Raw genomic sequence first — 64,054 nt, 5'->3', positions numbered from 1 at the left:
CCCACCCGATCCAGCAGATGACGAAACGACGTCGTTTAAGGCGTGGTTAATCCCGGCCGTCTAGGTTGTTTGATCTGACGGTCAGGGATTGATAGATGTTAATATAATAGTGTCCAAACGCGTAACCCCCCCCCCCCTCCTTTCCGTCTCTGATTACCCTAATACACAAACCCTAGCCGCCCTTGATTCCCCACCGGTTCCGCCGTAAGCCGCCGGCCGGAAATCGCCTCCGCCGGCGGCGAAGCTCCAACAACCTCCAAATTTACACCCTGTATTCCTCCCCTCCTCCCCTCTCCATATCTACCTTCAATTTCTTTCGAATATCACCCAAACGTCTCAAATCTTCAAAAACCTAAACGCCGACCTCCGCCGCACACGCAGCGCCGCCACCCAAACCCCACTAAATACACACTCCACAACCGTCTCACCCTCCTCTACCTAAACCCCAAACTAATTTTCCCCAAATCCAACCGTAACTCCTCGGATTTTAGATCTAGGGTTCCGTTCAAGACTGTTCGAGTTCCCAGTGTTAGCCAAGGTTCGAATGGGTTCCAAAGTAATGCTATATGTTTGTTCTTAGCAAGAACAAACACATAACATTATTTGGGGACCAAATTCGAGGTCAGTCCAAGCTAGGTTTAAATCAGTAAGTGTCCCTTCTTAGTTGATTATTTCTTTTTATTTTTCGTTTGATCCTGTTTTGTTTCCTTTTTGATTTTTGGTTTAATTTCTGATCCTGTTGATTCCGTTCTGATTTTGTTGTTGATTTGATTCAGTGTTTATGTTCCATTAGTATAGGCTTTAATTTTTACTTTTATTGATTAGTTAGTTAGATTTGATTTTTCTGTTTATTTTTTAGTTGTTCTTAGAATTAATTTTGACTCAATTTGATTCATGTTATGTGTCTGATTCGATTGTTAATCCATGATTGTTGCTGTGTTAGTTTAGTTTCGATTTTTTTTAGTCGTCGCCTTAGGACATTAGTGTTAATTAGAATTATTTTCCAGTCTTGACTGATTAGTTTGATTGTTAGGATTTCTATTAGTTTTAGTTGTTTGGATGTAGCTGAATTAGAATTGTTTGGTTTAACTATAGTCAATTTTTAACAAGTTAACAGGGCTGGGGTGGGTTAGTAACTTCAGACTTAGTTCAAGGGTAATTGGGGTAATTCAAAATAGGGAATCATGCAAATAACTGAATTGAAAGCCCCTAGAATATTCTAGATGGGGTTCCAATTAGAATTTCAGGAACTTAATAGTCTAACTTGGGCAACAAGCTAATAAATAAGGGACTAAACAGTTAAAATTTTGAAAATAAAAGAGGAACTTAGGTGTAAATAGAAATCTGAAGGCAGCCCTAGGCTTTGCCTATAAAAAGGCATGCCCATTGCCTTGTTAAACAAGTTTAGAGATCTAAAAAATACACACAAGTTTTGAAATCTGAAATTTTGAAATTCAAATGCAAAAAAACAAAGAGTTTAAAATCTGAAAGTGATTTCCTTCTAGATAAAAAAAAATCTTTTAAAAAAATAAAATAACACAAAAACTCCAAAAATACTATTCCGTTGAAGTTTTCCTTAGATTAATTTCGAGTTTCAGCTGTTAGTTCAAATTTCTAGCTTAGATAAGGATGTGTTTCTGGCTGCTGAAGTTTCAGAAGTTTTCCTGGGTTTAATTTCGAGTCAGTTTGGGTTCAATCAAGTCTGTTTTGGTTATTTTCCTCTGTCATTCCTTCCTGGGCTGTTGTGATGCTGTTTTGAATCCAAAATCGATCCTGTGCTGTCGGTTTCAACTGCTGATTATTTGCTTCCCACTACTGACTCCTTCTTCCTTTTACTTTGCTTCATTTCCAGGTACTTGCTTAATCTCCAATGGCCAAAAGCTAAGGAAACTTGTAATTGAAGTTTTGATTTGAAATGAAAGGCTGATCTAAGTGCTAGCATTGTTTAAATTCCTATATATTCATATGTATTGTAATAAATAGAGTAGTCTTTATGTTTCCATGTTTACATATGTTTGCTTTAGACTAAGCTCCTTCCTTAGATTAATTCTGCTTAAGTTTCGGTCAGGCGTGGTTATGTCATATGTAATTAAATTGGGACTGCTTTGCCATGAATTGATTATTTGCTCGTTAGGTTTGCGTTCATAGCTGGATTCATGAATTGTGGTTGAAGAGTTACTTTGTTAACTGTTTCTACTTATGTGAATTTTGATTCCATGTCCAATTGTGAATTTAATAAAAATGCATTTCGTATTTGAATTGAAGGACGTTTGGTCTCATTTAGTCATATTCTGTCAGCATCATTTGTTTAGTTGAGTATGAATAGTCTGTTTGTTGAGTGAGATAACGTTTAGCTATTGTAGGTCGTTCCAGTCATTTTTAGTTACTTAGTTGTTGTAATTCTTTTGAATCTTTTAGCTATTGGAATAACTGTGTATTGTAATAATTTTGAATTTGAAAGAAGCTACCAAAACTGCAAAAAGGGCGGGTGGTTATATTTGTGCTGATAATGAACGGTCCAATTAATTAAACCAGGCTTGTTAAGAGGCCCAAACATAATAGTCGGCCTTATAGCTGAAACTTGGCATACAAAATCAACTTCATATACAATTATAGTATTAGGCCCAGTTGTATTATTGATGGGCTAGTTATACGGCCACTCATGAGACCATGGGATCTCAATTCAGGGGGTTTAACTCTAATACACCTTATATTTGGGTCATTGCAAAGGCCCACAATTGAGCAGCTCTTCATAGAGCATGACTGAAAATTCCTCACATCAGGGCCAGCTCTTTAGGCCCAATATGCTAAATAAATTGAAATCTCTTTATTGGTTAAATTTTATAGTGCAATTTTGGGCCTTCCAAGTTAAGTAGCACATTTGAATTAGGAGGCTTTCCTCTTGTTCAAGGGTGGACTTGAACTTGAAGCCCAAATTCCTTGATTACTTTTAATAATAGTAATTAATAATGCTAATTAATTGAGGCCCTTTTAGAGACAATACTTAATAGAAAATCGTAGTTCTTTTAGGATAGCCTTTAAAAATAGATGAGGTGCGCCGCGCCAAATGAAATCACAAACTGCGTGGCCGTCTTTAATACTCATAAAAAATTTTAGAACTCGGGACGTGCCATTTAGCGAATTTTCATGACATCCCGCAAAGTTAATGACACGTTAATCACTTTAGGCGCGTTCTTTAATAATTTTACCTTCCTAAATTCGGGTGTGCATTTCATGCGACCCAAATCCAAATCCCAAAACGTTGAATAAAATATGTCGAGGATCCGGGTGCATTTCATGTCACGTGATCCAAAAACATGTTTTAACCGACGTTCAATTTCCTAAAAATTAATTAAAAGCGGTAAGTAAATTTAAAATTGCACTATAGGATGACATGTACAAAATCAGATTTTTAGCCAATTATAATAGTTTAAGCGACCGTGCTAGAACCACGGGATCCGGGGGTGCCTAACACCTTCCCTCGGGTCAACAGAATTCCTTATTTAGAATTTCTGGTTCGCAGACTTCACTTGGAAAGTCGAAAAATTTCCTCGATTTGGGATTCAAGATAAATCGGTGGCTTGGGACACCAAAAGCCAAACCTATCCCAAGTGGCGAATCTAGAATTGAATAAATAATCCTATTTCGAATAATGTCACTTTAAATGGAAAAACTCCCTTATACACTATTCTTCGGGGTGGTGTGTGTAAAAAGGAGGTGTGACAAGGTCCATTAGGGCCATTGCAGAGCTCACTCCGCAATCGGGCTCTGGTCAGATGCCTTATACGGGCTGGATACTACTAGCCCACCATGAAAAAAGAGGCCACAGACTTCGTGAAAAGATGCGAGCAATGCCAAAATTACGCTCTAATTTCATCAAGCAAGCGAACACCTCCACTCAGTCACCTCACCTTGATCGTTCATCAAATGGGGAATGGACATCGTGGCCCCCCTCCCGGCTGGGCGAGGTAACGTACGATTCCTTTTGGTTTTAACTAACTATTTTTCTAAATGGGTGGAAGCAGGAGCTTTCACCCAAATACATGAACAGGAAGTGATCACCTTTATATGGAGGAACATCATATGCCGGTTCGGTCTTCCCAAAGAGGTCAGCTGCAACAAGGACCCAGTTCACGGGGAAGAAAACCACTGAGTTCTTTGAGAAATGGCATATCAAAAGAATACTCTCGATGCCATATCACCCCGCAGGTAACGGGAAAGCAGAATCCTCCAACAAGTCGATATTGAACATCATGAAAAAAAATCTTGAAGATGCCAAAAGACTATGGCCAGAAATATTATGGGCCTATCGAACAACGCCAAAGACGAGCACATGAGAGACGCCCTACTCTTTGATCTATGAGACCAATGCAGTAATACAAGTCGAGGTCGGAGATCCCAGCCTAAGGTACTCCCATGAGAGAGTACCAAAGAACAATGAAAGCAGAAGGCAGGAGCTCGACGAACTTTAAGAATGAAGAGACATGGCCTACATAAGGATAATCGCCCAAAAACAACAAGCAGAATGCTATTATAACAAGAAGGCAAAGGTCAGGCCGCTCAAAGTCGGGGACTACGTGCTTAAATCTAAAACTCAAGCGAGCAAAGACCCACGGGAAGGAAAACTAGGAATAAATTGGGACGGCCCATACAAAATCAGGGCAAAAATGAACAAAGGGTCATTCCAATTGGAAACAACGGAAGGAAAGCTGCTACCAAACAACTGGAATATTACCCACCTCAAGTACTTTAACTTTTAAGAGACACCTCAAGTACTTCAACTTTTAAGAGATAAAGCGTCCCCCAAGTCGTACTCTTTTTTCCCTCACTTGAGGTTTTTCCCAATTCAGTTTTCTCAAGGAGGTTTTTAACGAGGCGACGAAGGAAACACTTCAAGTCGAAGCACGCAAAAACGGAGGCACGAGACGGCTAATTCATTGCTCGACCTCTCAAGCACTCTCCAGGTCGACCAATGAAGGGACTAGGTAGACTGGGGCTGGGACTGGAACGCCAGCCAACACCCGAAAATTTGTAAATTTTTCCAAGTGTATGACCAAAGCAGCAATGCGCGAAGTTTACTTCTATTTGTCCAAGTGTACAACCAAGGAACGGTGTCGACAAACTTCACACCTATCGGCATATATAATTAAACGTAGGTCACATTCGACCTTGTTCGAACTAACACCTACCGACCCTTGGCCATAATTAAACGTAGGTTATGTTTGACCTTGTTTGAATTAACACCTACCAGCCCTCGGCCATAATTAAACATAGGTCACGTTCGAACTTGTTCGAGCTAACACCTACCGGCCCTCGTCCATAATTAAACGTAGGTTATGTTCGACCTTGTTCGAACTAACACCTACCTGCCCTCGGCCATAGTTAAATTTAGGTTATGTCCGACCTTGTTCGAACTAACACCGACCGGCCTCGGCTGTAATTAAACGTAGGTTATGTTCGACCTTATTCGAATTAACACCTACCGCCCCTCGACCATAGTTAAACGTAGGTTAAGTCCGACCTTCTTCTAACTAACACCTACTGGCCCTCGGCCATAATTAAACTTATGATATGTTTGACTTTAATTGAACTAACACCCACCGACCCTCGGTCATAATTAAACATAGGTTATGTTCGACCTTGTTCGAACCAACAATTATCGGCCCACCAACCTCTGGTCGCCATTCGCCATTAAGTGATCCGGCTAGAAAATCAAGGCAAATAAACGGCAGAGTTAAAAAACATACAAAAACGAACCACAGGAAGAGAATCTGAGGCAAATAACAAAGTTGGCATTTCATACTTAGAATATTTTTGTACAAAGGCTCATGAAGACGCCACCAACTACACACAAAAATATACAAAAAGACAAAAAAAATGTTGGCCACCACCTTCACGGCCTGCAAAATCCTCGCCGACTTGGCCCTCGACAGCATCGCCCCCTCGATCTTCAACACCTTCGCGCTGCCTTCACCCTCAGGATATGCACCTTCATACCAATCATTCTACTCGAGCCGGTCTACACATTCGTCCCATTCGTCATCGCCGACCTCCGGTGTAACGGGGTTGTACCCGCAAGCGACTCAAGCTTCGCGAGCCTTAACACGAGCATCTTCGAAGACGGCCTCTAAAACGGTTCCGTCCCTCTTCAAATATCTAAACACATCCAACTGGGCCTCGACATGAATCCACTCCTCGTACAACTCTCGAGGAACATTAGGAAAATCTGAAGTATGGGAAGAGGACGGTTGATCCAGCAATCGGGACTTCTCGACCTCAAGAGCGGTAACTCGGTCGTAGAGGCCAGAAGCTTCTTTCTCCAGCTCTCCAATCCTCTCATCAAGCCACTCTTTTTTAAGCCTGGCCATCTCCAAGTCATTTTCTCGCTCAGAACGAAGAATACAGATCACTACCTTCAAAGATTGCGCCTTCCTCAGAGCCCCCGATTGAGAAAACTCGGCCTTCTCAAGATCCGCTGCCTCTCGGCGACCTTTCCACTTAGAGAATCTGCTCTAAATTGACACTCCTCAAGATGGGCGTTCAACGAAACCACCTGGGCTTGGAGATCGCTGCACTGGGGTTGGACCCCCTTGCTGACTTCGAGATCTTCTTCCTTACCTCTCAACATCCCTTTAAGGACGTTGCATTTCTCAATGACCCTCATCATCTCATCATCCTTCTCCTTCAATTCATCGCGAAAGGCTTGCAAGTTGCCACCCTCGCCAAAATGCCTGCGAATCTCCCAGTACTTACCACGGTACTCAAGATACTTGCGCTCCAACTTCTCAAAAATTTGCTTACGCCTCTCCTCCCTTTGAGAGCTTTCTATCTCCAAAATCATGGTCTGCAATCATAAGAAAAAGAAGCAAATAATGAGGACGCCCACCAACAAAGACAAAACACAACAAAAATGCTAGTCGGAAAAATGAAGCCCTAAAATACTCACCCTGAGGGCAAGGCCATCTATGCTCCTCGATAGAGTGACGTCGTCCAGCTCTCTGAGGGTTTTGCCTTCCACGTCACAGCAAAGAGGGTCGAGGAAAGGGACTACGTTCTCCATATTCTTCAACAGATCATGATCCATGTGGATCGCAATAGTCCTCGTAGACCCCTCCAACCTCATCTCAAGTTGGGTAAACCCCTCCTTCAACTTCCTCCATTTTGCGGTGTCGACGTCTGAACCCATCTCATAACCATCTTCGGCAACACCTTTATTTGTCCCATCAGATGGCAAAGAAATATCGTCGGCTGGTTGTGAAGTCGATGGCCCTTCTTGCCTTGAAGTATCAGAAACCCTAGTAGTCGGACCTTCGACTTCCATCGTCGTAGAAGGAAGAGATACACCCTCAACGGCTTCCACCGATCTCGGAACCTCAGACACCTCAAGAACTATGGTCACTGTTTCATGGAGGGTGAAATCACCCATCACAGAATCTGCGACCCGAACAACCTCATCGCCAACGTCCACTGACCTCCTCTTACGGGGCACCAAATCCCCGTCATTTGGCAATGATTCCTCCTCCTCATCCACAAGATGGTACAAGGGGGAAGTCGAAGGCTCTGCTAACAGAATATCTGTAGATGGAGAAGTATTTTAAGACTGAAGCAGCAGTAGGTGGGACCGAAGAGCGAGCAGACCTAGTCGCAGTCGTAGAGGGGGCAGAAGTCAAAGAGGAAGCAGCTTTCCTCTACGGAATGCAGGTGGGGGAGCTATCGGCCTCCTCGAAGTCCCTCGGTCTGGAAATGAAAGAAGCGCAAATGAAAAGAAGAACAACCATAGCAAACTATAAGAGGTAAGCGACTAAGAGGCCAAAATGAAGAAACTCATCGGTTAAGAAGGGAGCAGGCCCGAACTTCTTAAAAAAGCACGGCCACTCACGAATTCCCGTGATGTGAGGGAGGAGCCAGTCGACCCGATCAAAAATGTCCCAGACCAAAGGAGGGGGCGTAGTCTTGGCTGCATAAGAGAGGAGCAAGAGATCAGAACCCACGACTAAGCAAGTAAATCAAATACCTCAACGAAGAGAAGTTAGACACTTACGAGTATAATTCCAAGTTTCGGGAAAACCGTCGGTTGGCCACCGCGTCTTCAGTTCTAAAGAAAAATAAATTATGCTAGAATTGACGGTTTGCCTTGTCGTCTATCTTCACCACCAAGCACTTGCCCCCTCGATGGCGAACGTTTAACATTGTCACCCTATAGAAACTAGGGGCGAAGAGATGCATCAAATGCCGAAGTGTGATCTCGACCCTAGCCAATTCCGCAAACTTAGTAAGCATCCTAATGAGCTTGTAGATATACGGTGCGAGCTGAGCCGGGAAAACGCCATAGAAATGGTAAAGCTCCTCCACCAATGGGAGAAGGGGAAGAGTGTAGCTGACATGGAAGGGGTAGGCGTAGAACGCACAATACCCGGGTCGGTGGACTTGTACCATATCCCGCTCTGCAAGGACCAACTCGATGCGAGCGGGAATGTCGAATTTGGCACTAAGCTCTAATTAATCGGCCTATTTCACCGTCGACTCGGAGATCTCGGGCTCAGCCTCAGGCGTCTTTGTAAAATCAGACCTAACTTTTCCACTACGAGGAACTATCTCCTCCACCGGAGGGAAGTCCTCATCCTCAATGGCAATAGAGATGCCCTCCGCGTGAGAAGGCAAAACCATCGCCAAGGGGACCAGGTTGTTTTCCTTGATGCGACCAGAAGATACTTTAACCATAGTTCTAAAGAAAGAACGGGTATTCAAGTAACGAAAAGTTAAGAGCAATGGGGAACGCTAGAGCAGGAAAGGAAGATACACAATAATGGAACAAGAAGAAGAAGGCACAAGGTTTCGATATGGGGATCTTACTGAATGTGTTGTTGTTGTTGTACTATTGTGACTTTGTTTTCCTTGAGTCGAGGGTCTATCGAAAATATTCTTTCTACCTGCACAAGGTAAGAATAAGGACTGCGTATACACTATTGTTCTCAGACCTCACTTATTAAATTTTACTGTTGTTGTACAGTTTAAGTCTACTATTTTTGATTCTCATAGGATTTATTATTGACGAGATAAAGTGGTTCATTTATGGCCAGACACGCAGAGGGCTAGGCTCTTTCTCGTTCGAAGTCTTGGCCCTTAGCTTGTAGGCAGCAACGAGAAAGGCATAGAAATGGCGTGAGATTGCCACTTTTTAACATGGTATTTAGTTTTTATTCAGTATTTTTAATGCTGGGCAAAAATAGCCACTACTCTATTAAAATTAATACGAAAAGACATTTTTAGCCTTTCTTCATGAGTGCTGTGTAAATATTAAGGACATGGTGTGCTTAACATTTACACTGCACATATGAAGTTAAGGACATGATGTCCTAAAGTTTAAAAACGGAAGGTGCAAATACAGGACACTTTGTCTATAATATTTACACAGCATTCATGAAGTTAAGGACATCATGTCCTTAATATTTACACAACACTTATAAAGTTAAGGACATTATGTCCTTAACATTTACACTGCACACATGAAGTTAAGGATGACATGTCCTCAACATTTACACTGCACATATGAAGTTAAGAGCATGATGCCCTAAAGTTTAACAACTGAAGGTGCAAATACATGACACTTTGTCCTTAATCTTTACACAACATTCATGAAGTTAAGGACACCGTGTCCTTAATATTTACATAGCACAGGGGTATTTTCGTCCGGGTGAGTAAAAATTTATTAAGCTGGCTAAAGAGTAAATACATTTTAAACAGTGGCTAAAAAGTAAAGACAACTCTAATTAGTGGCTAACTGGGCACTTCCCCGAAAAAGGCCTGATGGAAGCCTTAGTGGAGCTGGGCTAGGAGAACTTTTAGACGGGCTGGGCTTTCAACATGAATAAATCAGATATTGTGACTGTGTAAAAGGGAAGCTTTAAAATATTTTTAACTGAAAAGAGGATTTATAATCTATGAAGAGTATCAAGCTTCTTATTTGTATAAGAGTATTAACAAAAAACATTTGGCCATATAGTAAGCTTTCTAAAAAGCTTTTCATTGTCTCAGAACTCGTAAGACCATCAATATCACAAAGAAATTGGAACATATATTACATGAGGAAGAAATCCTCCCTAGGTAGTGTGTTTCTTCATCTTACACCTACAGATTAGGATATTTTCAAGTTAGTTGGATTTTTGGTGTCTTTTATTTGAGATCAGTTGATTGCGTTTGAGTCAGAGTGGGTTTTTATTTCTCACTTGGTAATTATTAAATGTTGACTAGTTACCAAAAGGAAAATAAGGATATATTTCACTGATGCATAGACGAGAAGTAGTAAGCTTGTTTTATCCAACAACAATAGCGTTTGTAGTCCAACGGTTAGGATAATTGCCTTCCAAGCAATAGACCCGGGTTCGACTCCCGGCAGACGCAGATTTTGGTATTTTCAGGGTAAAAATATTTTTATTTCTGAAATGGTGATGTGTTGCAGTTAAATGTGTTGAAGGTAAATGGGATTTAGGCCTCATTTGTTTGCACTTAATGGAAGTCTGAATCTTAATCATTCAGATCTCAGATATTAAGTGCGTTTGTTTTTAAAGCCTGAATCTTAATTATTCAAATCTTTTCAGGGTAAAAATATTTTTATTTCTGAAATGGTGATGTGTTGCAGTTAAATGTGTTGAAGGTAAATGGGATTTAGCTAAAGGGAATAGAAACTTAGAACAATCAAAGAATAGAAAATCAAAAATAAGAATTAGAGTTTTGAGCAAAAGGTGAAAAATTAGGGAAGGTTTTTGTATCCATTTTTTTTTAAAGGGAGAAGTGACAAGAAAACATAGTACAACAACAATAGCCCAGTGTAATCCCACAAGTGAGGTCTAAGGAGGGTAGGATGTATGCAGTCTTACCCCTACTTTGGAAGGGCAGAGAGACTATTTCCGATAGACCTCGCTAAAGAAGATTGAAGAAGTGTTGATAGCAAGTCATAGCAAGACAATATGTTTAGAAAATTAAATCGAAGATGGCAATAAAGAATATAAAAGAAATAACGATAACAAGTAATAGCAAGACAACATATTTAGAGAACTAAATCCGAGGGTCTGATAGCAATAGAGAATATGAATGGAATATTGATAAGCAAACTAAGGAAGCACTGATGTCAAGTAATAACAAGACAAGATATGCGATAATAGCAAACTCAAGATAATAGAAACCATGTGAATAAGGAAAATGATTCCTACTGTCATTCTTTCCTTTTTCACCTTACCTAGTATCCTAGTGTAATAAGAAAAAAAAATTAAAGATGGAAAAACATTTTTATATACTAGAATTGGGCATTAATTCAAAAACTTGAAACAAAAATAGAAAAGAAAATGATTAAGTTGGAAGTTGTGATAAAGCTTTATCCTAACATTATAATTTTCAACATCCATTGGAATCCCCTCTTAACCTAAAGTCTTTTAAACATATGAAAAATAGATAAAATTAGAAAGTAGGAAATATTTAAAAACCCAAAGAATGAAAAGAAAAAAGAAAACAGGAATATTACAAAAAACTGTAAAATAGATTGGTGGCTGTGGGTTCGAACCCACGCGCACTTATGTGCAGAAGATCTTAAGTCTTCCCCCTTAACCACTCGGGCAAATCACCGCGCTATGCTCCAAAAACATAGTAAATAAATATAACTAAAAATAATCTTATATTAGAACATCTACAAGCCTCTTAAGTCTTCCAGATAATTCCTCCTAATTTCTTCTACTCTTATCTTTTCCTCTACAATTCCAGAAAGAGATTTCCGTTAATCTCAAATCGCAATGGCAGAGCACTTGGCTTCGATTTTCGGCACGGAAAAAGACAGAGTGAATTGCCCTTTCTACTTCAAAATCGGAGCTTGTAGGCATGGCGATCGCTGTTCGAGGCTTCACACTAAGCCCAGTATTAGCCCTACCATTCTCCTCTCCAACATGTACCAAAGACCTGACAGTATTACCCCTGGCGTCGATCCTCAAGGCCATCCCATTGATCCTCATAAAATCCAGCAACACTTTGAGGTATACATCAAATAATCGTGATTCTACACGTGTTATGATATGATTGCTTCTTTTGAGTTGCCTTTTAGTGGTTCCTGAGTTTAAGTTTTAATGTACTGAGACGGTGTAAAAATTATTTAACCTATTAGGTGATTACAGGTGAATCTCTTCATAAGGTAATCAGGTAAAATAGTGGAGTAACTAATTTGCTATCACAGCAGGTAAAAGAATTTTTATACTGTTAGTAACTTGGTATATACTCCCTCTGTTTCAATTTATATGAACCTATTTGATTGGGTACGGAATTTAAGGAAAGAGAGGAGACTTTTGAACTTGTGGTGTAAAATCTTGCATAAAAGTAAATTCTTTCCAAATATGGAAAGAGGTTATTCTTTTGGCACGGATTAAAAATGAAACAGGTTCACATAAATTGAAACGGAGGGAGTATAACTTTAATCCATGTTATGTTTTTGGAGAATACTTCATGGAGAGGTGACTAATCTAATTTATTAGATAATTAATGGTAAATCTCTTAACAAGGATTACTTGGTAATTAGGTAAAACTGGTTACTAATTTCTTATTACAAATTCACTCATAATGTAAAAGAATCTTTACATTGTCAGTGTATGTAACTTTTATCCATAGTTAGCAAATAGCTTTGTGGTTCATGTTCTTGGAGAAGATATTGACGTGAGGTGATGAATCGAAAATTTGGATTATGATATTATGATGGTACTGTTGCAGGATTTTTATGAAGACTTGTTTGAAGAACTGAACAAGTACGGAGAGATTGAGAGCCTGAATGTTTGTGACAATCTGGCTGATCACATGGTAAGATTTCTGTGTTATTTGCTGGATTATCCATTGATCAGGGCTGCTGGTTTATATAACTATGTAATGATGTCTTCTGTGCAGGTTGGTAATGTTTATGTTCAGTTTAGAGAGGAAGAGCAGGCTGGAAATGCATTGAAGAATCTCACTGGAAGATTCTATGCTGGTAAGTTTTCTACTTCTCACTGACCATTTCGGTGTTAAAAATTTTGCATAGAGGAGAAAAGAATGGCCAAAGGGCATGTCAAGTGTGGATTACTGTTATCAGAACCTGCAGTGAAGCTACAACCAACCTGTATTGAACACCCTTCACTTGAAAACTACACTGTGTAATAGGTCAAATTCCGTTGTTTATCAATATACACTTAAACGTTGAGCACCCTTGAGACAACTTAAGACTTTTAGCACAGCAGAAATGGGTGTTCAAGACAACCTTGAGGTTGCTGGATCCAAATTTGCACACTATAACATAAATTTTTGCTTCATTGGCCTCTTTATGCACCTCAAAAGGATCAGCAACCTCAAGGTTTTCGGTTTGTCACCAGTAGTTCATATTGTGATCATTTCCTTGCTCCCTTTGGTAACAAACTCTGCAGGAAGGCCCATCATTGTTGATTTCTCTCCTGTGACTGATTTTCGTGAAGCCACCTGTAGACAGTACGAGGAAAATGTTTGCAACCGCGGTGGCTATTGCAACTTTATGCACCTCAAAAGGATCAGCAGGTTAGTGCCAGTCTATGTAAAAATGAAAAATAGAACTCTTTTAACTATAAATTCGGTAGTCCTAGAAATTTAGTTCTGGCTGACCTGTCTTTTATGCTGACTATTTAGGGAATTGAGACATCAGTTGTTTGGAAGGTATAGGAGAAGGCATAGCCGTAGCAGAAGCAGGAGCCGAAGTCCTTATAGGCATCGCAGCTATGATGAGCGCTCTCGCAGGAGTCATAGTAGAAAGTATGATGATAGGGACCATTATTATGAGAGTCGTAGCAGGAGGAACAGAAGTACAAGCCCTGATCGTAGGAGGGGTAGGAGCAGGAGTCCTGGTGGCAGGAGAGACAGAAGTCCAGTTAGGGATGGCAGTGAAGAGAGGCGTGCAAGAATAGAGCAGTGGAACCGGGAAAAAGAATTGGCAGATCTTGCTAACAGGGGTAATGAAGACAGTAGGTACAAAAATGAAAACAACGAGAATGGATATGCTCAAAATCAAGATCAGTACTACAATCAGCAATGACAACGAAGTGCATATGGATAGTAATGAAAATATCGTGCAGTGGTTTGTGTCCTTATCCCTTATGGTGTTTTGTCCTAAAATATTGTCATTTAAGAAAAGCCACCTGCCATAGCTTACTGCCCATTTTCCACTTGCAGGTTGTGCAGGTTTTCAATTCTTTGATAAGCAATTTGAAAAAATTTCAACCCTTTTTTGGTGTTCTGGCTTTTCACATGCATTTTTGTGTGCATCATATATTGTTTACTGTCACATCTACCCTTTAAACCATCCTTCTAATTCCTCTTTCCAGATTCTGTTTGTGGTTCCCGTATTTTCGTTCTGATTGACAGAACTTCTTTCTGAAATCCATTTTTATTTCTAGTTCTGTGATGCTCTACTGTCAATGTATGCCTTCTGAGGTCATTTTCCCCTCTTTTTTTACTTGACAAGTATTCTCACTACTAGGCTCCACTTAGTGTTATTTTATGTCTATGTAGAAGTTTGTTTGTGAAATCGTTGGTTTATTTGAACTTCAAGTGAAATTTTTAAAGTTGGAATAGTGGTTTGAAGTTTAAACTTATATATCTAGTGAAAATTGTCAGACTTCCTTTGCACCCCCGTCTTTAACTTTCACAAAACTTTTTTCCCAAAAACTACAATGACCGGAACATAACTTCAACTACCACAAACCCAAATGGGCCCTAAATGTTTGTGTCATTTTGTTTTGTTTTCAAATTTTGAATTTTTGGTCGAGTATGGAAACGAAATATTTTCAAGGTTTTAAAATTTTAGGGTGTAAACACCTATCTTTGACATCTTATTGTTATGAACTGAAATTCCTTAACATTGCCCTGTGCTGGCTTGTTCAAATTCTTCAAACTGTTGTTTTGTTATTTAGGAGAAAATAATAATGATGCATGTAATTTTGTTTTGTTCTTGGCTCATATTAACATATTTGTGTAATATCTTTCTGATAAAGTAGGAATTACATTTTAAATTAGGTAATGGAGTGCCAGAAATCTAAGGTGCAGCTATATTTGTTCTTGTCCTGATTTACTGGAACTTCGGAGCACAATGTAATGAGAAACTTGTCGAAGTGGTGGAAAATTCTATAGATGTCCTAATACTTCTACATGTTTTGTTTCTACCTTGATGTGATCTTTTGAAGCAGGAATTGAGAACTATCATCACAGGAATGCTCATTCATTAATTTGCAAAAAAAAAAAAAAATGCTTTTCTAAAATACATTTTCCTTTTTGTAACATCATTGTCCGTGGTATAAAATTGTCCCTTGTTGTGTTAAGCGGGATTACATTATGTAAGAAAATGAAGACATTCTCTTTGTTTTATCATACATTCCAGTTTAATACCATTTCTTGGCCATTGATTTGTTCGTCTAGGTTGTCCAGCTCGAATGTTTTTTTCCTCGCCCCTAGGTTTAGGTCATCTTGAAGATGACTGCATGCATCATTTATACTTTTGTATATTTTGCAAATGCATTTTGCTTGTTTGTGCAGTCAGGTTTCTATGACCAGAGCTCATCCAGGCTAGTAGCTTTCAAACTGTTTTTGATTTTGAATTTGTTATATCGGTATTGGTCTTACAGTTATTGAGTTTTGCAGGTCCAGGTTCCCTGCATGTAAGGACCAAGATTTTGATTTTAATTACAGCTTACCATGAAATGTGTACAGGTGTTGGAGCCAAGTCAGAGGATTTATCTCGGCAGTTTTGGTTTGACAAGCATTTGCAGGGAAGAGAGAACAATATCTGAGCCTCGTCTGCTGCTCGAAACAGTGATGTTGCAATACTTGCTCTTGTCTTTTCTTTTTCTTTTTTTAGGGGTAATGCAGTTTCGGAATAGGGTATTGTGGGTTTTGCATTTTCTGGACTTGTGTTTTCTATTATGTACGATGACCACTTTGTACGAGACTATTTTAGGTCCCTGGATGCGTAGTTTGTAACTTTTCTGGAAGAGAATCATGATGTTATTTAAGTATTTCATCGTTTATTTGTTGCCATGGTGTATGTTATTTGCTAATGATATAGCTCTAATTGATGAGACGCGAGGAGGTGTTGACGAGAAGTTGGACGTTTGGAGACAAACCTTTGAGTCTAAAGGTAGCAAGATTAAGACTGAGTACTTAGAGTGTAAGTTTAGCGATGTGTCGGGGGGGGGGGGGGGGGGTACAGCGATGTGAGGCTTGATTCATATGATTCATAAGTCATCCCCCAGAAAGGAAGTTTTAAGTGCCTTGGGTCGATGATCCAGGGGAACGGGGAGATCGGCAAGGATGTCACGCACCGTATAGGGGGGCGGGTTAGATGAAATGGAGGTTAGCATCTGGCGTTTTGTATGACAAGAAAGTGCCCCGGAACTTAAAGGTAGGTTCTACATAGCAATGGTTAGACCGGTTATGTTATATGGGGTAGAATGTTGGTCAGTCAAGATTGCCTATATCCAGAAGATGAAAATAGTAAAAATAAGGATGTTGAGATGGATGTCTGGGCACACGGGGTTGGATAAGATTAAGAATGAATATGTTCGGGCAAGGGTGGGCTTGGTCATAGAAGACAATATGCGGGAAGGGAGGATTAAACGGTTGGGGCACGAGCAAAAGAGAAGCATAGATGTCTCTGTTAGGAGGCGCGATCCGTTGGCTCTGATGGGTATGAGAAGAGGTAGAGGACTAGCTAAGAAGTATTGGGGAGAGGTGATCAGACAGAACATGGCGCGACTCCAGCTCACCGTAGACATGACCTTTGATAGGAAGGTACGGAGGGAGAGCATTAGGATTGAAGGTTAGTAAGTAGTTGGGCGTTTTTCTACTCCGTTCCGTGTGTATCTATTCGGTCTATGTTGTGTTTTAGTATGCTAGTAAGTACATGTTGTGCTCGTACTATTTTCTAGGACCTTGTCACTGCACTGATTATTGATATTGTTTTTTTAGGTATATTTTGATTCTTAGCTCGCTGGTACTATCTTTCTGATTATGTTGTTATTATTATTATTCTATTGTTGCATTTCATATTCTTGTGCAGAGAGTCTATCGGAAACAGTCTCTTTACTCCAAGATATAGGGGTAAGGTTTGCGTACACACTACCCTCCCTAAACCTCATTTGTGGGATTATATTGATTTGTTGTTGTATCGTTTATTTGTTGATCTTGGTCGGCAGCGGGGGCTGTGCCCTGGGTGACTTCCTGCTCTAATTGCTTTTAGTATTGAAAGATATATTCAGTCTAACTAAGCTAAATTACTTTGGAGGTTGGGGCAGAATATATAGAATATCCGAACTTGGATGACGGGGTGCCAATTAGTATGTTGACAATCAGAAAGAGTAGTATAGCAGAAGCCAAGAGCAAAATTTGCTTCTTTTTTTTTGATTTGCACCGGGTGTCCGAGTCTCTATGAGTCCCGACTAATCCCGGGGGTGCACAGGCCCTCGGCAAGGAGTTTCCCGCAAGTGCACCACGGTTAATTCAGGTTTTACCCAGCCCGATGGCCCTCAGAAATTGTTTGCACCCAGTGGGTTTCGAACTTGAGACCTTGAAAGGGAGCATACCCCAAGGCTCAAGTCAATTGCCACCAGGCCAATCCCTTTTAAAGGATACAACTATCCATTTTTTCTAAACCAAAAAAACAAGCTTGTGGCGCGGTCATCTGAAGTTTCTTGAGCAATAACTTAGATGCCAAGCTTGTATTGCGATAACATTTTATCTTTTCTGAGTATTAATTCGACATATCTTTCTTTTGTGTACTCCTTGCTTCTTGCCATTACACGAATTATGTTTAAGCTAAGTTTAAATAGGAAGCAGAGTGACCAAATACTGGTATGTCTCAACTCTCAAGGGAGCAAAGCGGAGTTAGGATTTGAACTCTATGGGTTCGGGATTATAATTTTTTTAAGTTACTAGTTTTTAATTTAGTTATTCATACATATTACATGGATATTTTACAACTAATATAGGGTTTGAACAAAAACTATTGGGTTTGGCTGCAACTCGCATCCAACACTTTGGCTTCGCCCCCTGCAAGGAGTGCCAATCATGCAGATAGTGGGGCAGCTTTTGACGAAATTCTGGTGCAGAAACTACAAAGAAGAATAAAATTCACATCCAAGAGAGACCATTCGATTCCCTAACTACTACAACAAGATGGAAAATTTGATTTTGCTAGTTTAATAATGAGGAACAATTTGCGATCATTTAATAGTAATTGGAAAGTGTTAACACACTTCCTGACTACTTTTTTTTTTGGAAAAACAATTGATGTTAATTAATTCCTTAAACGTGTGTAATAGAATAAGCATTACTTTAACACAAATTACTTTTATCGTGAAGTAGTTCCAACAACTAAGAGATATGGGACAAGCACGGACGGATCTACTAAGGCTCGAGGGGTAGCTTGCCACTTGTAAGGGGCTGAAGATTCCTCCTTGGTGGCCGGTGCCGCTGCTCCCTCCGTCGGCTGTCAGTCTCAGTCATCCTCCAATGGAAAGACTGTCTTGTTGATTTATTGACTGAATTTTCTTCTTGATATGGCTTGCTCAATAAAGTTAATTTGCTATTTCTAAAAGTTATTATCCGTCAAGGTCGATTCACTCTCTGGTGCCTATTCTGAATAAAATGCACTACGAACTACTCAATGGAGTATGTCCAATTGATTATAGTAGGTAGCATTTTGGAAGACAATTTATGATACTAGTAAAATACCATTGGAAGTTTTATGCTTTGAACAAAGTTGTCAGAATTAGCTTTTTCACTCGTCTATTTGTTTGTATGAAGTATAAACCATAAAAATGAATAACTAGAATCGAAACCAGAGTTGATCAAACTGGCCAAATATCTACCCCATTTGAACCGTGTAAATAGTATCCTACATATGCCTCTGGGGACAAAAGAATCGACAGATTTATATTTCTCAAAATACTAGTGTCAGGAGAATACTATTTTATTCATGATTCAATGACAATTCTTTTGCTGTGGAGCAAGTCAAGACTCCAAAAGGGTCTCAAAGCTTTAAGTTATTTCAAAGTTGGGTACCAGTTCTCCATATCCTCCCCACCAAGTTGCCAAAATTTTAAAAATTTGAAACAAAATTCACTTATTTTTTTATGACACAAGTTAAATCGTCACAAATGCAATCTCTAAGATAATGCTTGCAACAGTTTTATACCGCAACAAAACAATTAACTTCGAATACGAATAATATATGATCCCAAAAATGTATCACAAAAGGTGTTCTAGAAAATGAATATGGCAACAAAACTTACTGGTAAGGAGCACTCTCATCCAAAATTGACCTACTTATAACTACGGAAAATAGCTTAAAGCACGGATAATCTCCCTTTAACTAAAAAATAAAATACTTTTTCCTCTTCAAAGACTTCATATATGCCATCATGCCTTGTCCACCACGGTTAGTAGCCTACTTCTTTCCATGCTTACCCTTGAAACCACCTTTTTGTTGGCCACTGAAGTTTCTGCAACACAAATTGTCAATAAAAATTAGCCAATATGCAGAGAAGGATGCAAGAAACAGGAATGAGCTTTGTAAATGAGTTTGTACATACTTGTTGTTGGAAGATTTGCCAGAGAACTGGCCACCAGACTTTGGGCTCTGACCTTTCCCCTTGTTACCATTGGTTGCTGCAGGTTTACCATTTTGCTTAGCAAAGGCAGGTGTTGCTGGACCTTTCTTACCACCTGCAAAAAGAAAATATTAGTCAATGGAACCGAGCTCCTACATTAACATTCGTTATTAAGTTGTGTTTCATTATTCCATGATCAAACATTTTAAGGATGAAAAATATATCCAACCTGACTTGTCCGGTGTAGCTTGTTTTGCTTTTTTGGCAAAACCAGCTTTAGCAGGGGGAGCAGGCCTCTTGTTCTGCATCGTAAAACACTCAATTAGACAAAACACTATGCAAGTTAAGCCAATTGATTCCAACTCAAAAGTATGAAACAAATTAAGCACAAATATTAAACAAGCAAAATGTAGTAGTACCTTTTTGGGTGTCTCTTCTTCCGACTCATCTTCCTCCGAATCATCATCATCATCCTCAGAATCGTCAGAAAAATCCATTCCTTCTGGACCATCAGAATCCTAAAAAATCCAAAGCAAAGAAAAAAGCTCAATACACATAGATAGAATACAAAGTACACAAACGTTTGCAAATAAGCAGCTTAAAATTAAAACAAGTTAGTAATCATGAGGTAATGCATTTTTCCTCACAGTAAATAAATAAAATATGAAGAATAAGCAACATAAAAGTCATTATGAATCATACCATGCCATCTTCTGCCTCGTCACTATCATCTTCATCATCAGAATCGTCGTCATCATCATCAGACTCAGCCTTCTTTGGTTCAGCTACTGCAGCTTTTGCCTTAGTAGGTGCAGCCTCTTTTGTCACAGGCTTGACATCCTTCACATCAGCCTTTTGCTCCTCAAGTTTCCCTAAGAATTTTGATAGTCAACAAACATTCAGAAATAAGAAATGGGAGAGCAGAATTTGAGAAAAGAGAGTACAAAGTGACAACATGGGAAGAGATTGAAGGAACTAACCATTTAGAGCAGCTAAAACATTTTCTTCATCCTCAGAATCTTCATCCTCTAGAGAGATTAAAAAAACACAATTAGCTTAAGCTAACAAATCTATGTTTCTCTAACATAATTTGACATCCAAAAACTCACCAGAGTCAATTTCATCAGTGCAGACAGAAGAAACAACCAAAAAGGTGAAGTCAAGGAAAACAATACAAGAAGAAAACCAATAACTCGTGCATCCCATTATCATTTGGTAACACTAAAAAACATTAATAAGCTTTTATGTTACTAACTGAATAGTGGAGTATATTTAGTATTAAAAAAGTACTGACAAACAATTGAATAGTTTTAAGCAAAGGATATGTTGGGTCATCAGCTGTGTATCCAATGAAGTAGACACTCCCATTTTTCCAGCCATGTGAAAGTTCAAACTCCTTTTCAAAAACCAAATCAAACATCAATTGAGGTCTTTCTTCAGCCGATAGAGTTCCAATGACATAGTTGTTTTCTCCAACAGTGACGCGTAGTGGAACATTTTTGGCTTCTTTGGCATCCTTCACTTCACCTAAAGCTGCCTGCAACATCAAGATTTCAGCATTCAAAAATTCCCGAGAAAGAATATGCAAGTGTCGACACTAAGCTAGTACGAGAGAATACAAAGACAAGATCAAAAACACTAACCTGGGAAATATGAATGAGCTTATAAAGCTCTGGCCTGACCTTTAGAGATTCTCCTGCTTTCACTTCAACACCTACACATAATTTATGTGAAAGAGATATCAGTTTAACAAGTTCCAAGGCACATGGTGTCAGAACTAACTTCTAAAACCATGGAACAATTTATAACAACAAGCAATTGAGGAGCAAGTTTGAAGAAAAAAGCACAGGTCTTTGTGGTTCAATTTATATACGAGGTTTAAGTGACGGCATAAAAAATGTTTACACTGACTACTACAGTAAGTCAAACAGCACTGATGGTGTAAAATCCTTTACACTGTATATAACTTAAATCCTATATCATGTTATATACTTCTAAAATATCTAAAAGACAAATATACTTTATTTGAAAAAAGTAAAAAAAAAAACACCTTTTGGGTTGGTTGGCTTTGGTTCAAAAGTTTTAACTCCAATTCAAAACCACACATTATTGGTTTTAACTATTTCACACCAAAAAATTTCGAAGACACCTTTTTTAGCAAGTCCGCTAGGCTATGAAGAGTATACAACTATAAAAACTCTATAACTTAGCAAAAACAAGAAGTGATGTCATAGAATCATTATTTCAAAGTTAAGCATTCAACTTTCCCAAAACCTTGAGGAAAGCTTACAGCTTTAATTCTTTTGTCCATGTCATAACTTGGGTAATTAAATTTCATCAGAAAGATTAAACCTTTAAAACAATAATAGCAATAAAGCCTGGTAAAGATTATAGCCTTCACACATAACCAAACAAGATTAATGCGACCTTAACACTGAATCAAAACATTCTACTAGAAACACAGCAATAAGATTGAGAAACATGCTTTCTTTTCAAATAATTACCAACAAAGACAAAAAAAAAAAGACATATATATATGGAATTTAAAGCATACCCCAAAACTCCATTGGTGATTGTTGGTTAAAGCTTAAGTTTTGGAGCGGAGAAAGGGGAGGCAGAAGGAGACAGAAGACTGATATGCAAAGAGCAGAGAATAGAGAGGGCGGAAGAAAGAGGGGTTTTAGAAGGGTTTATATAGCAATAGTTGCCGTGAGGCTTTGTAAACCTAGGGTTTTTGAGTTCCCAAATTTAACAAAAAAAACTTTTTGCGCCGTTCAATTTTCTGTACTTTGAAACCCGATGGGCCCTTTCTGAGGCAGCCCAACATCTCATCATGGGCTTCATTTGAACTCATTATCAACATTACGTGAAAATAGAACGGGCTGGTCAGTTTTCGTACTGATAATTAAATAATAGTCAGCATAGTCAAAGTCATTAAAAAATAACTAATATTTTGCTGTAACACAAAAAGTTCCAGCATAATATTTATGCGGGATTATGGAGCTCTTGCGTACAACTTCCAATATATTTGTTGCAACTGCAGCCAGTGGCAGATCCACATTGACATTTGTGGGTGCTTAAGCGCCCATTACCTTTGACCATATGTAGTAAATTTGCATAGGCAATTATAAAAATACGTACATAAATATTGAGTAAGCACCCGCAATTAAACTCATTGTTTCTCTCCTTTTGGAATTTTTATCGATCAGCACCCATGACTTTAAAATCCTGAATCTGCCGCTGACTGCAGCACATGGAAAGTTCCAACATAATATGCGGGATTATGGAGTTCATGCATGTAAACTTTTCGTATATTATATTGAAACTCCATCACATTATGTTGGAAGCTCATATGTAAACAAATTCGAACTCCGCCATATTATGCTGGAATAAGGGTGTTTTTGTTCAGATTTTATCTTAAAAAAAGGGTGGCTAAATTTAGATTACTTTTGAAACTGTAACTTTTTTTTAATTACTAGTTGTAAATCTGAATATTTTTTTTTTCCCAATTTTCATATATGCAAATTTCTTTAGCCATGGCACCAAATAGCCGCTTTGAGCATCTCTATTTAAAATATATTTAGTTTTTAAAATTAGTAAGTTTTTATAAATTTTAGACTGCAAGTTTCTTCTTTTCCTCCATTTAGAAGTGCCTAGCAATTTTGAATTGCTAGATGTTGGTTTATCATATGCTTTAAATTCATACCTTCAAAATTTGATCTTTACAATAATGTAGGTACTTATTGAGTCATAAATTTAATAATTAAGGGTGAAATGCTTATTAAGGAGCAAGAAACTAAACTAGGGTGTTGGATAAAAACTTAAGGATAGTTCGAACTTTAGACTATGAGTTTGAAAATTTTTGAACTGTCAATTACTCCATTTGTTTTAATTTAGATGACACAATTTCCTTATTAGTCCGTTTCAAAAAGAATGACACATTTCTACAATTAAAAATAATTCAATTTTAAACTCTTCATTTTACACATTTTACCCTTGATGAGAAACTTTTATATATAACCATACAAATGTCATAGCCCCACAAAACTTTTACCCTTTTAAGCTTTTAAGATCACAAGTTTCAAAAGTCTTTTTTTTGTCTTAAACTCCGTATCGAGTCAAACTATCTCATCTAAATTGAAATGGGGGAGTACTAATTCGAACTGTCAAAACCAGAACTCTAGACCTTCAGTTTAAAGTTAGATTATGCAAAGGCCTAACTTCCGTCTTAAGGTTCGAATTCAAAGTTTGAAACTTGAGAACCCACTTTGAAGTTTACCTCTTATGCGACTAAGTTATGAGAAAAGGGTAGAAGGTGGAATAAAAGGTCTCATCCTCAAAATAAAAAGAGAGGCTTCATGGAAAAACTGTTGGAACGAGATCTCTCATGCAAAAAGACCTGAACTAACCACGCTCAATATGCATTGAAATTATAATAAATGCCCTTATTTTTCATGTATTAGCCATACTTATATTAAACACCAAATAACAAGAATACCCTCTATTCAAACTTATATTTTTTAAATTTTTTATGAAATATATTAATAAGTTTAACGGAATAAACTAGACTAATAATAAATAATACTCACATTACATTTTTATATTACTAATCCTTACATAATTAATATTCGCATAACTAATTCCTACTTAATACTAATCCCTCCATAATTAATCTATATGGGTTCGTTTGGTACAATGGTGAGATATCCCATCCCGGATTAGTTACTCACCTTCTACGAGGGATAACTAATCCCACTATTTTAGTGTAAAAGTTATCTAGTGATTAGCTAATACCTCAAACAGAACATGAAATAAAGTTAATCACAAATTTTATCGCGGGATTATTATTCTTGTCCCACATACCAAACAACCCCTACATAACTAAGTTATGCATAACTAATCACTGATAACTAATTCTTATATTACTAATACTTATTTATGTTTACCCTTAAAAACGGATAACAATTGAATTTATATGCGATTTTAAGGATATGTGAACTAATTCGATACAAGTGATTAATGCCGTTAGATAAGCAAATAAAAGATAGGATAAATAGCCGAACCAATGAAGATAATGAGTCCGGGCTCGGTTAGAAGCTTACCAAGAAGCCTGCCTTCGGTTCCCAAGCCAACACTTATGAATAACTTATAAACAAAAGTAAGAGCTTTGAATAACTTTTGTAAACAGAGAAAACAGATGTATATTGCCTTGGTATGTGTGTTACAAAGTGTTTGTTGAATAATAGACTCTCCCTTTATATGGTAGAGGAGTTTTACCCTAGGTATAATCCTAAGAAAGGTAAAAATCTTCCTTTTCGCTAATCACTGATATGCTGTTGATACGGGCCGAGATCCACGCTGTGATATCCGGTTGGGCACGGATATCACGACACTTCGACTCTGATTTCATGCAGCTATGCCCTCACTTCGTTCGCCCCACCGGAAAACCGGGGTGTTCATTACCCCCGATTTTACCTGTATTCAGATAGTCCCCTTGTTTCTTAGAGAGCAGGCTTGCCGAAATGATGAGAAACGATAGAGGTTCTCCGGTTCCTTCTCCCGTACGTTATAACAGAAACGACGAAGAAGCTGAAACTTCCCATCAGTCGCGTCGCGTGTCAACCATAGGCCGGTTGCTTCCGAATGCGAAGCGACGCGAACTTTCTTTATAAAAGCTTCTGTAACTTGTTCTTTTCCCACTTTCTGACCTAAATTCTACCTTCGAGCTTTCAGGTTATCATCAATTTTCTCCAAACCTTCACATCTTCATCCTTTTTCTTCAATTTTCATAGTGATTTCCAGGTTTCTACCCAGATTTCCTTCAATCATCATAGTTTTTTCTTCATCTTCCAAATTTATTTCTCTTTCTTCAAATTTTCAAAAAAATTTCAGATAAAAATGGCTAAAACATCTAAATCAGTTCCTCAATAAGTTGCCTCTTCATCTTTCCAATTGGCCGTCGGTACTGAGGCGGATGTTCCTGAAGTAGTTGCCCCCGAAACGGCTACTCCCGAGGTGGATGCCGACGAACCGGTCCCCGAGCCCCCCTTGAAAATATTTATTCCTGGGGGCTGCTCAATTCCAGATGACTTTAAGGCCGAGAAATCGTCACGCAAACAGGACCGGGGTGATGGAGCATCAAGGTACATATGCTCGGTGACCGAAGACGTCCTTCCCGTGGTCCGAAAGGACTGTAAGTAGTCCCCCGGCCCGAGGACGCCATTACTATCCACGTGGAGGGATACTTAAGTATTTACACTTACCCCTTCACACTAGGCCCGATGGACCCGGTTATTTTGGATTTTTGCAAGAGGTACGAAGTGTGCCTCGAACAAATTCATCTGTCTCTATGGAGGATCGTAGATCGAGTCTCATCGATTTACCATCGATCATCTACTACGTTTATACAGTCCCCGAATTTTTTGAGGGGGACAGATAAAGAGCACCCGCCGGGCCAACAAGGCCCTATTTTCGAGCATTCATGAAGATCGAGATCGGGGATGGCAGGGCCGCTTCGTTCGGGTGAAGATCGAAGATTTGATCCCTCCCGAGTTCATGTCATTCCCTGAGAAGTGGAATGCATCTCGTAAGTGCAGTCTCTCCCTATGTGTGAATTTGTTCATCATTTTCTTTCTCCTGACTCACACTTGTGGTTGTGCAGTTGTTGCCCGGGTCCCAAATACGGTTCCCCGGCTATAGGAGTGGATCGAGGGCATCTACTCACATATGATGTATTCCGAGCGTGCATAGCGTAAGCTCTCAAAGGGACGACGAGAGGCCCGTTCTCATGTTAAGGTCTTTCCAGAATATTTAATAACATGCCTTTTAACTTACATCATATTGACTTTTCTTCCCCTCAATTTTTTGTAGGTTTGCCTAAGACCACCGAACTTAGGCCTTTAGAAGGGAATGAGGACTTGTCCTTGTCTGTTGATCCCTCCATTACAAGACAGTCCGGGGCTCCCATGGGGGAAAAGAAGAAGAAGAAAAGAAAGGCTTCGGGCTCCCCGAGATTGATGGTAAAACCAAAGAAAATGGTGGCTCGTAAGCCATATAAGAGCTCCAACTTCCGAGCACCAAAGTCGGATTCGTTTCTTCGGCTCAGGGATGATTCCGAAGAAGACAATATTTTTGTGGCCCATAGATCGACCCCCTCCCCTAGAGCAGGCAATAACCGAGAGGGAGATTCATGAGGCCGACCTCCCTCAGACTCGGGAGATCGATGTAGAGATGAGGGATAAGACCCCCCGGGATGCCGGCTCCGCTCAGAATGAAGCGCCCGTTGTAATAGAAATTGCGGGGATGCCCTTCTACATCGAGTCTATGCTCGAGGAGGCCCAAGCAGGAAAGGAGAGGTCCAATGAAGTGGTCCATGGCAAGGAAAATCCCCTTCATTCCTTTTTTGATGGTGTCGACTTATCCGCTTTGGAAGATTTTTTTGGGCTGGGTGTGTCACGCCCCGAGCCTGGGGGCGAGACCGGCACCCGGTGCCTCAACTATCCTTGCATACTAACTTGCCACACAGTAACTATGGACATATAATGTCATACTTTGGCCATGGGCCACATTACAAGATAATGTGCGATGAAAAATATAAAACTGAATAGAGACTAACGCTGACTATATGTCAACATAAAGATGGGCCGGCAAGGCCGGCATAATTACTACAACTGACAAGCCAACAAAATATACGTACAGGGCCTACAAGCCCAACATACTGCACTAACCGACAGGATATGTCTACAAGCCTCTACTGATAGATGTATTATGATCGGAACAAGGCCCTGACATACCCACCCATAACCTATCTACATATATACACAAGATGTACACCAACTTCTAGACCCGGCAACTCCGAAGGACGGGAAGCTTGCCGATAAACCTGAACTCGGGTAACACCTACTGAGGAGGTCTACCCGTCTGTCTGTCTGAACCTGCACGCATGAAATGCAGCGCCCGCAGAAAGGGACATCAGTACGAAATAATGTACCGAGTATGTAAGAAAATATACAGAAAGCTGAAACTGAACTGATAATCTGAACATATGCTTACCTGCTGATACCGACTCAACTCTCTCAATATAGTAAGTAAAATAGTTGACCGGCCCTATAAGGATCTGTCGTAGTAGGCTCGCTCATAGGTGCTCGGCCATACTAGGCTCTGTATCTCGACCAATTGGGCTCGCTCATAGGCGCTCGGCCACAGTATGCCCGGTATATAACTTACCATCTGATCAGAGGTTGCCTAATAGGGGCCAGCCCATCGATTATAGCTCGATGGTAATGAAAATACTGTGATACTATATATATAAACTCTCTGCTCTCTTGACTGGAAGAAGGAAATACTCAAATGAATATGAAGTCCCGATAAAGAAAATATTGTAACTTGCGAGATTAGCAAAATATACGTAAATTCCGGGATATGAATTTTTCTTTATGCCTCGTTATCAAATTCGTGTAATTACAAGATCATGGCAAAATGAAAGAAGAGCTTAACCTTAACATACCTGGAGTAGGAAAAATCCGTATGATGTTCTCTGAAAAGGTTGCACCGTACTCCTTTAGAATCGCAAAATTTTACGTTGCTACGATTCTAAAAAATTTCGTTGGACTGTTGAAGATTTACGTTGCTACAGGCCTTAACCACGCTACTTAATGTGTACAAATTCTTGACGGAATTATTGAAGATTTATATGCATTCTGATGGGGAGCGCCTGGGAAGTACCCTCTTTGCTCCAATAAAGTCAACATAACATTTGTAATCTGGAAATTGCCGGCCCGAATCCGGGGTGGGACAATTGCACTTGCATAACCTTCATTTGGAAGCACCCGAGGAGCACTCGTGGAGGAGCTGGGGGAGGGTCTGGAATGTTGTCATTGGCCTGGCGGCCTCTTCTTTGAGCTTGAGGTACTAGAGGCACCTCATCTTCAGCATTATCATCTATCTCCTCCCCCGGGAGAACATTTCCAATAGGATCATTATTTGCCATGTTGTACCCGAATCAATTAACTCGCACAACTTAGTAAAATAGAAGGAAAGAAAAACAAAACACACAACTAGTCAGATAGATAGCCAAAACCATTTAGCTCCCCGGCAACGGCGCCAAAAAGTGATCGGCTCCAACCCTACACCACTATATAATGGAAAGGAGGGGTCGATGTAGCTTTTACCCGAAAGGTCAGGATCGATATCCACAGGGAGCTAATATTGGTTGGGAGTTGGGTTTCTATCCCATCTAGCTATGCGTGTTGTTCTTAATTGCACTTCTAACCATGCTTGGTTTTGTTTCTATTCTACTTTTAATGATACTGATGGCTGAAAATAATCTAAGTACAATTGTTTTTGTTGGATTTTTCTCAATTGATAAAAAGCACTAGGGAAGTGACTTACACCTAGGCGAGTATCTAATGGGATCTAGAATTTAGGACAAGCTTGTTATATTTGGGGTCATAATATAACCTTTACACATAATATGTGATCACGAAGAATGTAATGCGATCGCATAGTGTAAGGAGAAAATGGTCATTGCAATCGCGGACATAGCACTGCGATCGCGTAGAAGAAACAGGCTGGGCATTGCGATCGCGAATAGCACTATGCGATCGCATAGAGGAAAATATAGGACCTCTCAGACTTAACACTATGCGATCGCGGGAGGCATTATGCGATCACATAGAACAAAACTGAACCCCTGAACATTACTCTATGCGATCGCGAGCCTACTTATGCGATCGCATAGTACAAATCACTGGACACCAAAAAGCTGCAGAAAACCAGATTTTTTTCTAAGTTCAAAACACTCCGACACATATCCGAAACTCACCCGAGCCCTCGGGCTCCTAACCAAACATAAGTACTAACTCAATAACATCATACAAACTTATCCGTGCGATCAAATCGCCAAAATAACATCATTATCAACAATTAAACCTCAAAATCAAAGCATTTTTCTCAAACTTCATCAAGTTTCAAATTTAGGATTTCAAGTCCGAATCACGTCAAACGACGTCCGTTTTTCACCAAATTTTACAGAAACATCTTAAATCATATATAAGACCTGTACCGGGCGCCGGAACCAAAATACGGGCCCGATACCAACATGTTCTATTCAAATTTCATTTCAATTTTCCTTAACAATTTCAGAAAAACAATTTCCTTTCAAAATTAATTTCTCGGGCTCGGGACCTCGGAATTCGATTCCGGGCATACGCCCGAGTCTCATATTTTCCTACGGACCATCCGGCATCGTCAAATCACGGGTCCGGGTCCGTTTACCCAAAATATTGACCAAAGTCAAATTTATTCATTTTAACATCAAAACTTAGCATTTTTCATAAATTTTCATATTTAAGCTTTCCGGCTAAGCGCCCGGACTGTGCACGCAAATCGAGACGACTCTAAATAAGGTTTTCAAGGCCTCGGAGACTCGGAATTCAATTAAAAGCAAGTGATAACCCTTTGGGTCGTCACATTCTCCACCTCTAAAACAACCGTTCGTCCTCGAACGGACATAAGAAGGAAGTACCTAAGTCGGGAAAAAGATGGAGATAACGGCTCCGCATATCGGACTCGTACTCCCAGGTTGATGCCTTAGCAGGCTGACCTCTCCACTGAACACGGATAGAAGGAAAACTCTTCGACCTCAACTGACGAACTTGCCGGTCTAGAATAGCCACCGGCTCCTCCTCATAAGACAAGTCCTTGTCCAACTGGACAGTGCTGAAATCTAACACGTGGGATGGATCGCCGTGATACTTCCGAAGCATGGACACATAAAACACCGGATGCACGGTTGATAAGCTCGGCGGCAATGCAAGTCTATAAGTCATCTCCCCCACTCGATCAAGAATCTCAAACACGCCAATGAACCTAGGGCTAAGCTTGCCCTTCTTCCCAAATCTCATCACGCCCTTCACAGGCGACACTCGAAGCAATACCCGCTCACCGACCATGAAAGCCAAATCTCGAACCTTGCGGTCGGCATAACTCTTTTGCCTGAACTGAGCTGAACGAAGCCTATCCTGAATGATCTTGCCCTTGTCCAAGGCATCTTGAATCATATCCGTACCCAACAACAGAGCCTCTCCCGGCTCAAACCATCCAACCGGAGATCGACACCGCATACCATATAAAGCCTCATAAGGAGCCATCTGAATACTCGACTGGTAGCTGTTGTTGTAGGCAAACTCTGCTAAAGGCAAAAACTGATCCCACGAACCTCCAAAGTCAATAACACAAGCTCGAAGCATATCTTCTAAAATCTGAATAGTCCGCTCGGACTGACCGTCCGTCTGGGGATGAAATGCTGTACTCAACTCAACTCGTGTGCCCAACTCTCGCTGAACTGCTCTCCAGAAGCGCGAGGTAAACTGCGTACCCCAATCCGAAATGATAGACACGGGCACACCATGAAGGCGAACAATCTCCCAAATATAGATCTCAGCAAACCTCTCAGAAGAATAGGAGACTGCCACATGAATGAAATGCGCTGACTTGGTCAGCATATCAACAATGACCCAAACCGCGTCGAACATCTTCCGAGTCAGCGGAAGTCCAGTAACGAAGTCCATAGTGATCCGCTCCCACTTCCACTCGGGAAGCTCAAGCCTCTAATGCTCATACTTAACCTGCTGACAATTCAAACAACGAGCCACATATGCTACAATATCCTTCTTCATTCTACGCCACCAATAATGCTATAAATCCTGATACATCTTCGCGGCGCCCGGATGAATAGAGTACCGGGACTATGGGCCTCCTTTAAAATCAACTCTCGGAGCCCATCCACATTAGGCACACAAACTCGACCCTGCAATCTCAAAACTCCATCATCATCTAAAGTAACCTGCCTGGCACCTCTGCGCTGCACCGTGTCTCTAAGGACACACAAATGGGGATCATCATACTGCCGATCACGGATACGCTAAACGAGGCATACCCGGTAAAGCTAAGGTCACAGTCTTGGCATGACAGTCCAAGATAGCGTGATAGGGTGATAACCAATCCATCCCCAATATAATATCGAAGTCAACCATGTCTAAAAGCATAAAATCTACACGAGTCTCCAGACCCCAATCACCACAACACAAGAACGATGGACTCGATCAACCATAATAGAGTCACCCACCGGTGTAGACACACCCAATGCATCACTAGGCATGATCAAATACGGGGCAAAATAGGATGACACATACGAATACATAGACCCCGGATCAAAAAACACTGAAGCATCTCTATCACAAACCAAAACAGTATCTGCACCTTCACCTCTAATACCTTTACCTCCACCTCTAGCATCTCTACCTCCACCTCTAATACCTCTACCTCTCCCTCTAATACTTCTCTTTGAGTGATGTGGAGAAACTTCTCCAGAAATAGCTGCGTGAACTGTTCTCAAGACAAAGCTGATGCCCTAACTGATATAGCCAATCAATAATCTCTCCAACAGGTCTTGGCGGATCCAGACAAGCAAAGAGTGGCAAAATCGACCCCATTGGTCTCCACGATCCCCATGTTCCTGAGAACCTCATGACAACTGTCTAGATAATCCTGGGGATCCTCAGTAGATGTACCGCTGAATGTAGTTGGTATCAGAGCTCTAGGTTACATGGGTCTCACAGTTCACAGACAAGCTTAGTAGAGTCTGAGGGATCGGTACGGAGACGTCTGTATTTATCCCCCATAGGCTACAGAGTTAGGAAAAGTTTCACTTCTATTATTCTCTGTCGTGCAATTTTGTTCTCTCAATGCTAAATTAAAACTCTTGTCCTTTCGCGGATGGTGAGGTCATGTACCGCTTCTTCAGCCGAACAACAACACAGACCAGTGATAGATCAGCTATGTCTTCGGAGTCTTTGTGGAGGTTGGATAAGTTTCATCAGGCTCTTCACCACTACATTCAGCGGTACATCTACTGAGGATCCCTAGGATTATCTAGACAGTTGTCATGAGGTTATCAGGAACATGGGAATCGTGGAGACCAATGGGGTCGATTTTGCCACTTTTTGCTTGTCTGGATCCGCCAAGACCTGTTGGAGAGATTATTGATTGGCTATATCAGTTAGGGCATCAGCTTTATCTTGAGAACAATTCACGCAGCTATTTCTGGAGAAGTTTCTCATCACTCAGAGAGAAGTATTAGAGGGGGAGGTAGAGGTATTAGAGGTAGAGGTAGAGATGCTATAGGTGGAGGTAAAGGTATTAGAGGTGGAGGTGCAGGTACTGTTCTGGTTTGTGATAGAGATGCTTCAGTGTTGTTTGATCTGGGGTCTACGTATTCGTATGTGTCATCCTATTTTGCCCCGTATTTGATCATACCTAGTGATGCATTGGGTGTGTCTACACCGGTAGGTGACTCTATTATGGTTGATCGAGTCCATCGTTCTTGTGTTGTGGTAATTGGGGGTCTGGAGACTCGTGTAGATTTGTTGCTTCTAGACATGGTTGACTTCGATATTATATTGGGGATAGACTGGTTATCACCCTATCACGCTATCTTGGACTGTCATGCCAAGACTGTGACCTTAGCTTTATCGGGTATGCCTCGTTTAGAGTGGAGAGGGACTCCAGGTCATTCTACCCGCAGTGTGTATCTCGTATGTGAAGGCTCAGCGTATGGTCGAGAAGGGGTGTTTGGCCTATTTGGCATATGTTCGTGATTCTAGTAGCGAGGTCCCTTCTATTGATTATGTGCCCATTGTTCGTGAGCTACCTGAGGTATTTCCTTCAGACCTGCCGGGTATGCCACCCGACAGGGATATTGACTTCTGCATTGATTTGGCTCCAGGCACTCAGCCCATTTCTATCCCGCCGTATTGTATGGCCCCGCCGGAGTTGAAAGAGTTAAAGGAACAGTTGTAGGATTTGCTTGAGAAGGGTTTCATTAGACCTAGTGTCTCACCTTGGGGTGCGCCGGTGTTATTTATCAAGAAGAAGGATGGGTCAATGAGAATGTGTATTGATTACCGGCAATTGAACAAGGTAACGATCAAGAATAAGTATCCACTGCCGAGGATTGATGATTTGTTCGACCAGCTTCAAGGTGCCAGGGTATTCTCCAAGATTAAATTGCGATATGGCTACCATCAGTTGAGGATTAGGGCATCCGATGTCCCTAAGACAGCTTTTCGCACTCGGTATGGGCATTATGAGTTCTTGGTTATGTCATTCGAATTGATGAGTGCCCCAGCAGCTTTTATGGACTTGATGAATCAAGTGTTCAGGCCTTATTTGGATTCATTCGTGATAGTTTTCATTGATGATATATTGATATATTCCCGTAGCCAGGAGGAGCACGAGCAGCACCTTAGAGTGGTTCTTCAAACTCTGAGGGATAGTCAGTTATATGCCAAGTTCTCCAAGTGTGAGTTCTGGCTGAGTTCAGTTGCATTTTTGGGTCATGTTGTGTTAGCAGAGGGTATTCAGGTTCATCTGAAGAAGATTGAGGCAGTCAAGAACTGGTCTAGACCAGCATCAGCTACGGAGATTCGTAGTTTCTTGGGATTGGCAGGCTACTATCGTCGGTTCGTGGAGGGGTTCTCATCTATCGCAGCCCCGATGACCAGGTTGACACGGAAGGGTGCCCAGTTTAGATGGTCGGACGAGTGTGAGGCGAGCTTTCTGAAGCTCAAGACAGCTCTGACTACGGCACCGGTGTTGGTTTTGCCAACAGGTTCAGGGACTTATATAGTCTATTGTGATACTTCCTGTGTTGGGCTTGGAGCAGTGTTGATGCAGGATGGCAAAGTCATTGCCTATGCTTCGAGGCAGTTGAAGATTCATGAGAAGAACTATCCGGTTCATGATTTGGAATTGGCAGCCATAGTTCACGCATTGAAGATTTGGAGGCATTATCTGTATGGCGTGGCATGTGAGGTATTCACGGAACACAAGAGTCTTCAGTATTTGTTTAAGCAAAAGGAGTTGAATTTGAGGCAGAGGAGGTGGTTGGAGTTGTTGAAAGATTATGATATCACCATCTTATATCATCCGGGAAAGGCCAATGTGGTGGCCGATGCTTTGAGTAGGAAGTCAGCCAGTATGGGCAGTCTTGCTTATATTCCGGCCGGTGAGAGGCCGCTTGCTTTGGATGTTCAGGCTTTAGCCATTCAATTCGTGAGGCTGGATGTTTCTGAGCCCAGTGGTGTGTTAGCTTGCACGGTATAGAGTTTAGCCGTGGTAAAAAGCTAGTATTGTTTTTCCTTTTACACGAGTCTTTATTGTATTAAAATGATGACTTCCTATTGCAAATAAAATTGTAATCAATCTAATAAGGAAAGATTAACACATAAAATTCTAGTTGATTTAAAGTTCTAGTTTTAGGAAAATTAGCATAAATAGTAATTGAATGTTTATTTCTAAATATAAGGAAGACAATTTAAATTACAATTTTATCTAGTGTAAAGCCAATTTTTTAAGGGTAAAAAGGCGAACAACATTTCTATAAGGGGCTTGATGCTTATAATATAGTATAGATAGATTATAGATTTTATTACTCAAACACAACTTTTTAAAAAATATATAAGTTTCTTACAAAAAAGTACTCTTTGAGATGGAAAACAAGCGGAAAAAATATAAGTTCCTAAAAAGATACAAATTATTTTCAAATTTTTCTCCTACTCAAACAATATACTATACTCTTATGAAAATTACTCTTTGAGATGGAAACATATGCAAAAAATATAAGTTCCTAACAGGATAAAAATTATTTTCAAACTTAATACCGCTTTCGGCCTGTACAATACCCAACTTTATTTATTCTCATTCCTAATAGGCCAATGTTATTCCAGTTTGAAAAACTAGAGACTGGATAAATGGCAAACACATAACACTCTGCTTCTTTATGATGGCAATTTCCTTTGTCCAATCCCCCATGAGCACAACCCTCACTTTCCTCCATTCTCTCTCCTCCTCCCCTTTCCTCCACCGTCACCGCCGCCGCCTCTTATCCACCTCACCACCCCTTTCCCTTCCCTTAAAGCCCCTTTCATTTACTCCCTTATCCACTTTACCCCAACAAGTTCTGTTTTCATCCCATGAAACCCAAGACAATAACAATTTGGACATTTCTTCATCTGGGTATCCTGAAAGTTTCAATTTTGACGAGTCTTTTGATTCTACTGAGCTGAAAAAGTTTGAAACACCGGCCGTTGAAGTTAGTGAACTAGAGGACATTCCTGACCAATGGCGTAGGTCAAGATTAGCTTGGCTTTGTAAGGAACTTCCAGCACATAAAACACCTACTATGGTTCGGATTCTTAATGCACAGAGGAAATGGCTTAAACAAGAAGATGCTACTTATATTGCTGTTCATTGTATGCGTATTCGTGAAAATGAAGCTGCTTTTCGGGTAATATCTTAATCACCTTTGTTTAGGCATTCTTTGTTATATAAGAGTTCTGTTGTGCTCTCTGCTTTACTTGAGCCGATGGTCTATTGGAAACAACATGTCTAACTCACGATTGGGGTAATGTATAGTTGTTGTTGTTATTGTTGCTCTCTATTGTGTTCTCTATCATTCTTTGTTTGCTTGAATCATGTACGATGATGACATGAGTTGAGCTTAAATTAAGCCGTGAGGATTCGTATAGCCGACCCTACTTGTTCGTAACTGATGCGTAGCTGTTGATATTGTATCATTTGTAGCTTGACTTATCATTAGCTATTATGTGGAACAAAGTTGCTAGAAATATTGGAGAATGTGGAGAAAATTGTTAATGCAACTTATATTGCTGTTTACTGTATTTTTTCCATTTTTCAGATATCTAACACATAAGGGATCTAATTTACTCTTTATTAGGTATTTAAAATAGTAGAGTCTAAACTCTAAATCACAAAGATCTAAAAGTTTCTGTTGCGCATAACAGGTTTACAAATGGATGATGCAGCAACATTGGTTTCGATTTGATTTTGCTCTAGCTACAAAGCTAACAGATTACTTGGGTAAGGAACGAAAGCACTTGAAGTGCCGAGAGATTTTTGATGACATTATTAACCAGGGACGAGTGCCGCCTGAATCTACATTCCATATTCTCATCATTGCCTATCTTAGTTCACCTGGCCCATCAGAGTTAGATGAAGCGTGTAGCATCTACAATCGCATGGTGCACTTGGGAGGTTATAAGCCTCGGCTTAACTTACACAATTCTCTGTTTAAAGCTCTTTTGGGGAAGAAACCAGGCTCCAGTAAACACTTCCTGAAACAGGCAGAATTTATATATCAGAATTTAACTTCCTCAGGATTGAATATACACAAAGATATTTTTGGTGGTCTTATATGGCTTCACAGTTATCAGGATGTGGTGGATATGGAAAGAATTGCTGCGCTAAGAGCAGAGATGCGATCAAGAGGAATTCAAGAGAGCAAAGAGGTACTCGTGTCAGTCTTAAGAGCTTGCTCAAAGGATGGGGATCTGGAGGAAGCCGAACGAACTTGGGCAAAACTCCTCTCCGTTGATCGTAGTCCTCCTTCACAAGCTTTTGTATATAAAATGGAAGTCTATGCAAAGATCGGAGAGCCTATGAAATCTTTGGAAGTATTTAGAAGGATGCAGAAACAACTGAGTTCCACCTCCGTTGCTGCATACCATAAGATAATAAAGGTGTTGTCTAAATCTCAAAAACTAGATCTTGCAGAGTCTATCATGTCCGAGTTCATAAACAGTGGTATGAAGCCGCTGATTCCATCATTCATCGATTTGATGGGAATGTATTCAATTGCAGGCTTACATGAGAAACTGGAGTCTACCTTTCTCTGTTGCCGTAAAGTCTGTGGTCCAAATCAGACGGTTTTTAATATTTATTTGGATTCCTTGGTGCATACTGGCAATCTGAACCGGGCTGAAGAAATCTTCAATGAAATGCGTGGTGATGTTGCAATTAGTCTTGATTCTCGTTCTTGCAACAGTATTTTGAGAGGCTATTTGACCTGTGGAGAGTATGTGAAGGCAGAAAAGATATATGATTTGATGCGCCAAAAGAAGTACGACATTGAGATTGAATCTTCACTGATGGAAAAACTTGACTTTGTTCTAAGCTTGCGGGAGAAAGTAGTCGAAGAACCTATTCGGCTGAAGCTCACGAAAGAACAACGAGAGGTTTTGATGGGGTTGCTTCTCGGGGGTTTGCAAATTAGATCATATGGAGAGAGGAGGAGGAGAGTACACGCAATTCATTTTGAGTTCAATGAAGAGTCGAGGATCCATGCCATTTTAAAGGGACACCTACACGCTGAATTTCATGAGTGGTTAGGCTCTCATGATATGATGGTGGATGGCTCTGATGACATTCCTAGTTCCTTTACTACCATCTCACATTCTTGTTTTACTTTCTATGCTGATCAGTTCTGGCCCAATGGACGTCCTGGAATACCAAAACTTATACATAGATGGCTGTCACCTTGTGTTCTTGCTTATTGGTACATGTATGGCGGTTACAGGACATCTTCTGGTGATATTCTATTGAGAGTAAAGGGAAGTCGAGAGGAAGTTGTGAGTATTGTAAAAGCGCTGAAAGCCAAATCATTAGGCTGCCGAGTAAAAAAGAGGGGGAGGGTCTTTTGGATTGGTTTTCTGGGGAACAATGCTACATGGTTCTGGAAAGTGGTAGAGCTTTATATTCTTGATAAATTAAAGGATCTCCTTAAAGCGGGTGGCAACTCAGACGGATCCCTAGAAATCCAAAATATCAATTTCGACAGTGGGTCGGAGTCTGAGGAGAAAAATTCCGATTACAGCGATGCTGACACGTCATAGGGCCTCTTCTCATTGATGTACTGTTCTCTATGCCTTTATTGCAAGGTGTAATAGGTTATTTGTGGTTAAAATGTTGCTCCAGAATTCTGGCTGATAAGGCGCTCTGGTGCCTTCTTCTGATAGGTATCATTAACTCATTACTATCTCTTTATGTGTATAGTGGTGGTGAAAAACATAAATGTAAACTAGCTCTAGAATAACCTTGTAGATTCCTCTGGTACATCACATTGTTGGGATTTTATCTTCTTCGTTCCAATGACTGGTGTGGGTTACAATACCTTCTCTCTCTCTCTCTCTCTCTCTCTCTCTCTCTCTCTCTCTCTCTCTCTCTCTCTCTCTCTCTCTCTCTCTCTCTCTCTCTCTCTCTCTCTCTCTCTCTCTCTCTCTCTCTCTCTCTCTCTCTCTCTCTCTCTCTCTCTCTCTCTCTCTCTCTCTCTCTCTCTGAGGTTTTTGCAAGGTGCCTCTTGGTTTCTAGATCTGACTTAATCTGTCCCTCCTTTTGTATGGCATAGACAATCGGTGTAATTCTATTTTTGTACTTATGAGTAATCAATTACAGCTTCTTAACGGGAAGAGGAAATGTGTAGTTTTAACTAATCAAGATGCATTAGTTGAAAGCATGAATTAAACTCGGAGGGTATAAGGCAATTGATTCAAATCCCAACAGAGACAAAAAATACTAGGTTTCTTTCCTTCTGCTAACCCTTGGCGGGTAGAGTTACCTGCTGGTAGGAGGTAGCAAGTACCTTGTTTCATGCTGATCTTCCATATGGCAATAGTGCTTTCATTATACCTCTTATTTATGTTTTTTATTTTAATAAACTGCTTTGCCTAATACGTATAAAATAAGTCATGTGTGTAATGTTTTTGTGCAATGCAACTAGGTTCAGGGAAACAACTGACTCCATTATATGCCTTTATATTGATCCTTACATGTGTTATATATGTTTCATTCCTATAATCTCTTGATGTTGTCGGTCAAGCAGAATGACTGTCTGGGCAGAGAATTTGCCGAGTCAATCAAATTGGTGCAAAGTTCTTGCTATGTGAGAAATTTTTTGTGGTCAGAATCACAAGTTTGAGATGAATAAAGTGCGGAGCACTGTTTCTCTGAGCTGAGAATGACAGTAGAATCACTAACTTTTTAATTTTTTTAGAAGGATGTAATTTTGTTATTTGGTCTTTTGGTTGTGGTTTGGGGGGGGGGGGGGGGAGAGGGGATGTCAGCATTGCCCGTATCATGTCATAATCTACCAAATCAGTAATATGAAACTCGGGATTTTTCTTCATTGCAATTATCTTGTGAAAGTTGATGCTTATTCCCATAGAAAAGAAAGAAAGAGGAAAACATTGAATTTTTTCTTTGTTAATGACATGTTCCTTGCATATGAATTAGCATTTAGCAATCTTTCTTGTTAACTAATACAGCTAGTCTAGAAACCCGAGTCTCCAGCGAGGGAAAAAAGGGTGACAAGAATAAGGCAGTGAAGAAGTTAAGAGCAGAGAGCTGTCTTGAACTTAATAGGCTGCTATTTGACAGATCATCAATGTCTCTTTCCAGTCGTTTACTGCCACTATGACTTGCTGTAATGTGCCCAAGATATCTACTTTGTTGTTTTTCCATATGTTTGTAAGCCATCTCTACAGTTTGATTAGTCAGCTTTAGATGGCCTCTGGCAAACGTGTTGCATGAATTGCAGAATTTCCTGTGGCATTTCCATAATCTGTACCTAATCGGTTCTATGAATCTTAAATTAACTCAATGAACTCAGATTTTCTTTCATTGCAATGATGTGTGAAGTTGACGTACACTCTCATAGGAAGGGACGATATGAGGATTTTAATAGTTGACATGTTCATTGCATCTGAATTAGCACTCAGCAATCTTTTTTGTTGATTAATGCAGCCAGCTGAACTCAAGTCTCCATCGAGGAAAATAGATGAGAACAGAGAGATTTCCTGTAACTTAATATGCTGCAATTTAACGGATCTCCAGAATCTCTTACAAACTTTAACTGCAACTGTGAATTACTCTAATGTGCTTAAGTTTTTAGCTCAATGTTTTACCATGAAACTGCACACATTCAGATTTTTGCTAAGCGATGTGCGTCAGAGAAGCCACAGCTGAACGATAGGGGTTGGCTCTGTTTCCATCGTCCAGTACCGTGGTGAAGAACTTCAAATGCATTCAGCTGGTCTAAAAAGGCAGCTTGGTGCACTAAGCTGTTTCTGGAAAAAGAGCCGGACCACAAGGGTCTGTTGTACGTAGCCTTACCCTGCATTTCTGCAAGAGGCTATTTCCTGTGACCTCTTGGTCACATGGCAGCAGCTTTACCAGTTACGCCAAGGCTCCCCTTCGGCCGGTAAAAACAGATATTGCAGTATATAAGAAATTAGCTACAGGTTTGTTGCTTTTCTTTTTTTGTTTGCATCCTTTCAATTGCTGCACTCCTAGTATTTGAATCACCACTTGTGCTTCTGAACTTTTCACTTTTTAGTGTTGAATAAAATCATGTTAATAATACTAAGGTGGTATCATTACTTGCCATCTCTATAGCTTTGTATCTTCATGTTAAGGACTTCAGTTATAAACTATCAAGATAGTGTTGTACTTGTGTTATGATCTTATCATCTTCATACCATAAACTTTTTAATCATCTGTTTCCTCGCTTTCTCTTATATTATTATTTGACATGCTTCCTGTAAATGTTATGACAAATAGATCAACATTTAAAAAGTTACTACCAGAGGTCAAGTTTATACAAAAAGGATTTCATTACTTTAAATTGCCAGGCAGTAAGATAGTGCTGGGCAGTACAAAAATACAGTTACATTAATTACAGTTCCTTCCTGTTTTGTAACTGATGGATGAATTCTGTAAGAGTCATTGACTTGCCAGCGCTACTAATTAAGTGCCAACATCTAGCTGTACTATCAGTATGAAGGTAGCCGGTGTCATACAAAGCACTTTCTCTTTCTATGTTTTTTGATTGCAGCTGGCACGCTTGACTCAAAGTAGACCTTGTAGAAAAGTGAATTGGAACTGAAGCCTATAGACTCAAACCACCAGCTGGGTGAAAAGTAACCCCATATTTCATCTAAGTTATTATCTACATTTGACGAATTGCACCAGAATGCTGAATTACATAAGAATTTTTATGCACGTCAACTCGTTGTTTTCTTTCCAACACATCCAGCTACTAAGCCTGGTGTACTAAGCTCCCACTATGTGCGGGGTCCGTGGAAGGGTCGGACCACAAGGGTTTATTGTAGTCTTATCCTGCATTTCCACGGCTTGAACCCGTGACCTCCTAGTCATATGGCAGCAACTTTGCCAGTTACGCCAAGGGTTACTAAGCAGTTCCGTAAAAATGTAGTTTTGGAAGTTGCTGAACTGGATCGATGATCTTTCTAGTTGAATCATAGATTAGACTGCTAAATGCTCATTGTGGGTGGGGGTGGGAATAATTGCATATTGGTACTTAAACAAATTTTGTTTAATGTGGTTATGGCATAAGAAAATTACTTGTTGAACGATGCCCGCATATTTCTCCTGTAAAATTAATTAATGTTTTATATCGAATTATCCGGTATCGAATTATAATGGTATCAAAATTCAATCTTAATTCAAGCCAAACGATTAAAAATTCATAATTACCATACTATAAGCAACACCTTACAAGGAATGAGCAAGTTACGTTCATAATTTATACTCTACTGGAAAAGGTAAAAGAAAATTTCCATAAGGAAATGAGGCGGTGAAGTGAAATGTGAAAGAAAGTTAAAGAGGTAATGAATTTAAGTATATTTTCTAGAGAAACCTTCAGAAACCACTATGTTTTATTGGTTATTAGCTAGTTGTAGCTACCATTTACTATATTACTTCCTATAACTATGTTTTCAGGTTTTTTAGAGTGTATTCGATGTATTTAAGCTACTGTATTCATGAATACAGTAGCATTTTTCGGCGCGAAAAAGGGATTACAGCTAGACAGATTATTGTATTCGACTGTATTCACGGCGTGAAACAGGGAATTACAGCTAGACAGATTATTGTATTCGACTGTATTCACAGCGCAATTCATTGTCTATTCAACTGTTTTTAAACGGAAAGTGAATCAATTAACATAATAGACTCCTAATATAACTCGACAAACTCAATTATAACACACAAAATTTGTATTTCCAGTTATAAAAAAGATTCTGAATCGAAAAACACCCTAAAAATATATCAATCTTCAGAGAAATTATATAATTACATTGAATATAGTTAAAATATATAAAAATACATTGAATACATGAAATATAGTAAGTCATCGATAGTGCAAAAACATATGAATACATACTGTAGATACATTTGAATATATATATATATATATATATATATCTGAATACATAAATTATATTAATTAAAAAAATTATATAAATACATTCATGGAATATAGCGAGACAGTGAATACAATGAAATACATGGAATACATCGAGATACACTGAAATACAATTAAAAATAATAATAATGAATACAATGAAATACTGCGAGATTCATTGAAATACACTTAAAAAAAAAGGTAACAGAATCTTCAATTTGCTCAGCCCCAAACTCCGTCGTCTTTGTTCAAGAACAACTCTAATGTCGTCTCGTCGAGAGGACCGCGATTCTGACTCGAAACGTCATTGTTCCCGTTACTTTGATACTATTCCGGCAATAGAAAGCAAAGTTATGCGAGAACAAACCTAACAGTAACTACTTGTAAATTCAATGGCAACTTCTGTTTAGTGCCACTATTTTTCTTCCCCACTAACAACTTTTACCAAACCCATCAAGCATAAGCCTCCCCTCAATTACACACATTTTGCAGCTTCTCGTAATAAAAATTGATGTCGCCATTTTGATGAGAACGAGAATCGGAGCCGAAGAGGGTTGACGACGGCAAAGGAGTTGGATACACTTTAATATAGTACTTCTTCTTCGACGAGTTTATCTTATATGGAGAAAATTGGCGTTGAGAGAGAGAGGGTGGAGAAAAATCTAAAAGAATGAGAGAGAAAAATAATACAAAGAGTATTTTATGGATTAAGGGTAGGAAGTAACCATAAATAGATATTTGGCTATAAAAATTAAAAGGTAGCTATAGAATATAATTTTTTAAAAGGGTATTTATTTAAGATAAATAAGGTATCAACATTTGCTACATGATGTAAAAATTCCTATTCTATTCTCTTTTATATGATACAATTCACATAAGGTAACTTTTTCAATGTTAAAAGGAAAAGGTGTGGTAATTCAAAATGTTATAGGTTGTGTTGGCCTTTTGAAGAGATGAAAAATACTTTATTTTGCTTTTGAGGTCAAACGAGTTGCCTATCCTATCAAATAGCCAAATTCAGGGTAAAAAACACTAAAAGTAATTCAAATGTGCACTAAATAAACGGGGCCAAGTTCTGGAGATCCCGAAATATTATGCAAAATAGAAAAAGGGAGAGACATGTGTTGTAAACTCCGCAGTCCGCATGTATGAGCTTGCTCATATTACATTTTCAGCTCCAAGCTCAAATAGAAGTAGGGGTGTTGGCACAAGCCTAGTAATTTTTGTTCAAATACTGTATTTAACGTTTAGAATTCATTAAATATGTATAAATATTAACTTTAGAACTCAATCATTAACACTTGAAGTCGTTGTTCTGACATCCAGAAACCCATAGGGTTAAAATTATGGCTCCGCCCGGATAGAGGAGGATCATGGTAGACTAATAGCCTAACGTAAATTTAGCTAATTCACGATGAATCCTCAAATACAAATATTGTTATATGAATGCTGTAAAAATATTTATTGTGTTTTATCCTTCTTCAAGTTGATTGAAGAGATGAATCTCTGTATTTGTTATTTTTGAATTAACCAAAAATTGATGGAAAAAATTCCAGCAATTATTAACGTCTTTTTCTCTTCTTTCCATACAAAAGAGGAAGAAGAGATTTGTTGACTGTAGAAGTTGTGGTCTTTCACTTCTGTTAGGTCCATAGCTCTAAGGAGTCCTTTGTTCTGATGACATCTTGCAGATATAGCCCTTCAAATTATTGATTTATTTCATAAAATAATAGTGACTTTTTCCAGACGTTACTACTACTTTCTACCAGAAATGAGAAAAACATATCCATTCATTTCTTAAATTTGTAGTAGATATATTAATAGTTCACATTTATCACGAGGAGTCACAAATTTCAAATATTTTGTTAGACAAGAGGCACAACATGATCCTATATTTGCCTAACCTTGTCTTGACTTTTTTTGCTCTAAGCATCTTAGGGCCCTGGCGATCCATTATTCTATAGGATCTTTAAAAGATTTTCTTAAACGAATAAAAATTTAAACATAATAAGTCTTATATTCTACTAAGACAATATTTCTTGTTATACTGTCAGCGTATATAATTCAAGTTGAAAGCCTGAACACATGGTCGAGTATGCAATGAATTGAAAGGCGAAAATTGCGTCAATATCGAGTAGTGCATTGGATTATTTGACACATTATTTGTTTGCAGAACATAATCACACAAAACATAATGCACCGAAAATCAACTTATAAATACTGTTGGCTTATTTTTTACTACCATATAGTGTTCGTTGCAGAATTCCAAGAGAGTATTTCACAACGTCGAGGTCGAAAAAAGTTAAATACTCTATTATCTATGCATAAAACAATTCTACACTATATATGTTTTGTGTGTAACAAACATAAAAATGCAGTCTCGAGAAACATGAAATAAATAAAAAATCTAATAGTATAATATACTATACAACAAATCCCAGACTTTCAGAGAGTGTCAAAATGTCGTCGAGATACGCCCAAAGAAACCAAATCATTCTCTTATCTACTCGTTCTTCAAAACCATATCAGTATATCATTCGAATATTCGTTGATGAAACAGACACTAAACTGAAAATACTCAGGCCAAAGAAAACCACCAAACAACAGAAAGGAAAGGAAAAAAAGTTTAAAAAAATTAGAAAGGAAGGAAGGCAATGAAAGAAGAAACAGAAAAGAAGGGGCAATTAAAAGAAATGAGAAAAGGAGGTATAAGTATATTATTATTTATTGTAATTATGAAGTTTCAATTTTTGAGTTGTAATCTTCTCAAACTTGTTATTCAGAAATGAAAAGGAATTTTAAGAAATTTAGAGTGAATTAAGCAAGCTTGAAGAAAATAAGGCTATCTAAGGCACTGGGTTACTTGAAATGTTCATTTGCACTGTAATTCGCAAATTGTTTGCAAGTGCCCATTCACGAAAAACTGAAAAATCGCGCGAAATCAAAAATTAAAAATCAAATCAAATTGACTTCATAATCGGATTAATTGTTTGGTCTAGTTTGTTCAAAATTATATTTTAGAAAATCAACACGTATTATTTAGTTTCATTTGATAATAAACAAAAAAATTGAACTAAACCAGAAAAATTAAAAAGTTCCTAAAAGATGTTTATAGGAGCTTTAAAATAATTATCTTTTTTTTTTTAATCAAAATTAAATGGCTGACAACTCTAGTCATCTTTTTAGGAACATCTTTACGGAAAAAAATAAATTAGAAATAGCCAAATTTACAACTGGTAATTAAAAAATAGTCATAATTTCAAACTTAACCGAAATTTAGCTACTTTTTCATATAAAGATAAAATCTGAACAAAAATACTCTTAAAAATCCAGAAAATTCCAGCATAATATGCTGCAGTTACATGTGAGATTCCAGCATAATGTGCTGGAGTCCAGCACATTATGCTGGAAGTTTAAATGCAGGAGCTCCATAATCCAACATATTATGCTGGAACTTTCCGTGTGTTGGAGTTACAACATAATATGCTGGAAGTTTAACGCAGGAACTCCATAATCCAGCATATTATGCTGGAACTTTCTGTGTTTGAGCAAAATAGTGATTCTTTCTCAATAACTTTGCAAAACACTGACTATTTTTTGATTACCAATCCGAAAATTGGCGTTTTCACCATCTTTACGCATTCGTGTCACCTTGTGGAAGTTTCCGTCTGTTTATACATTTGGCTCTGATTGATACATGGTGTAGGTTTATTCATTTTGTTTTATTATACTCCCCTTTCTGTTAGAGTCCAAATAGCATACACAGCCATAAAATGAGTCAAATTTGGTAGACTTTCAGCCACTAGCTAACGCAAGGTATCAATGGACACCAACATTCCAACGCCTATTAATTAAGAAGCACCAATGTACAACTGTCACTGTTTCATTTTCCCTACTATTATAGGAGATACTAATAGACTAGAGGCCCTTCCCTCCTTGTGGCTGTGAATTAAATGGATAAAGAATGAAATCAATACAATAATTCAACTAATAGCTCGAAACCAATAAAAGGCAAAAAATCGAAGTCAAGAGCCTTATGTCGAGTTTTCCAAAATTCTTGATAAGGTTATTGAATTTGTCTCAAGCAGTAGAGGAGCCACATATATTCAAGATCATCGAAAAATAATATTGTGTAACTTAATAATTTTGTGTGTATATACATACAATATATATTAACACACATTTCCTTCTTCGTGAATTTACTTTTTATATTTTAACCTCAAAATCCTGCTCTGCCAAGATGGTACCATATTGCAAGACCAAGGTCGAAAGGAAAATAATTGACCTTAAATAAGTGTATAACGTGCAAACATATAAAAGACAGTCCCAAGGAACATAAATAAATCTATATTACTCTACAAAGATTTTAAATCCAATAGGTAAAAGTTATTCTAAATTTTGAGGTGGTCTTAAATATTAATTAATCACCTCCCTAACTTTAACCTATAGTATAATATGATCTATACAATAATCTCGAACTTCTAGTGCCAAACTACATCGAGCTGCCCTAATTAAAAAAAAATACTATTAATCCAGGCTGTGAATTTTTTCTCACAGCAAGAAATCCATGAATTTGAGCCAAGGCAAGGTTATCTTCGTAACAGTAGCTGTATCAGCTTGCTTTGCACAGCTAGAAGACGACGTCATTACGGCACCTTCCACAGCATTTGACTTTTTTGGGCACAAAAAGAAATTCCTTGAACCTAATCCCATCAGCTTCTCCTCCCTGTCCAAACCTGGGCCCACATTCAAAAAAATGAAAATATAAGTTTTTTGTTATCCAATCAAGAGCCATAAAATTTACAAACATTCAATCAAACGGCTCTTACTCACTTTCTAAACTAAACTGCGAGTAATGAAGATCGTAATCGGCAGGATTGCCGGAGGTAAGTACCGGCCGCCGTCCTTCCTTCGTGTACTGTCGGATAGTGGCGGCGATAAGGTCCTGAACCGTCGATTCTACCGATATTAAAACATGTACAGGACCGAGACTCCTCTGAATTGTCACGTTCAGCAATAACTTCGTCAACTTCAGCCGGTCCTTCACTTCGGGCGACGTTCCGGCAGCAAGCCTACTGGCGGATAGCAAATCCGGTACTGTTCGAGGCCTTCGCAGCAGCTCCGTCGTGCTCTCTGAACTCTGTCCGTGAAACGACATGGATTTCTCGGATAACTTTCCTTTTCGATTCTTCTCGTCAGAACCTTTCCGGTGACTTCTCGGAGAAGGCATTATAGTCTCGTATGAATATCTCTAATAAATCTATATGTAAGTGTAGATTTTTTTGTTGATTTTTTTTCGGGTTACCTGATTCGGCGGTAGCGGAAGAATCTGGGGCGAGGGAAGCTGAGAGCAGGCACAGAGAGGTGGCTCTCAGTTTCTCGGTGAACGGACATAACCAGCGTGGTAGAATTTAGATGAACTAGAGGGGCTAATATGAAAATGAGCTAAACTAGCATTGACGAAAAGAATGAAGAAACTGGAGGGGAGGTATACTCCTATTTATATGGGGGATTTTTGTGGATGAAGATAAGAAGGTATATTACAGAAGCCCCTGATCTTTTTATTATTGGTCGAACCGATAACCGGTAATTACAGTTAATAGGGACAAAAGAATTGCAATTAAAAGAAAGAAATGTCACCGGTGATAACAAGTTGTCGGTTCCTGTTTGATTAATTTTAGGGAAAATTTCATATAAGAACAACTGGGCTCCCACTTTTTAATTTTATAGCTCATATTTCAATTTACAACCAACTAGCCCAAAAATAATAGGCTAAGATTTAACATCCAACTCCAATAGGTTCTCAAAATTACTCCATCCGTTCCAATTTATGTGAACCTGTTTCCTTTTTGGTCCGTTCAAAAAAGAATGACCCCTTTCTAAATTTAGAAACAATTTAGCTTAAACTTCCAATTCTACCCTTAATGAGAAGCTTTTATAACAATACAAATACTCTGGACCCTTTTTGACTTGCTTAGGACCACAAATTCCAAAAGTCTTCATTTTTCTTAAACTTCATGCCCACTCAAACAGGTTCACATAAATTGGAACGGAGGGAGTACTATTTAATTTTTAAAAAAGATTGCTCGAGCTTTTAAGTTAATTTTCGAATCAGTAACTATGACCCAAATATTAGTTCAACAAACCAAATCCATTTGAGTGGTGAAAATTAAATTTTTAACAAGCTTAAATATGTGAGTTTAAATTTTGAATTTGATTTTGTGAGAAATTTGGAGTGCGTGTTATTTAGACTTGTTAGAAATAGTATAAGGAGGTTGTATAAAAAATTTGAAGTCATTTAATGGAGATTTGGACTGGTTTTGAAAAAGAATTGCAACTGAAAATCGTGGAAGAAGTTCGTCTACAGACGCTTGTATAAAGGTGCATAATAGTGTATAAGATGTGTTTAACACTCATATACACTATTATACAAGATTATACATAATCATACAAAAAACTGACTTCTTATTTTTCCTTGCGTCTTTTCTGAAATTTAACTCAAATCTACTCCAAATCACTTCAAATTTAAATTTTTAACTCCTTTTGATATTTTCAATCAATTGGACAACACCCAATCCAAACAACTAACAAACTCAAAAATTCCTACTTTTGAAAAAACAAAGCTTTGAATGTCCTTCAATGGTGGACTTCTACTCTTCAATTTTTTTACATTGACATAGGGGGAGAAGCAGTAATGGCGGACGGCCCCTTGAAGCATATGTAAAAGATGTGAGAAGAAGAGAGAGTGAAAGCAATGGTTGTGAAAACACAGATTTAACTCCATAGCTTTAGAAGCATTGGTTGTAAGAACACAGATTTTAAATTTGCAAGAGCTACTATTTTCGATATATGTACAATATGGGCTAGGTCGGGTAAACTTAAAAACACGAGCAATTTTTTGTTATGATGTGAAGTCATGTGTATTTTCTTGTAATTCTTTCTACGCCTCAGAAGTTTGCTTTCAGTTATCACTTGTTTGGCTGCCAATTTGGTCTAATGTCATCTCAATTGTTCTTAATTAAAATCAAAATGATATTAAGAGCCCGTTTGGATATAAGAAATTTTTCTCTTTTTTCCAATATTTTTTCACCTTTTTCCGAAATCAGCGTTTGTTCATAAAATTTCCAATTTTCAATTGAAGATGCATTTTGGAAATTTTCAAAAATTTGAAAAACTCCAAGAAACTGTTTTTCAAAATTTTCACTCAAATCACTCAAAAAAATTAAAAAACAACCCAAAACTATATTCATGTCCAAAACAACTATAATTTTCAAATATCATTTTCACTTGAATACTCACATTTTTTTAAAAAGACAAAAAATTCACAGCATGGTTTCATTCTTCTAATTTTCGATCTCAACTGGATATCTACTTTTATATTATTAGAAATTAGATAAATGATAAGTATTAGAGATTTACAAATTTTTTTTATAATTAAAAAATGTTTAAACTATATATTAAAATGTTGGGATTAAAAAGAACGTTTGTCACTTTGTCTTTCAATTAATAATGTCACGAATGTATTTCAAAAGAGAATACTACTATCAATTTATTAGCTCTTTTGTCTATAATATAACAGTAAATTTTAACGACAACTGATAATGTACGTCAGGAGGTGGGGAAGATCCTTCAAAACTGATAGTAGGAGCTAATCTACATTGGGTATTTTTTAATAACATTTTACTTGTTTTTTTAAAGTTAAAATAAAGAATCTACATTATGTGTTATTTATACCAAATCAATTTATTTTATTATAGTTAAATGATTTGATTAAAAATAAAATTAATTAATCACGATCAAATAATAAGAGCAAAAAGCAAAACATATATTTTATTTTTATTAATTTGATGTAAATATTCGGTGCAGATAAATTTTTATGCCGCGAGAATCCTTCTACACAAGACTCTCGCATCACTATGGCCGGCTTTTGTCCATGTTCGACTAGTCAATCTCACAGTTTGGCAGGTTTATACTATTACACGAGCAAAATCAGCCTATTTGAAGGTGACACGTGGTAAACGCCGGCAGTGCTTCGCGAGAGTACTAACGGTTTTATGGTGTAAAATCAGTTTTGGCGGCTTTGTGGTCCACTGAATTAAAGACACATATGTCAAGGTGGTGACTGTGCAGCTTTAAGACATTTCCAGTTTGGCATTAAGAATTATTTCAGTAATCTTTGTGGGCGTTTGGACATAAGAATTGTAAAATTTCAATAAAAAGGTACAAAAAAACTCAAGTAAAAATGATATTTAAAAATTAAAATTATATTTGGACATGAATATAATTTTGGGTTATTTTTGAAGTTTGTGAGTGATTTGGGTGAAAATTTTGAAAAGCAGTTTTTTGGAGTTTTTCAAATTTTTTAAAAATTTAAAAATTCATCTTCAAGTGAAAATTGGATTATGACCCAACACTGATTTTGAAAAAAGAGATTTTTACATTCCTATGCCACATAGGAAACCTTATTACACCTCAATGTTTAAGGTTTGATTTAATTACACTTAGTATACCAAATTACCAATCTTATACCATACTTAATTAAGGGTCTAATTAATGGGCAGTTTTTACTCCTTAATTAAAGGTGTCCATATATCCCACGTTTCTCTATCCCCCTAATTCCTAAGACCTGCGCCGTTTTTCCCCTCCCCTTTCTTCCTCTTCTCCATTCCTTCTTCTTCTCAAAAAATACAGAGATGGAAATTGCAATTTTTGTTACGTACGAAATAGCAGGGCCCACGCTTTCCTATTTCTTTTCGGATTCAAAATCATATTCTTATGGTTTTACGACATAGAGCTACTGTCTTTTTTGGTATGTAAGCAAAAGCAATCTAGGGCTCTCAATTTTTCCGTTGGAGAAGAGACGCATAAGCCCAGCCTCAGGCGTGTCAAATGTTGATGTCCATCTCAAAATTCTATACAATATTTACCTTTAAATCACCCTTGAAACCAATCAATCCCCTACCCCTTTTTCTGACTTTGATTCAAAGATTCAACTTTTAAAGACTAAGCTTCACCCTGAAACCTTAAATTGATTTGTAGTTTTTTTTTGTAGAAATTTTGTAGGTGAAGAGAAAATTTTGTAGTCAACATTTTTTTCAACATAAATTGTAGTTTAATTGTAGTATAAATATAGTAACTTTGTAGATACTCTTAAAAATAATACAGCTTTATACAATACTTAAACTGATTTGTAGTTTATTTGTAGTTTTTTTTTGAAGAAATTTTGTAGATGAAAAGAAAATTTTGTAGTCAATATTTTTTTTCAACATAGATTGTAGTTTAATTGTAGTATAAATGTAGTAATTTTGTAGATACTCTTAAAAATAGTACAGCTTTATACAATGCTAAAACTGATTTGTAGTTTATTTGTAGAAATTTTGTAGATGAAGAGAAAATTTTATAGTCAATTTTTTTTTCCAACATAGATCGTAGTTTAATTGTAGTATAAATGTAGTAATTTTATAGATATCCTTAAAAACAATACTGTTTTATACATACTTAAACTGATTTGTAGTTTATTTGTAGATAAATGTAGGAATTTTATAGATATTAACATAAAATCAGACTTTCATAGAATTTGTAACATAACAATTTTAATCAGCTCCCTCTAATTCCTAAGACCAGCGCCGTTTTCCCCCTCCCATTTCTTCCTCTTCTCCATTCCTTCTTCTTCTCAAAAAATACAGAGATGAGACCTATTTTTTATAATCAGATTTTTTCCATTCAATTGTAGCATGATTGGGATTTTGGACATGATTGAGTGTTGTTGCTGAGGTATTGTTCTATATTTTATTGTTTTTTTGATTTGTGGATTGAGAAAAAAAAGATGAAGAACAGAGTATCGGCAGTATTGGCTTCTACAATTTGACTTGATTTTGTTGAATAACTGGTCGCCTTTTTGATGTCTGGATTGAGGAAGAAACTCGACGAACTGATTTCTACAATTTGATTTCAGTTTGTTGAAGCTTTTCGTCTTTTTTTTTTGAATTACGAAAAAAATTCGGGAGAGATCAGATAAAGGATTTGCGTTCAAATTTGAACTGAAGGTCGCTAAATCAATTAGGATATTCTTTTCCTGATTTTTAGCGCGCCAAATTAGGAAGATTCAGCTACTATTAATTACTAATTAATGAATGGTATAAAAATTGTAGAAAAACAGTGCACATGTCGGGTAATTTACAAAATATGCACATATTTGATAATAAAGTTTCATATATGGTATAGGAAAGAAAAAACCCCTTGAAAAAAAGTAAAAACAATTTGGAAAAAAATGAAAAAAATTCTTATGTCCAAACGGGCCTTTTGTCCATCAATCTTTGCAAATTTATGAAATTTAATAGGAGAATTAGAAGTACTGTGTAATATTAAAAAAATTGTTTGAAAAGTATTTTAAATTGAAATGAGTTTCACACATATAGTTTTCATTTTTCAAGTAAAAGACAACTTCAACTTTCATTTTTTCTTTTACCTTCAACCAAATTTTGTCTAAAGGCCTACTTAGATGGCCATGATAAGTGTTGTATGTAATAGTAGCACACCGCTAGTTAGAAAAAAGATAAACAAAAAAGTAAAATCGCGCGCACCTCAACTAATTTTATGGAATATTTGCTACCTCCCACCAGAAAGGTCAATGTTTTAATAATTATATCTTGTGCAAGTTACAGATAAAATATTCATTAGATATAGATATACGTTCATCACGAATTATTAAGGTTGATCCTTTGAATCTTTTCCATCTGATTCGACTAAATCTTAAATAAATTGATTAGTAAAAACTATTCTCACGACAAGTTCAATGTTCTATTATTTTCTTTATTTGTTGCCCGAACCTAATCTTTTTCATCTTATGTACAAGTTACCAAATGAAATAGTCAAAAGAAAACGGGAATTTTTTTATAAAAGTATTTATAAAAGGGAAAGGAAAAGAATATTAAAGAGTTTCTCACACGAGACTTTCATTTTACTTGGATACAATCTTGAATGTTCTCCATTTGACTGGATTCTGCTGTTTATCCATTATTGTTCAATCATTAAATAAAAAAAAGAACTATTATTTAATCGAATGTTGTTTACAAATTATATTCCCGTTTCAGTTTATGTGAATCTATTTTCTTTTTGCTTGTTCCAAGAAACATAACCCTTTTTTAAATTTAGAAACAATTTAACTTGAACTTCCAATTCTACCCTTAAAGAGGAACTTTTATAGCCATACAAATACTCTAGTATATTTAACACCACAAATTTCAAAAAATTATAGCGACATAAATATTATGACTAGGGGTGTACATGGACCGGGTTGGTTCGGTTTTTATAAAAACCAAACCAAACCAACTATATCGGTTTGGATTGATTTGGTTTGTACACCCCTAATTGTGACTTGTTTAGGTCCGTAAGTTTTAAATGTCTTCATTTTTTTCTTAAACTCCGTGGTCAGTTAATGATAAACGGCCAAAAAGGCATATTTTTCGGTGTACTTTCATCTCATAACTTGTGCGGTTACGGTAGGTTACATGAGTTTTTTTGGTAGTGAATTATGCTCATTACGTGAATTCTTATGTGTAGGAGCAAGTTGGATGAAATGTGAGCAAGCGAAGTTGATTCGGGACCAAAAGACAAAAGAAGGACTTTGCTCGTTCACTCTCGTGTGCACACGAGGAAGTGAACGAGCTACTGAGGAAAAGCTTGAAAAAAAAAAACAGCGAAGTATTCCAAAAAGGCATGGAAGTGTACGAGAGACCTAGAAGAAAAAGAAAAGAACTTTGCTCATTTACTCTCGCGTGCACACGAAAGAGTGAACGAGCTAACCTAAAAAGATTGTTTCGAAGTGGGCTTGTATTATTTCACCCATGCTAACCCTATCCTATATAAATAGTCTAAAATCACTTTTGTGGGGGGAGACGTGACTTGTGAAAGGAGGACGTTTTTGGAGAGTGACTTTTGACAGACTTTTGACCTAGGGAGAGCACGGAGCCGCCGTGGAGGCCGAAATTCATCAGATTCTATCTTTCTTCCATATCTTTACGTTTCTTTGGATGAATTGTTGTTTTGCTACCGTGTCTATGTGAAGCTAAACTTCGCATTCTAGAGTTGTGGTTACCATGAATATTGAAGTTTATTAACTACATTACCGTTAATTCGAGTTATCATCTTTGGGTTTTTCTCTAATTCTGTGCATAATTGCTTAATTGTTTGGCCAGCAGTTGACTTCTATTTGCTATCTATGGTATGCTTGGGAAAGCCATGTTTAGATTAGAGTAGAATTAGAGAGAGCTTGTTTGTGAACCCGTGGCTCGGGGAAAGATTTCGCAGTTAGGATAGGAATATACCTCTAACAGTCTTGCTTAGTTGAATACCGTATTATATTCGTTCATGATAGATTCAAGACCATAGGAATATATGGTTGATATATTATGGATAGACGAATAGTATTGTGGGAACATCCTATGAAAATAAATGATCTGGTCAACTAGCAATCATAGATAATTCGGATTAACAGGTGTAATTACGAACTCAATAAGATTGACAAACCGACCACAACCCTGAAATCTATATCTCCCTTGGTTACGTATTTAAATTTCACAATAGTAATAGTAAAATCAAACTTTTGATTATCTTGACATTAAATTGATTTTAGTTTTCTTAGTTAACGGTTAATCTAAGTTTCTGTGGGTTCGACATCCAACTTTTGAGTCACTTTATTACTTTACGGCCACGTATACTTGCGTGTACCTGGGGAAACAACAAGTTTTTGGCGCCGTTGACGGGGACATAGTTATTGATTGTTAATCTCAGTTTAGCTTTTAGTTAATTTTTGTTCAAGTTTTTAATTTTCTTATTTAGTTAGTATTTTATTTTCTTATTTTGACATGACATCTTGGAATGAAAATTGTTTGAATGATGATTATTCTTACTTTAATGATACTTGTCCATATTATGGAGGACCCCACTGGTGGAAAAATTATCAGAATGTTCCCAGGAGCGGGTAGTCGCACAATCTCAATCCTATGAGTGGAATATTTGTAACATGTGTGGTGGTCAAGGTGGCCATTGGGATGGTTGTCCTAATTCTTTATATCCGTATCCGAACCCTTATTATGATCTTTCTAATAATGTTTGTGAATTTGATCGGATCAACGATATGGAAGATATTGAACATGATGCTCAGACAATGGACATGATGAGGCAAATAATGGAGCAAACTCAATTTTTAATGGAGCAAACTCAAGAACGTCGAAAAGAGATGGAAGATCTCAAGGCAACAATGAAGAGAATGAAGGCCAAAGTAGAAGAATGGGTTGAAACATCTAATGATCAACAAGTTGCAGACTTAGTTGATAGTCAGGAAGAGCCTAAAATTGGACAAGAGAGTGAGTTCCAGCCAGAGACAACTTTCAAGGAAGAGGAGATTTTGAGCCAAACTTGGCTAATGAAACAAGCTGAAAGATTAGAAATATATGAGGCTCAACGTGAGAAACTTACAGATGGGATAAAAGACTTAATAGAAGGAGGAGTTGAACTAGAACAAGAGATCGAAAAATTTGGTACTGATATTCACGACTTGGAAGCTCAATTGAATGCAAAGGTTGTCGCATCTAATGCCCAACAAAATAGTTCTGAATTGTGTAAAACTGAAAAGGAGCTTATACGCCTAATTGAGGAGCTAAAAGTGGAGAGTCAATCATTCGACCATACTTTTATTGATAATGTCCGTGCTAAGGAAAGCACTCTAGAGTCATGTGAGGAAGTAGATAATATTATATTTGAAGACTCTAGTGTGTGTACATATGAGGATGTAAATAATGATGCAATTCTAGAGTTGGGGCGTACTGGTCCTCATTCCATCCATTTTGCAACATTGTGTTTGGATGATGATATGGGAATTGAGTCATTCGAGCCTTTGGAGGAGCCAACGGACGAGGAACAATGTGCTTACATTCTGGAATTTATTGTGCCAGAGAGAAAGAATTACATACCTCATCTGACGGCCAAGAAGTGTAGAATGCAAAATTGGTTACTTGGCCAAATTATATTTGTCCCACCACCTCGCGAGCATAGAAAAAAGCTTGAAGACAAATTGGGGGCTCAATTCATAAGTTTGAGATGGAGAAAAAAAGTGGTTCAAGTCGTATCGCGATGTTAAATCAAGCACTTGTTTTGAGGCAACCCAACTTTACTGCTTTCTTTTATTATTATTTTTATTATATTATTTTTGTAGTCTGTTTGTATATTGTAGGATTATAAGCATAGGAAGCAAAGCCGTTGGAAGAGTGCAAAAGCGAGCTAGATGGTGAGAACTAAGTGTGGGGTGCCCACACAAAGGACCATGATTGGGGGACGTCTAAGTACCCCGTGAGCCGCAATTGCTTCGGCCTTTGGCCTTTCAGGAAGTCTCTTGTCCACCCTTGTTTGTGTTTTGCTTTATTTGTGCATTGGGGACACTGCACTCTTTTAAGTATGGTATGGGAGAATTTCTCTAGATAATTAGTAGTAGTGTGTTAGAAAAATGTTAACTTAGAAAAATCACTATATATTAACTCCACACTTATGTCAAACCATAACTCCACCTTCATATCACTGTATATTAACTCCATACTTCTTTAAGCACAATTACATCAAGAGTCACCACTATCAAGGATTATTTTTCACACAATACAACTACTCTTTTTTCTAGTCAAGTGGCTCTTACTTTTTCAAAACAGTGCACCTTTCTCCTTATTTCATTGGTTCTACTCAAACGCCAAACCAACACCCCACACTTTAACTTTTACAAAGTTCATTACAATTCAAGTGCTCATGAAAGGTGAATAGGTTCAAATAGATGGTTAATTCAAACAAATGGGTAAGACTTGTAATGTGGTTGCCAAAGAAACATGATTACAGGCTTAAAGGGTTAACTACGATACATAATAATTAGACGGGTAAAATATATATANCATCTCATAACTTGTGCGGTTACGGTAGGTTACATGAGTTTTTTTGGTAGTGAATTATGCTCATTACGTGAATTCTTATGTGTAGGAGCAAGTTGGATGAAATGTGAGCAAGCGAAGTTGATTCGGGACCAAAAGACAAAAGAAGGACTTTGCTCGTTCACTCTCGTGTGCACACGAGGAAGTGAACGAGCTACTGAGGAAAAGCTTGAAAAAAAAAAACAGCGAAGTATTCCAAAAAGGCATGGAAGTGTACGAGAGACCTAGAAGAAAAAGAAAAGAACTTTGCTCATTTACTCTCGCGTGCACACGAAAGAGTGAACGAGCTAACCTAAAAAGATTGTTTCGAAGTGGGCTTGTATTATTTCACCCATGCTAACCCTATCCTATATAAATAGTCTAAAATCACTTTTGTGGGGGGAGGCGTGACTTGTGAAAGGAGGACATTTTTGGAGAGTGACTTTTGACAGACTTTTGACCTAGGGAGAGCATGGAACCGCCGTGGAGGCCGGAATTCATCAGATTCCATCTTTCTTCCATCGAACTTAGTAATCTTTACGTTTCTTTGGATGAATTATTATTTTGCTACCATGTCTATGTGGAGCTAAACTTCGCGTTCTAGGGTTGTGATTGTCATGAATATTGAAATTTATTAATTACATTACCGTCAATTCGAGTTATCATCTTTGCTTGTTTCTCTAATTCTGTGCATAATTGTTTAATTGGTTGGCCAGCAGTTGAGTTCTATTTACTATCTATGCTATGCTTGGGAAAGCCGTGTTTAGATTAGAGTAGAATTAGAGAGATCTTGTTTATGAACCCGTGGCTCGGGGAAGGATTTCGCGGTTAGGATAGGAATATACCTAAAAGTCTTGCTTAGTTGAATACCGTATTATATTCGTTCATGATAGATTTAAGACCATAGGAATATAGGGTTGTTATATTATGAATAGACGGATAGTATTGTGGGAACATGCTATTTATATAAATGATCCGGTCAACTAGCAATCACAGAAAATTCGGATTCTATATCTCCCTTGGTTACGTGTTTAAACTTCACAATAGTAGTTATAACAGAAAAATCAAACTTTTGATTATCTTGGACATTAAATTGATTTTAGTTTGCTTAGTTAACGGTTAAAAGTCTCTGTGGATTCGACATCCGACTTTGAGTCACTTTATTACTTGACGGCCACGTATAATTGCGTGTACTTGGGGAACCAACAGTCAATCAGGTTCACATAAATTGAAACAAAGAGAGAATAATTCTTGTTTTTCTAGTATTCTTTATAATTGGATTCTTGACATTGACATGCTATTACATAGTTGGTGACAATTATGATGTAATCATATGCATATGATTGTTTGTCGATGCTATTGTAATCAGTTTTCCATTTAACATTGAAGAGAAATTCTACAAAATAATCAGAAATACTATTAAAAGAAATTTAAGAAAACTAAAATACACTACAGAAAATGACCAATTTTTTTTCTTCCTAATTTACTTATCGGGGTTGAATGTAAACACAATAACTCTGGAGTTACAATCAACTCTTAATATCCAACCTACTAAAAATTATGTAGGATGTGTTTGGATAAACAACATGAAAAATTCAGAAATTAATTAGGTACATTACTTGTATTAGTAGTATGATGTGATTTAAATATTTAAAATTCTATGAATTGATTACCTCTTAAGGTGGATTAATTTAGGTCATATCCAAATCTTATCTTGTCGTGTTTCTATAAACGAATGCTCTAAAACCTATTGATAGGAATTGAAAGCGGGAGAAAGGAGATGTTCCATATGTGGTGAGTTGTATGAATAACTTTCAAATTTAATTCCAAAGTAAAGAAGAAAAAAAAAAAGAGATTATCATGGGAATATAATTAGAGTAGCAGTTTAACAACTTTATTTATACTCCTTCCACGCCATATTATATATCTTAAAGTTTCCGCGGACACATTAGAAAGACATTTAATAAATTTTAATCATGAGAATTTTATTTAAACTACATTTAATATCTTCCTTTATAAATATCTTATTTAAACAAATATTCCACTAATCCGAACAGAAAGGATAAATTTGAAGAAAACAAGAAACAACAAATAAAAAAAAAAATCAATTATAAGTGTAGGTATTCAATAACATGAGCGCAGCTGGTGCAGGTGAGTTCTGGGAAGGTTTGAGCCCAAAAATGCTAGGTGAAATTATTAAGGGGGTTTTGTTTGGTCTATAAGTTGTTAGGTAAAATTTGGCTGTTGAATATTCTCTAATTAGTACTCCTTCCGGTCCAAAATAAGTAATTTTTTGGCCTTTTTCTTGTGGTTCAAAATAAGTAATTTTTCCAAATTTCAAGAATGAATTAATTATTTTTTTCCTACATTGTCCTTGAGTAAATAGTATTGGAATATGTGTTAGGAGTGTTTATATGAGATAGTAAAAGTTAATATGGTCAATTCCATTGCTAATTAATGCTAAAAGGTGAATTTTTTAATCTGTGTGAAAACATCAAAAAATCACTTATTTTGAACCGGAGGGAGTAGCATTCAATTGGCTATGGACGTGACACTCAAAAATTATTACATCACTCCGTCCAAAACTCCCGATCTCAACTTGCCGTATTGTGCCAAATTTGCAATTGCCCGCCCACCCTTTTGTGACTTGTCCTTTCAGTTCCTGTAAAAGTGTGAAAAACAAGTCAAAAACTCTAAGTAAGCCGAATGACTTATAGCTTGTTTGATCAAGTTTCTAAAATTAGCTTATTTTGAAAAGGGTACTTGATCTCGCCCAACTATGCCTTATAAAAAGGATTAAGTGGTCGCTGCAAATATAATCCGGTTTACAAGTCCGGAGTCGAATCCCACAGAGAACTAAGGTTTAACTACAGCTGTTCACTATCACCAAGAAGACAAGCTTGAACAATTCCTAACTTATAGATATTAAGATTCTTGTGTTTAACTAATTAACTAATAAATTAAAATAGTAAATTAACAACTAACGATACTGAGGGTTAGAGAAAAGATTAAGGAGGTCTAGAGTTATGATTTCCCCAATTGTCGGAATCCTTCCCGCTATGTCTTCTATAATTTCGCATAAGTATTCTCTACCGATCATGAGCACTCTTATTACCGTAAATCTCTCCCGAGTAATTACGACAATTTACTAGACGCACTCTCCCGAGCTACGCTAGCTGGCTTTTAATACAGCTCACTTCAGATCGCACCCAAGGCTTCGTTATCCCTAATCCCACCTTTAAACCCTCGGTTATTGATCCCTCATATACTCTGGGAGTGATGTTGTTCAACAACTACCTAAATATGCACTCTCTCCCGAGTTATGCACACTAAATAGGCACAGCTAATTGAGGATCCTGTTAATTAACTACAATAAACACGTAGTTGAACAAATATAGAAAATACTACGGCTCAATTATATAAAAATAACAAGAATTTATCCTACAAAAAGTTCCATCAAAACCCTAGATAACAAATTAGCTATTCATAATAGCATGTAAAACTACAATACTAAAAGTCATAACCAACAATGAAAAATAGGAAGAGGAAGGAAAACTCGTAGAAGAATTCCTCGCCTTGCTCCTAGCGTGTTCTTGCCTCCAAGGGTGTTGTCTAACCCTAAAGCAGTGTCTCTCCGCCTCCTTAGGTCTAATTTGTGTCCAGAATATGTCCCCTTCTTGTTCTTGGCCGGCCTGCTTTGTTTAATATAGGGTTTAGGACTTAAAATCCCATGTTTTGCACTTTAGTCCCTGAAATTTTCGCTTCCTGCCGCGGTCCCAGCGCGGTCGCGGTCAAACCGCGGCCAAACATACTCTCTGATTCTTCAGTTGTCCGCGAGTACACTCTGCCGCGGTTCTGCCGCGGTCGCGGTGGAACCGCGATTTTTCACCCTGTTCCGTTCGAAATTTGAAAAAACGTAAAATATGAAAGTTGTAGCCCTTTGAGTTAGCTTTCCAACCATGTATTGTGGAGCCCAAATGGAGTTCCGAGCAAAAAGTTATGTCTATTTTACTAGACAGTGCGCAATATGCCTCCTCAAGTCTTCGTTCGTACTTAATTATCAAATTTGACCCCCGAACACGATCCCGGCTTAATTCCTTGAGCTTTTACTCAGACTTCAAAGCTTCAAATTACTTAAATTCATTCCATAACATCTATATAGCTCGGAATCACACCTACAAGGCATAAAACACACAATTAGTGCAAAACACTAGCGATTAAAGCTCAAACTCAATTAAAGTGCAGTAAATTCGAGTGTAATAAGCGACTAAAATATGCAATTATAGCCTATCATCAACACCCCACACTTAAACCATTGCTCGTCCTCGAGCAATCAAACTACACTTTTTTATAGACACGACCTTTTTAAACAATTCTCCTAACTCATCACACCAAGAGTATTTAAAATAGACTAAGCACAAAAGCGTAACATCTTCACCTCAAGATTTGACTCACAAGTACCACACGTTATTCACAACTCACCCACTTACTCTAATATAGAGGTCACTGACATTACCTTTCCTTCATGAATCAAGTGCCCTCACACAACAAAAGAGAGTAGTTCCACACAATAAAATTTAAGAACACTTAGGAACTCAAGATAGAAAGAATTCACTCACTCTCAGAAATAACATTCATATGCCACAAAAGATGCACCATAAGCTTGCCCGTAGTGTACTACTCCACTAATCGAGCTCATTCAATCTTGGATCAATTAGGACTTTATTTGGTTGTAATGTAGGCTACGAGACGGGTAGGATACATTTAGATATAAGAGTGACTACACCTCCCTAAGCACTTTAATACATACATTTTAACATTTAAACCCCATACTTATGTCAAACCAAAACTCCACCTTCACATCAATTTATATTACCCCATACTTCTTTAAGCACACTTACGTCAAGAGCCGCCAGTTATCAAGAATTTTTTTTTCAACAATCCAACTATATTTTTTTCAATTCAAGTGGCTCTTCCTTTTTCAAAACAGTGCACCTTTCTCCTTATTTCATTAGTTCCACTCAAAAGCCAAACCAACCACCCCACACTTTAACTTTTACAAAGTTCATAAATAATTCAAGTGCTCATGAGAGGTTACAATGGTTCAAATAGATGGTTAATTCCAACAAATGGGTAAGGCTTGTAATGTGGTTGCCAAGAAACAGGATTATAGGCTCAAAGGGGTTAACTACGATACATAACAATTAGGTGGGTAAATATACATATCCGGCTCAACAAGAAAACGCCTATATCACTTCCAAGATTGAACAACACTACTATTTCGCTTTGCAAACACACAGGGCAAGTTCTAGGCATCAAATACAATGCACTGAATAACGCAAAACCTTACACACACATGGCACATAACTCACTCAGGATTGGATTCATAGACACTCTAGTCAAAGCAGTTAAGCAAAGTTAAGATAATACAATTTAAGGTACTTATACAAGAGTCAAAAATTGAGCCTAAGCGTCACAACCAAAGTACTCACTATTCTCAAGGCATAACAAAGTCAAGAGATGTTGCTTCAATTCAAAGCTCAACACAATGGCTCCTATTCCTAAAAAAAATTAACTACACCCGGTTCAAACAAAACCCTTGAAAAAGAACCGCGGCACAAAGAAAAACCAAGGGGGAATTATTACACTACCTAATAAAAGAAAATCTTTTTTTTAGACTTAAATCCCTCAAGAAAATTGTCTAACAGATCCATCGTCGGGAAAAGTCCAATCTTTTTTTAAAAATATTAAACTAACACAACTAAAATAGCATAGAAAGTCACCCAGACGATCTCCTCACCCCACACTTAATATTTTGCATTGTCCCCAATGCACACCATAACTAATAGAAAGGGTAAAAGAGACTCCCTGGTAGGCCAAAGGCCGAAGCACTACAGCTCATGGGGTACTCAGACTTCTCCCCAGCTTGGTCCTTCGTGTTGGTACCTCACACTTAGTTCCAACCATTTGGTTTGCTGTTGCATTCTTCCAATACATTTGCTTTCCATGCTCCTAGAAAATAAAAAAATTGACACTACAAAAATAATACAATTAAAAAAATAAAAATAAAAAAATAAATAAAAGAAAGCAATAAAGCTGGGTTGCCTCCCAACAAGCGCTTGATTTAATGTCGCGACACGACGTGAATCACTTTCTGCCTCCACTTTGAACTTATGAATCGGACCCCAAGTTTTGATTCTGCTCTATGATCATGCTCCTGGGGTGGTGGAACGAATCTGGCTGGCCCAATAAAATAATATAGTATTATGCACTTCTTGGCCTTTAGATGAGGTGTGTAATCCCGATCTTCTGGCAAGAAGAATTCCAGAATGTAAGCACTTTGTTCCTCATTC

General features: G+C 37.9%; 4 protein-coding genes and 2 non-coding genes across 9 annotated transcripts; 3 read left to right on the top strand and 3 right to left on the bottom strand.

Annotated features, from left to right (window-relative positions):
* Nucleotides 1-10,329: 10,329 nt before the first annotated feature.
* On the top strand, nt 10,330-10,401 carry TRNAG-UCC. The gene has a single exon. It is a non-coding gene; the product is annotated as a tRNA-Gly (tRNA).
* Nucleotides 10,402-11,537: 1,136 nt separating this feature from the next.
* TRNAL-UAA lies at nt 11,538-11,619 on the bottom strand. The gene has a single exon. It is a non-coding gene; the product is annotated as a tRNA-Leu (tRNA).
* Nucleotides 11,620-11,714: 95 nt separating this feature from the next.
* LOC109216688 (splicing factor U2af small subunit B-like) lies at nt 11,715-16,061 on the top strand. 3 transcript variants are annotated; one of them, XM_019380872.1, is made up of 6 exons: nt 11,715-12,020; nt 12,745-12,831; nt 12,916-12,997; nt 13,428-13,554; nt 13,663-14,107; nt 15,736-16,061. In XM_019380872.1, exons 1-5 carry the CDS (start codon nt 11,784-11,786, stop codon nt 14,063-14,065), a joined length of 936 nt encoding a protein of 311 aa, XP_019236417.1. In that variant the 5' UTR covers nt 11,715-11,783; the 3' UTR covers nt 14,066-14,107; nt 15,736-16,061. The 3 variants fall into 3 exon arrangements, with proteins under 3 accessions (XP_019236417.1, XP_019236418.1, XP_019236416.1); XM_019380873.1 differs by having other exon boundaries at nt 14,203-16,061; XM_019380871.1 differs by having other exon boundaries at nt 13,663-16,061.
* Nucleotides 16,062-19,190: 3,129 nt separating this feature from the next.
* LOC109216690 (histone deacetylase HDT2-like) lies at nt 19,191-22,336 on the bottom strand. The gene is made up of 10 exons (XM_019380875.1): nt 22,189-22,336; nt 21,278-21,348; nt 20,960-21,171; nt 20,744-20,760; nt 20,615-20,662; nt 20,337-20,506; nt 20,054-20,152; nt 19,864-19,936; nt 19,617-19,749; nt 19,191-19,526 (listed from the first exon to the last, which is right to left on the bottom strand). Exons 1-10 carry the CDS (start codon nt 22,199-22,201, stop codon nt 19,472-19,474), a joined length of 891 nt encoding a protein of 296 aa, XP_019236420.1. The 5' UTR covers nt 22,202-22,336; the 3' UTR covers nt 19,191-19,471.
* Nucleotides 22,337-35,399: 13,063 nt separating this feature from the next.
* Nucleotides 35,400-41,006, top strand: LOC109216689 (pentatricopeptide repeat-containing protein At2g15820, chloroplastic). 2 transcript variants are annotated; one of them, XR_002066534.1, is made up of 3 exons: nt 35,400-35,982; nt 36,500-38,509; nt 40,293-41,006. XR_002066534.1 is itself a non-coding variant. In XM_019380874.1 (2 exons), exons 1-2 carry the CDS (start codon nt 35,476-35,478, stop codon nt 38,384-38,386), a joined length of 2,394 nt encoding a protein of 797 aa, XP_019236419.1. In that variant the 5' UTR covers nt 35,400-35,475; the 3' UTR covers nt 38,387-38,663. The 2 variants fall into 2 exon arrangements, 1 of the variants encoding a protein (XP_019236419.1); XM_019380874.1 differs by lacking the exon at nt 40,293-41,006 and having other exon boundaries at nt 36,500-38,663.
* Nucleotides 41,007-47,020: 6,014 nt separating this feature from the next.
* On the bottom strand, nt 47,021-48,249 carry LOC109216691. Its single transcript, XM_019380876.1, has 2 exons — nt 47,587-48,249; nt 47,021-47,489 (listed from the first exon to the last, which is right to left on the bottom strand). Exons 1-2 carry the CDS (start codon nt 47,981-47,983, stop codon nt 47,305-47,307), a joined length of 582 nt encoding a protein of 193 aa, XP_019236421.1. The 5' UTR covers nt 47,984-48,249; the 3' UTR covers nt 47,021-47,304.
* Nucleotides 48,250-64,054: the final 15,805 nt, after the last annotated feature.

Source organism: Nicotiana attenuata, unplaced genomic scaffold, assembly GCF_001879085.1.
Source record: "Nicotiana attenuata strain UT unplaced genomic scaffold, NIATTr2, whole genome shotgun sequence".
Classification (NCBI taxonomy): domain Eukaryota; kingdom Viridiplantae; phylum Streptophyta; class Magnoliopsida; order Solanales; family Solanaceae; genus Nicotiana; species Nicotiana attenuata.
The sequence above is the reverse complement of the archived record's forward strand: the minus strand, read 5'-3'. Positions and strand labels throughout refer to the sequence as shown.

Excerpts from the sequence above, each read along its gene's own strand:
- LOC109216688 (XM_019380872.1), top strand. The coding sequence starts at position 11,784 with ATGGCAGAGCACTTGGCTTCGATTTTCGGCACGGAAAAAGACAGAGTG. Across the intron at positions 12,021-12,744 it reads AAATCCAGCAACACTTTGAG|GATTTTTATGAAGACTTGTT; the intron begins GTATACATCAAA and ends GTACTGTTGCAG. Across the intron at positions 13,555-13,662 it reads CACCTCAAAAGGATCAGCAG|GGAATTGAGACATCAGTTGT; the intron begins GTTAGTGCCAGT and ends CTGACTATTTAG.
- LOC109216690 (XM_019380875.1), bottom strand. Across the intron at positions 21,172-21,277 it reads AGCTCATTCATATTTCCCAG|GCAGCTTTAGGTGAAGTGAA; the intron begins GTTAGTGTTTTT and ends TTGATGTTGCAG. Across the intron at positions 19,937-20,053 it reads AAGAAGAGACACCCAAAAAG|AACAAGAGGCCTGCTCCCCC; the intron begins GTACTACTACAT and ends TTTACGATGCAG.
- LOC109216689 (XM_019380874.1), top strand. The coding sequence starts at position 35,476 with ATGATGGCAATTTCCTTTGTCCAATCCCCCATGAGCACAACCCTCACT. Across the intron at positions 35,983-36,499 it reads AAAATGAAGCTGCTTTTCGG|GTTTACAAATGGATGATGCA; the intron begins GTAATATCTTAA and ends TGCGCATAACAG.
- LOC109216691 (XM_019380876.1), bottom strand. The coding sequence starts at position 47,983 with ATGCCTTCTCCGAGAAGTCACCGGAAAGGTTCTGACGAGAAGAATCGA. Across the intron at positions 47,490-47,586 it reads CTCGCAGTTTAGTTTAGAAA|GTTTGGACAGGGAGGAGAAG; the intron begins GTGAGTAAGAGC and ends ATGTGGGCCCAG.